We start from the raw sequence: 69,965 nt of genomic DNA on the forward strand, positions 1-69,965 counted from the left end.
GGCCAGTCCCCATGCGAGTTCCTCGGGGGCCTCTCGGGATTCCTCTCCCGTCGATGCCGGGGCCTAAGACCTTGTGTGGAGTAGGGGCCGGAACCTGAGGATTCCTCTCCAGTGCTGACATGGATCTTGGGGTACTTCTGGAGTCTCCCCAGGGGAGTCAGTCCTCGTCTCGAATGCGCGCATGCACTTGCGCTTTCCTCCAGGGCGGTAGCAGCAGTGTCACGCAGTCCGCCGCGTGGATCAAAGGATCTATGGTTTTCCCTCGAGTCTTTCCCACGAGGCTTTCCCACGAGGCTTTCCCACAGGGCTGTCCCACGTGCACACGTGGTGCGAGTCGATCCTCGGCTTGAACGTCAAGGCAGTGCAGGGAAAACAGGTTCCTCTGGAATGGACTGACACATCTGGGGGACTCTTGGAATGGTGGCACGACCCTGGAGTTCCTCTCACCTTTCCTGTTGAGAGCGCCTCCTCTTGAGATGCCACGGGAACGCCGGGAATTCTTTCCCTACGAAACAGGGAAAGGAACCCTCATCTCGAGCTAGGAGGCGGAAACGGGGCTCCCCTGGATGTGTGCGGGACCCCACGTGCTTCCTCTCGAGTGGAGACGGGTATGTCGGGGAACTTCTTGAGTTGCAGCAAGGGTGTGAAGGACCCTTTGGAAGTTCCAGTGGTTAGATGTGATTAGCCTCGAGAAGCCTCAGCGGAAATGGGCCTCATCTCGCCTGGAGGGCAAAACCTCCTGGATTTTCTCGAGTTGCGGGAGGTGCTCTCGACTTACCACGGGGACCTCAGGGACCCGCTCTGGTGACCTCAGGAAAGGCCAGTCCCCATGCGAGTTCCTCGGGGGCCTCTCGGGATTCCTCTCCCGTCGATGCCGGGGCCTAAGACCTTGTGTGGAGTCGGGGCCGGAACCTGAGGATTCCTCTCCAGTGCTGACATGGATCTTGGGGTACTTCTGGAGTCTCCCCAGGGGAGTCAGTCCTCGTCTCGAATGCGGGCATGCACTTGCGCTTTCCTCCAGAGCGGTAGCATCAGTGTCACGCAGTCCGCCGCGTGGATCAAAGGATCTATGGTTTTCCCTCGAGTCTTTCCCACGAGGCTTTCCCACGAGGCTTTCCCACAGGGCTGTCCCACGTGCACACGTGGTGGGATTCGATCCTCGGCTTGAACGTCAAGGCAGTGCAGGGAAAACAGGTTCCTCTGGAATGGACTGACACATCTGGGGGACTCCTGGAATGGTGGCACGACCCTTCAGTTCCTCTCGCCTTTCCTGTGGAGAGCGCCTCCTCTTGAGATGCGACGGGAACGCCGGGAATTCTTTCCCTACGAAACAGGGAAAGGATCCCTCATCTCGAGCTAGGAGGCGGAAACGGGGCTCCCCTGGATGTGTGCGGGACCCTCGTACTTCCTCTAGAGTGGAGACGGGTATGTCGGGGAACTTCTTGAGTTGCAGCAAGGGTGTGAAGGACCCTTTGGAAGTTCCAGTGGTTAGACGTGATTAGCCTCGAGAAGCCTCAGCGGTAATGTGCCTCATCTCGCCTGGAGGGCAAAACCTCCTGGATTTTCTCGAGTTGCGGCAGGTGCTCTCGACTTACGACGGGGACCTCAGGGACCCGCTCTGGTGGCCTCAGGAAAGGCCAGTCCCCATGCGAGTTCCTCGGGAGCCTCTCGGGATTCCTCTCCCGTCGATGCCGGGGCCTAAGACATTGTGTGGAGTTGGGGCCGGAACCTGAGGATTCCTCTCCAGTGCTGACATGGATCTTGGGGTTCTTCTGGAGTCTCCCCAGGGGAGTCAGTCCTCGACTCGAACGCGGGCATGCACTTGCGCTTTCCTCCAGAGCGGTAACAGCAGTGTCACGCAGTCCGCCGCGTGGATCAAAGGATCTATGGTTTTCCCTCGAGTCTTTCCCACGAGGCTTTCCCACGAGGCTTTCCCACACGGCTGTCCCACGTGCACACGTGGTGGGAGTCGATCCTCGGCTTGAAAGTCAAGGCAGTGCAGGGAAAACAGGTTCCTCTGGAATGGACTGACACATCTGGGGGACTCTTGGAATGGTGGCACGACCCTGGAGTTCCTCTCCCCTTTCCTGTGGAGAGCGACTCCTCTTGAGATGCGACGGGAACGCCGGGAATTCTTTCCCTACGAAACAGGGAAAGGATCCCTCATCTCGAGCTAGGAGGCCGAAACGGGGCTCCCCTGGATGTGTGCGGGACCCTCGTGCTTCCTCTCGAGTGGAGACGGGTATGTCGGGGAACTTCTTGAGTTGCAGCAAGGGTGAGAAGGACCCTTTGGATGTTCCAGTGGTTAGATGTGATTAGCCTGGAGAAGCCTCAGCGGAAATGGGCCTCATCTCGCCTGGAGGGCAAAACCTCCTGGATTTTCTCGAGTTGCGGCAGGTGCTCTCGACTTACGACGGGGACCTCAGGGACCCGCTCTGGTGGCCTCAGGAAAGGCCAGTCCCCATGCGAGTTCCTCGGGGGCCTCTCGGGATTCCTCTCCCTTCGATGCCGGGGCTTAACACCTTGTGTGGAGTCGGGGCCGGAACCTGAGGATTCCTCTCCAGTGCTGACATGGATCTTGGGGTACTTCTGGAGTCTCCCCAGGGGAGTCAGTCCTCGTCTCGAATGCGGGCATGCACTTGCGCTTTCCTCCAGGGCGGTAGGAGCAGTGTCACGCAGTCCGCCGCGTGGATCAAAGGATCTATGGTTTTCCCTCGAGTCTTTCCCACGAGGCTTTCCCACGAGGCTTTCCCACAGGGCTGTCCCACGTGCACACGTGGTGGGAGTCGATCCTCGGCTTGAACGTCAAGGCAGTGCAGGGAAAACAGGTTCCTCTGGAATGGACTGACACATCTGGGGGACTCTTGGAATGGTGGCACGACCCTGGAGTTCCTCTCGCCTTTCCTGAGGAGAGCGCCTCCTCTTGAGATGCGACGGGAACGCCGGGAATTCTTTCCCTACGAAACAGGGAAAGGATCCCTCATCTCGAGCTAGGAGGCGGAAACGGGGCTCCCCTGGATGTGTGCGGGACCCCACGTGCTTCCTCTCGAGTGGAGACGGGTATGTCGGGGAACTTCTTGAGTTGCAGCAAGGGTGTGAAGGACCCTTTGGAAGTTCCAGTGGTTAGATGTGATTAGCCTCGAGAAGCCTCAGCGGAAATGGGCCTGATCTCGCCTGGAGGGCAAAACCTCCTGGATTTTCTCGAGTTGCGGCAGGTGCTCTCGACTTACGACGGGGACCTCAGGGACCCGCTCTGGTGGCCTCAGGAAAGGCCAGTCCCCATGCGAGTTCCTCGGGGGCCTCTCGGGATTCCTCTCCCGTCGATGCCGGGGCCTAAGACCTTGTGTGAAGTCGGGGCCGGAACCTGAGGATTCCTCTCCTGTGCTGACATGGATCTTGGGGTACTTCTGGAGTCACCCCAGGGGAGTCAGTCCTCGTCTCGAATGCGGGCATGCACTTGCGCTTTCCTCCAGAGCGGTAGCAGCAGTGTCACGCAGCAGTCCACCGCGTGGATCAAAGGATCTATGGTTTTCCCTCGAGTCTTTCCCACGAGGCTTTCCCACGAGGCTTTCCCATAGGGCTGTCCCACGTGCACACGTGGTGGGAGTCGATCCTCGGCTTGAACGTCAAGGCAGTGCAGGGAAAACAGGTTCCTCTGGAATGGACTGACACATCTGGGGGACTCTTGGAATGGTGGCACGACCCTGGAGATCCTCTCGCCTTTCCTGTGGAGAGCGCCTCCTCTTGAGATGCGACGGGAACGCCGGGAATTCTTTCCCTACAAAACAGGGAAAGGATCCCTCATCTCGAGCTAGGAGGCGGAAACGGGGCTCCCCTGGATGTGTGCGGGACCCACGTGCTTCCTCTCTTGTGGAGACGGGTATGTCGGGGAACTTCTTGAGTTGCAGCAAGGGTGAGAATGACCCTTTGGATGTTCCAGTGGTTAGATGTGATTAGCCTCGAGAAGCCTCAGCGGACATGGGCCTCATCTCGTCTGGAGGGCAAAACCTCCTGGATTTTCTCGAGTTGCGGCAGGTGCTCTCGACTTACGACGGGGACCTCAGGGACCCGCTCTGGTGGCCTCAGGAAAGGCCAGTCCCCATGCGAGTTCCTCGGGGGCCTCTCGGGATTCCTCTCCCGTCGATGCCAGGGCCTAAGACCTTGTGTGGAGTAGGGGCCGGAACCTGAGGATTCCTCTCCAGTGCTGACATGGATCTTGGGGTACTTCTGGAGTCTCCCCAGGGGAGTCAGTCCTCGTCTCGAATGCGCGCATGCACTTGCGCTTTCCTCCAGGGCGGTAGCAGCAGTGTCACGCAGTCCGCCGCGTGGATCAAAGGATCTATGGTTTTCCCTCGAGTCTTTCCCACGAGGCTTTCCCACGAGGCTTTCCCACAGGGCTGTCCCACGTGCACACGTGGTGCGAGTCGATCCTCGGCTTGAACGTCAAGGCAGTGCAGGGAAAACAGGTTCCTCTGGAATGGACTGACACATCTGGGGGACTCTTGGAATGGTGGCACGACCCTGGAGTTCCTCTCACCTTTCCTGTTGAGAGCGCCTCCTCTTGAGATGCCACGGGAACGCCGGGAATTCTTTCCCTACGAAACAGGGAAAGGAACACTCATCTCGAGCTAGGAGGCGGAAACGGGGCTCCCCTGGATGTGTGCGGGACCCCACGTGCTTCCTCTCGAGTGGAGACGGGTATGTCGGGGAACTTCTTGAGTTGCAGCAAGGGTGTGAAGGACCCTTTGGAAGTTCCAGTGGTTAGATGTGATTAGCCTCGAGAAGCCTCAGCGGAAATGGGCCTCATCTCGCCTGGAGGGCAAAACCTCCTGGATTTTCTCGAGTTGCGGGAGGTGCTCTCGACTTACCACGGGGACCTCAGGGACCCGCTCTGGTGACCTCAGGAAAGGCCAGTCCCCATGCGAGTTCCTCGGGGGCCTCTCGGGATTCCTCTCCCGTCGATGCCGGGGCCTAAGACCTTGTGTGGAGTCGGGGCCGGAACCTGAGGATTCCTCTCCAGTGCTGACATGGATCTTGGGGTACTTCTGGAGTCTCCCCAGGGGAGTCAGTCCTCGTCTCGAATGCGGGCATGCACTTGCGCTTTCCTCCAGAGCGGTAGCAGCAGTGTCACGCAGTCGGCCGCGTGAATCAAAGGATCTATGGTTTTCCCTCGAGTCTTTCCCACGAGGCTTTCCCACGAGGCTTTCCCACAGGGCTGTCCCACGTGCACACGTGGTGGGAGTCGATCCTCGGCTTGAACGTCAAGGCAGTGCAGGGAAAACAGGTTCCTCTGGAATGGACTGACACATCTGGGGGACTCCTGGAATGGTGGCACGACCCTTCAGTTCCTCTCGCCTTTCCTGTGGAGATCGCCTCCTCTTGAGATGCGACGGGAACGCCGGGAATTCTTTCCCTACGAAACAGGGAAAGGATCCCTCATCTCGAGCTAGGAAGCGGAAACGGGGCTCCCCTGGATGTGTGCGGGACCCTCGTACTTCCTCTCGAGTGGAGAGGGGTATGTCGGGGAACTTCTTGAGTTGCAGCAAGGGTGAGAAGGACCCTTTGGATGTTCCAGTGGTTAGATGTGATTAGCCTCGTGAAGCCTCAGCGGAAATGGGCCTCATCTCGCCTGGAGGGCAAAACCTCCTGGATTTTCTCGAGTTGCGGCAGGTGCTCTCGACTTACGACGGGGACCTCAGGGACCCGCTCTGGTGGCCTCAGGAAAGGCCAGTCCCCATGCGAGTTCCTCGGGGGCCTCTCGGGATTCCTCTCCCGTCGATGCCGGGGCCTTATACCTTGTGTGGAATCGGGGCCGGAACCTGAGGATTCCTCTCCAGTGCTGACATGGATCTTGGGGTTCTTCTGGAGTCTCCCCAGGGGAGTCAGTCCTCGTCTCGAATGCGGGCATGCACTTGCGCTTTCCTCCAGGGCGGTAGCAGCAGTGTCACGCAGTCCGCCGCCTGGATCAAAGGATCTATGGTTTTCCCTCGAGTCTTTCCCACGAGGCTTTCCCACGAGGCTTTCCCACAGGGCTGTCCCACGTGCACACGTGGTGGGAGTCGATCCTCGGCTTGAACGTCAAGGCAGTGCAGGGAAAACAGGGTCCTCTGTAATGGACTGACACATCTGGGGGACTCTTGGAATGGTGGCACGACCCTGGAGTTCCTCTCGCCTTTCCTGAGGAGAGCGCCTCCTCTTGAGATGCGACGGGAACGCCGGGAATTCTTTCCCTACGAAACAGGGAATGGATCCCTCATCTCGAGCTAGGAGGCGGAAACGGGGCTCCCTGGATGTGTGCGGGACACCACGTGCTTCCTCTCGAGTGGAGACGGGTATGTCAGGGAACTTCTTGAGTTGCAGCAAGGATGTGAAGGACCCTTTGGAAGTTCCAGTGGTTAGACGTGATTAGCCTCGAGAAGCCTCAGCGGAAATGTGCCTCATCTCGCCTGGAGGGCAAAACCTCCTGGATTTTCGCGAGTTGCGGCAGGTGTTCTCGACTTACGACGGGGACCTCAGGGACCCGCTCTGGTGGCCTCAGGAAAGGCCAGTCCCCATGCGAGTTCCTCGGGGGCCTCTCGGGTTTCCTCTCCCGTCGATGCCGGGGCCTAAGACCTTGTGTGGAGTCGTGGCCGGAACCTGAGGATTCCTCTCCAGTGCTGACATGGATCTTGGGGTACTTCTGGAGTCTCCCCAGGGGAGTCAGTCCTCGTCTCGAATGCTGGCATGCACTTTCCCTTTCCTCCAGAGCGGTAGCAGCAGTGTCACGCAGTCCGCCGCGTGGATCAAAGGATCTATGGTTTTCCCTCGAGTCTTTCCCACGAGGCTTTCCCACGAGGCTTTCCCACAGGGCTGTCCCACGTGCACACGTGGTGGGAGTCGATCCTCGGCTTGAACGTCAAGGCAGTGCAGGGAAAACAGGTTCCTCTGGAATGGACTGACACATCTGGGGGACTCTTGGAATGGTGGCACGACCCTGGAGTTCCTCTCTCCTTTCCTGTGGAGAGCGCCTCCACTTGAGATGCGACGGGAAGCCGCGAATTCTTTCCCTACGAAACAGGGAAAGGATCCCTCATCTCGAGCTAGGAGGCGGAAACGGGGCTCCCCTGGATGTGTGCGGGACCCCACGTGCTTCCTCTCGAGTGGAGACGGGTATGTCGGGGAACTTCTTGAGTTGCAGCAAGGGTGTGAAGGACCCTTTGGAAGTTCCAGTGGTTAGATGTGATTAGCCTCCAGAAGCCTCAGCGGAAATGGGCCTCATCTCGCCTGGAGGGCAAAACCTCCTGGATTTTCTCGAGTTGCCGCAGGTGCTCTCGACTTACGACGGGGACCTCAGGGACCCGCTCTGGTGGCCTCAGGAAAGGCCAGTCCCCATGCGAGTTCCTCGGGGGCCTCTCGGGATTCCTCTCCCGTCGATGCCGGGGCCTAAGTCCCTGTGTGGAGTCGGGGCCGGAACATGAGGATTCCTCTCCAGTGCTGACATGAATCTTGGGGTACTTCAGGAGTCTCCCCAGGGGAGTCAGTCCTCGTCTCGAATGAGGGCATGCACTTGCGCTTTCCTCCAGAGCGGTAGCAGCAGTGTCACGCAGTCCGCCGCGTGGATCAAAGGATCTATGGTTTTCCCTCGAGTCTTTCCCACGAGGCTTTCCCACGAGGCTTTCCCACAGGGCTGTCCCACGTGCACACGTGGTGGGAGTCGATCCTCGGCTTGAACGTCAAGGCAGTGCAGGGAAAACAGGTTCCTCTGGAATGGACTGACACATCTGGGGGACTCTTGGAATGGTGGCACGACCCTTGAGTTCCTCTCGCCTTTCCTGTGGAGAGCGCCTCCTCTTGAGATGCGACGGGAACGCCGGGAATTCTTTCCCTACGAAACAGGGAAAGAATCCCTCATCTCGAGCTAGGAGGCGGAAACGGGGCTCCCCTGGATGTGTGCGGGACCCTCGTGCTTCCTCTCGAGTGCAGACGGGTATGTCGGGGAACTTCTTGAGTTGCAGCAAGGGTGAGAAGTACCCTTTGGATGTTCCAGTGGTTAGATGTGATTAGCCTGGAGAAGCCTCAGCGGAAATGGGCCTCATCTCGCCTGGAGGGCAAAACCTCCTGGATTTTCTCGAGTTGTGGCAGGTGCTCTCGACTTACGACGGGGACCTCAGGGACCCGCTCTGGTGGCCCCAGGAAAGGCCAGTCCCCATGCGAGTTCCTCGGGGTCCTCTCGGGATTCCTCACCCGTCGATGCCGGGTCCTAAGACCTTGTGTGGAATCGGGGCCGGAACCTGAGGATTCCTCTCCAGTGCTGACATGGATCTTGGGGTACTTCTGGAGTCTCCCCAGGGGAGTCAGTCCTCGTCTCGAATGCGGGCATGCACTTGCGCTTTCCTCCAGGGCGGTAGCAGCAGTGTCACGCAGTCCGCCGCCTGGATCAAAGGATCTATAGTTTTCCCTCGAGTCTTTCCCACGAGGCTTTCCCACGAGGCTTTCCCACACGGCTGTCCCACGTGCACACGTGGTGGGAGTCGATCCTCGGCTTGAACGTCAAGGCAGTGCAGGGAAAACAGGTTCCTCTGGAATGGACTGACACATCTGGGGGACTCTTGGAATGGTGGCACGACCCTGGAATTCCTCTCGCCTTTCCTGTGGAGAGCGCCTCCTCTTGAGATGCGACGGGAACGCCGGGAATTCTTTCCCTACGAAACAGGGAAAGGATCCCTCATCTCGAGCTAGGAGGCGGAAACGGGGCTCCCCTGGATGTGTGCGGGACCCTCGTGCTTCCTCTCGAGTGGAGACGGGTATGTCGGGGAACTTCTTGAGTTGCAGCAAGGGTGAGAATGACCCTTTGGATGTTCCAGTGGTTAGATGTGATTAGCCTGGAGAAGCCTCAGCGGAAATGGGCCTCATCTCGCCTGCAGGGCAAAACCTCCTGGATTTTCTCGAGTTGCGGCAGGTGCTCTCGACTTACGACGGGGACATCAGGGACCCGCTCTGGTGGCCTCAGGAAAGGCCAGTCCCCATGCGAGTTCCTCGGGGGCCTCTCGGGATTCCTCTCCTGTCGATGCCGTGGACTAAGACCTTGTGTGGAGTCGGGGCCGGAACCTGAGGATTCCTCTCCAGTGCTGACATGGATCTTGGGGTTCTTCTGGAGTCTCCCCAGGGGAGTCAGTCCTCGTCTCGAATACGGGCATGCACTTGCGCTTTCCTCCAGAGCGGTAGCAGCAGTGTCACGCAATCCGCCGCGTGGATCAAAGGATCTATGGTTTTCCCTCGAGTCTTTCCCACGAGGCTTTCCCACGAGGCTTTCCCACAGGGCTGTCCCACGTGCACACGTGGTGGGAGTCGATCCTCGGCTTGAACGTCAAGGCAGTGCAGGGAAAACAGGTTCCTCTGGAATGGACTGACACATCTGGGGGACTCTTGGAATGGTGGCACGACCCTGGAGTTCCTCTCGCCTTTCCTGTGGAGAGCGCCTCCTCTTGAGATGCGACGGGAACGCCGGGAATTCTTTCCCTACGAAACAGGGAAAGGATCCCTCATCTCGAGCTAGGAGGCGGAAACGGGGCTCCCCTGGATGTGTGCGGGACCCCACGTGCTTCCTCTCGAGTGGAGACGGGTATGTCGGGGAACTTCTTGAGTTGCAGCAAGGGTGTGAAGGACCCTTTGGAAGTTCCAGTGGTTAGACGTGATTAGCCTCGAGAAGCCTCAGCGGAAATGTGCCTCATCTCGCCTGGAGGGCAAAACCTCCTGGATTTTCTCGAGTTGCGGCACGTGCTCTCGACTTACGACGGGGACCTCAGGGACCCGCTCTGGTGGCCTCAGGAAAGGCCAGTCCCCATGCGAGTTCCTCGGGGGCCTCTCGGGATTCCTCTCCCGTCGATGCCGGGGCCTAAGACCTTGTGTGGAGTAGGGGCCGGAACCTGAGGATTCCTCTCCAGTGCTGACATGGATCTTGGGGTACTTCTGGAGTCTCCCCAGGGGAGTCAGTTCTCGTCTCGAATGCGCGCATGCACTTGCGCTTTCCTCCAGGGCGGTAGCAGCAGTGTCACGCAGTCCGCCGCGTGGATCAAAGGATCTATGGTTTTCCCTCGAGTCTTTCCCACGAGGCTTTCCCACGAGGCTTTCCCACAGGGCTGTCCCACGTGCACACGTGGTGAGAGTCGATCCTCGGCTTGAACGTCAAGGCAGTGCAGGGAAAACAGGTTCCTCTGGAATGGACTGACACATCTGGGGGACTCTTGGAATGGTGGCACGACCCTGGAGTTCCTCTCACCTTTCCTGTTGAGAGCGCCTCCTCTTGAGATGCGACGGGAACGCCGGGAATTCTTTCCCTCCGAAACAGGGAAAGGATCCCTCATCTCGAGCTAGGAGGCGGAAACGGGGCTCCCCTGGATGTGTGCGGGACCCCACGTGCTTCCTCTCGAGTGGAGACGGGTATGTCGGGGAACTTCTTGAGTTGCAGCAAGGGTGTGAAGGACCCTTTGGAAGTTCCAGTGGTTAGATGTGATTAGCCTCGAGAAGCCTCAGCGGAAATGGGCCTCATCTCGCCTGGAGGGCAAAACCTCCTGGATTTTCTCGAGTTGCGGGAGGTGCTCTCGACTTACGACTGGGACCTCAGGGACCCGCTCTGGTGACCTCAGGAAAGGCCAGTCCCCATGCGAGTTCCTCGGGGGCCTCTCGGGATTCCTCTCCCGTCGATGCCGGGGCCTAAGACCTTGTGTGGAGTCGGGGCCGGAACCTGAGGATTCCTCTCCAGTGCTGACATGGATCTTGGGGTACTTCTGGAGTCTCCCCAGGGGAGTCAGTCCTCGTCTCGAATGCGGGCATGCACTTGCGCTTTCCTCCAGAGCGGTAGCAGCAGTGTCACGCAGTCCGCCGCGTGAATCAAAGGATCTATGGTTTTCCCTCGAGTCTTTCCCACGAGGCTTTCCCACGAGGCTTTCCCACAGGGCTGTCCCACGTGCACACATGGTGGGAGTCGATCCTCGGCTTGAACGTCAAGGCAGTGCAGGGAAAACAAGTTCCTCAGGAATGGACTGACACATCTGGGGGACTCCTGGAATGGTGGCACGACCCTGGAGTTCCTCTCGCCTTTCCTGTGGAGAGCGCCTCCTCTTGAGATGGGACGGGAACGCCGGGAATTCTTTCCCTACGAAACAGGGAAAGGATCCCTCATCTCGAGCTAGGAGGCGGAAACGGGTCTCCCTGGATGTGTGCGGGACCCCACGTGCTTCCTCTCGAGTGGAGACGGGTATGTCGGGGAACTTCTTGAGTTGCAGCAAGGATGTGAAGGACCCTTTGGAAGTTCCAGTGGTTAGACGTGATTAGCCTCGAGAAGCCTCAGCGGAAATGTGCCTCATCTCGCCTGGAGGGCAAAACCTCCTGGATTTTCTCGAGTTGCGGCAGGTGTTCTCGACTTACGACGGGGACCTCAGGGACCCGCTCTGGTGGCCTCAGGAAAGGCCAGTCCCCATGCGAGTTCCTCGGGGGCCTCTCGGGATTCCTCTCCCGTCGATGCCGGGGCCTAAGACCTTGTGTGGAGTCGTGGCCGGAACCTGAGGATTCCTCTCCAGTGCTGACATGGATCTTGGGGTACTTCTGGAGTCTCCCCAGGGGAGTCAGTCCTCGTCTCGAATGCTGGCATGCACTTTCCTTTTCCTCCAGAGCGGTAGCAGCAGTGTCACGCAGTCCGCCGCGTGGATCAAAGGATCTATGGTTTTCCCTCGAGTCTTTCCCACGAGGCTTTCCCACGAGGCTTTCCCACAGGGCTGTCCCACGTGCACACGTGGTGGGAGTCGATCCTCGGCTTGAACGTCAAGGCAGTGCAGGGAAAACAGGTTCCTCTGGAATGGACTGACACATCTGGGGGACTCTTCGAATGGTGGCACGACCCTGGCGTTCCTCTCTCCTTTCCTGTGGAGAGCGCCTCCACTTGAGATGCGACGGGAACGCCGCGAATTCTTTCCCTACGAAACAGGGAAAGGATCCCTCATCTCGAGCTAGGAGGCGGAAACGGGGCTCCCCTGGATGTGTGCGGGACCCCACGTGCTTCCTCTCGAGTGGAGACGGGTATGTAGGGGAACTTCTTGAGTTGCAGCAAGGGTGTGAAGGACCCTTTGGAAGTTCCAGTGGTTAGATGTGATTAGCCTCCAGAAGCCTCAGCGGAAATGGGCCTCATCTCGCCTGGAGGGCAAAACCTCCTGGATTTTCTCGAGTTGCCGCAGGTGCTCTCGACTTACGACGGGGACATCAGGGACCCGCTCTGGTGGCCTCAGGAAAGGCCAGTCCCCATGCGAGTTCCTCGGGGGCCTCTCGGGATTCCTCTCCCGTCGATGCCGGGGCCTAAGTCCTTGTGTGGAATCGGGGCCGGAACCTGAGGATTCCTCTCCAGTGCTGACATGGATCTTGGGGTACTTCTGGAGTCTCCCCAGGGGAGTCAGTCCTCGTCTCGAATGCGGGCATGCACTTCCGCTTTCCTCCAGGGCGGTAGCAGCAGTGTCACGCAGTCCGCCGCCTGGATCAAAGGATCTATAGTTTTCCCTCGAGTCTTTCCCACGAGGCTTTCCCACGAGGCTTTCCCACACGGCTTTCCCACGTGCACACGTGGTGGGAGTCGATCCTCGGCTTGAACGTCAAGGCAGTGCAGGGAAAACAGGTTCCTCTGGAATGGACTGACACATCTGGGGGACTCTTGGAATGGTGGCACGACCCTGGAATTCCTCTCGCCTTTCCTGTGGAGAGCGCCTCCTCTTGAGATGCGACGGGAACGCCGGGAATTCTTTCCCTACTAAACAGGGAAAGGATCCCTCATCTCGAGCTAGGAGGCGGAAACGGGGCTCCCCTGGATGTGTGCGGGACCCTCGTGCTTCCTCTCGAGTGGAGACGGGTATGTCGGGGAACTTCTTGAGTTGCAGCAAGGGTGAGAATGACCCTTTGGATGTTCCAGTGGTTAGATGTGATTAGCCTGGAGAAGCCTCAGCGGAAATGGGCCTCATCTCGCCTGGAGGGCAAAACCTCCTGGATTTTCTCGAGTTGCGGCAGGTGCTCTCGACTTACGACGGGGACCTCAGGGACCCGCTCTGGTGGCCTCAGGAAAGGCCAGTCCCCATGCGAGTTCCTTGGGGGCCTCTCGGGATTCCTCTCCCTTCGATGCCGGGGCCTAACACCTTGTGTGGAGTCGGGGCCGGAACCTGAGGATTCCTCTCCAGTGCTGACATGGATCTTGGGGTACTTCTGGAGTCTCCCCAGGGGAGTCAGTCCTCGTCTCGAATGCGGGCATGCACTTGCGCTTTCCTCCAGGGCGGTAGGAGAAGTTTCACGCAGTCCGCCGCGTGGATCAAAGGATCTATGGTTTTCCCTCGAGTCTTTCCCACGAGGCTTTCCCACGAGGCTTTCCCACAGGGCTGTCCCACGTGCACACGTGGTGGGAGTCGATCCTCGGCTTGAACGTCAAGGCAGTGCAGGGAAAACAGGTTCCTCTGGAATGGACTGACACATCTGGGGGACTCTTGGAATGGTGACACGACCCTGGATTTCCTCTCGCCTTTCCTGTGGAGAGCGCCTCCTCTTGAGATGCGACGGGAACGCCGGGAATTCTTTCCCTACGAAACATGGAAAGGATCCCTCATCTCGAGCTAGGAGGCGGAAACGGGGCTCCCCTGGATGTGTGCGGGACCCCACGTGCTTCCTCTCGAGTGGAGACGGGTATGTCGGGGAACTTCTTGAGTTGCAGCAAGGGTGTGAAGGACCCTTTGGAAGTTCCAGTGGTTAGACGTGATTAGCCTCGAGAAGCCTCAGCGGAAATGGGCCTCATCTCGCCTGGAGGGCAAAACCTCCTGGATTTTCTCGAGTTGCGGCAGGTGCTCTCGACTTACGACGGGGACCTCAGGGACCCGCTCTGGTGGCCTCAGGAAAGGCCAGTCCCCATGCGAGTTCCTCGGGGGCCTCTCGGGATTCCTCTCCCGTCGATGCCGGGGCCTAAGACATTGTGTGGAGTCGGGGCCGGAACCTGAGGATTCCTCTCCAGTGCTGACATGGATCTTGGGGTACTTCTGGAGTCTCCCCAGGGGAGTCAGTCCTCGACTCGAATGCGGGCATGCACTTGCGCTTTCCTCCAGAGCGGTAGCAGCAGTGTCACGCAGTCCGCCGCGTGGATCAAAGGATCTATGGTTTTCCCTCGAGTCTTTCCCACGAGGCTTTCCCACGAGGCTTTCCCACAGGGCTGTCCCACGTGCACACGTGGTGGGAGTCGATCCTCGGCTTGAACGTCAAGGCAGTGCAGGGAAAACAGGTTCCTCTGGAATGGACTGACACATCTGGGGGACTCTTGGAATGGTGGCACGACCCTTGAGTTCCTCTCGCCTTTCCTGTGGAGAGCGCCTCCTCTTGAGATGCGACGGGAACGCCGGGAATTCTTTCCCTACGAAACAGGGAAAGGATCCCTCATCTCGAGCTAGGAGGCGGAAACGGGGCTCCCCTGGATGTGTGCGGGACCCCACGTGCTTCCTCTCGAGTGGAGACGGGTATGTCGGGGAACTTCTTGAGTTGCAGCAAGGGTGAGAAGGACCCTTTGGATGTTCCAGTGGTTAGATGTGATTAGCCTGGAGAAGCCTCAGCGGAAATGGGCCTCATCTCGCCTGGAGGGCAAAACCTCCTGGATTTTCTCGAGTTGCGGCAGGTGCTCTCGACTTACGACGGGGACCTCAGGGACCCGCTCTGGTGGCCTCAGGAAAGGCCAGTCCCCATGCGAGTTCCTCGGGGGCCTCTCGGGATTCCTGTCCCTTCGATGCCGGGGCTTAACACCTTGTGTGGAGTCGGGGACGGAACCTGAGGATTCCTCTCCAGTGCTGACATGGAACTTGGGGTACTTCTGGAGTCTCCGCAGGGGAGTCAGTCCTCGTCTCGAATGCGGGCATGCACTTGCGCTTTCCTCCAGGGCGGTAGGAGCAGTTTCACGCAGTCCGCCGCGTGGATCAAAGGATCTATGGTTTTCCCTCGAGTCTTTCCCACGAGGCTTTCCCACGAGGCTTTCCCACTGGGCTGTCCCACGTGCACACGTGGTGGGAGTCGATCATCGGCTTGAACGTCAAGGCAGTGCAGGGAAAACAGGTTCCTCTGGAATGGACTGACACATCTGGGGGACTCTTGGAATGGTGGCACGACCCTGGAGTTCCTCTCGCCTTTCCTGTGGAGAGCGCCTCCTCTTGAGATGCGACGGGAACGCCGGGAATTCTTTCCCTACGAAACAGGGAAAGGATCCCTCATCTCGAGCTAGGAGGCGGAAACGGGGCTCCCCTGGATGTGTGCGGGACCCCACGTGCTTCCTCTCGAGTGGAGACGGGTATGTCGGGGAACTTCTTGAGTTGCAGCAAGGGTGTGAAGGACCCTTTGGAAGTTCCAGTGGTTAGACGTGATTAGCCTCGAGAAGCCTCAGCGGAAATGGGCCTCATCTCGCCTGGAGGGCAAAACCTCCTGGATTTTCTCGAGTTGCGGCAGGTGCTCTCGACTTACGACGGGGACCTCAGGGACCCGCTCTGGTGGCCTCAGGAAAATCCAGTCCCCATGCGAGTTCCTCGGGGGCCTCTCGGGATTCCTCTCCCGTCGATGCCGGGGCCTAAGACATTGTGTGGAGTCGGGGCCGGAACCTGAGGATTCCTCTCCAGTGCTGACATGGATCTTGGGGTACTTCTGGAGTCTCCCCAGGGGAGTCAGTCCTCGTCTCGAATGCGGGCATGCACTTGCGCTTTCCTCCAGGGCGGTAGCAGCAGTGTCACGCAGTCCGCCGCCTGGATCAAAGGATCTATAGTTTTCCCTCGAGTCTTTCCCACGAGGCTTTCCCACGAGGCTTTCCCACAGGGCTGTCCCACGTGCACACGTGGTGGGAGTCGATCCTCGGCTTGAACGTCAAGGCAGTGCAGGGAAAACAGGTTCCTCTGGAATGGACTGACACATCTGGGGGACTCTTGGAATGGTGGCACGACCCTGGAATTCCTCTCGCCTTTCCTGTGGAGAGCGCCTCCTCTTGAGATGCGACGGGAACGCCGGGAATTCTTTCCCTAATAAACAGGGAAAGGATCCCTCATCTCGAGTTAGGAGGCGGAAACGGGGCTCCCCTGGATGTGTGCGGGACCCTCGTGCTTCCTCTCGAGTGGAGACGGGTATGTCGGGGAACTTCTTGAGTTGCAGCAAGGGTGAGAATGACCCTTTGGATGTTCCAGTGGTTAGATGTGATTAGCCTGGAGAAGCCTCAGCGGAAATGGGCCTCATCTCGCCTGGAGGGCAAAACCTCCTGGATTTTCTCGAGTTGCGGCAGGTGCTCTCGACTTACGACGGGGACCTCAGGGACCCGCTCTGGTGGCCTCAGGAAAGGCCAGTCCCCATGCGAGTTCCTCGGGGGCCTCTCGGGATTCCTCTCCCGTCGATGCCGGGGCCTAAGACATTGTGTGGAGTCGGGGCCGGAACCTGAGGATTCCTCTCCAGTGCTGACATGGATCTTGGGGTACTTCTGGAGTCTCCCCAGGGGAGTCAGTCCTCGACTCGAATGCGGGCATGCACTTGCGCTTTCCTCCAGAGCGGTAGCAGCAGTGTCACGCAGTCCGCCGCGTGGATCAAAGGATCTATGGTTTTCCCTCGAGTCTTTCCCACGAGGCTTTCCCACGAGGCTTTCCCACAGGGCTGTCCCACGTGCACACGTGGTGGGAGTCGATCCTCGGCTTGAACGTCAAGGCAGTGCAGGGAAAACAGGTTCCTCTGGAATGGACTGACACATCTGGGGGACTCTTGGAATGGTGGCACGACGCTGGAATTCCTCTCGCCTTTCCTGTGGAGAGCGCCTCCTCTTGAGATGCGACGGGAACGCCGGGAATTCTTTCCCTAATAAACAGGGAAAGGATCCCTCATCTCGAGTTAGGAGGCGGAAACGGGGCTCCCCTGGATGTGTGCGGGACCCTCGTGCTTCCTCTCGAGTGGAGACGGGTATGTCGGGGAACTTCTTGAGTTGCAGCAAGGGTGAGAATGACCCTTTGGATGTTCCAGTGGTTAGATGTGATTAGCCTGGAGAAGCCTCAGCGGAAATGGGCCTCATCTCGCCTGGAGGGCAAAACCTCCTGGATTTTCTCGAGTTGCGGCAGGTGCTCTCGACTTACGACGGGGACCTCAGGGACCCGCTCTGGTGGCCTCAGGAAAGGCCAGTCCCCATGCGAGTTCCTCGGGGGCCTCTCGGGATTCCTCTCCCGTCGATGCCGGGGCCTAAGACATTGTGTGGAGTCGGGGCCGGAACCTGAGGATTCCTCTCCAGTGCTGACATGGATCTTGGGGTACTTCTGGAGTCTCCCCAGGGGAGTCAGTCCTCGACTCGAATGCGGGCATGCACTTGCGCTTTCCTCCAGAACGGTAGCAGCAGTGTCACGCAGTCCGCCGCGTGGATCAAAGGATCTATGGTTTTCCCTCGAGTCTTTCCCACGAGGCTTTCCCACGAGGCTTTCCCACACGGCTGTCCCACGTGCACACGTGGTGGGAGTCGATCCTCGGCTTGAACGTCAAGGCAGTGCAGGGAAAACAGGTTCCTCTGGAATGGACTGACACATCTGGGGGACTCTTGGAATGGTGGCACGACCCTTGAGTTCCTCTCGCCTTTCCTGTGGAGAGCGCCTCCTCTTGAGATGCGACGGGAACGCCGAGAATTCTTTCCCTACGAAACAGGGAAAGGATCCCTCATCTCGAGCTAGGAGGCGGAAACGGGGCTCCCCTGGATGTGTGCGGGACCCCACGTGCTTCCTCTCGAGTGGAGACGGGTATGTCGGGGAACTTCTTGAGTTGCAGCAAGGGTGAGAAGGACCCTTTGGATATTCCAGTGGTTAGATGTGATTAGCCTGGAGAAGCCTCAGCGGAAATGGGCCTCATCTCGCCTGAAGGGCAAAACCTCCTGGATTTTCTCGAGTTGCGGCAGGTGCTCTCTACTTACGACGGGGACCTCAGGGACCCGCTCTGGTGGCCTCAGGAAAGGCCAGTCCCCATGCGAGTTCCTCGGGGGCCTCTCGGGATTCCTCTCCCTTCGATGCCGGGGCTTAACACCTTGTGTGGAGTCGGGGCCGGAACCTGAGGATTCCTCTCCAGTGCTGACATGGATCTTGGGGTATTTCTGGAGTCTCCGCAGGGGAGTCAGTCCTCGTCTCGAATGCGGGCATGCACTTGCGCTTTCCTCCAGGGCGGTAGGAGCAGTTTCACGCAGTCCGCCGCGTGGATCAAAGGATCTATGGTTTTCCCTCGAGTCTTTCCCACGAGGCTTTCCCACGAGGCTTTCCCACAGGGCTGTCCCACGTGCACACGTGGTGGGAGTCGATCATCGGCTTGAACGTCAAGGCAGTGCAGGGAAAACAGGTTCCTCTGGAATGGACTGACACATCTGGGGGACTCTTGGAATGGTGGCACGACCCTGGAGTTCCTCTCGCCTTTCCTGTGGAGAGCGCCTCCTCTTGAGATGCGACGGGAACGCCGGGAATTCTTTCCCTACGAAACAGGGAAAGGATCCCTCATCTCGAGCTAGGAGGCGGAAACGGGGCTCCCCTGGATGTGTGCGGGACCCCACGTGCTTCCTCTCGAGTGGAGACGGGTATGTCGGGGAACTTCTTGAGTTGCAGCAAAGGTGTGAAGGACCCTTTGGAAGTTCCAGTGGTTAGACGTGATTAGCCTCGAGAAGCCTCAGCGGAAATGGGCCTCATCTCGCCTGGAGGGCAAAACCTCCTGGATTTTCTCGAGTTGCGGCAGGTGCTCTCGACTTACGACGGGGACCTCAGGGACCCGCTCTGGTGGCCTCAGGAAAGGCCAGTCCCCATGCGAGTTGCTCGGGGGCCTCTCGGGATTCCTCTCCCGTCGATGCCGGGGCCTAAGACATTGTGTGGAGTCGGGGCCGGAACCTGAGGATTCCTCTCCAGTGCTGACATGGATCTTGGGGTACTTCTGGAGTCTCCCCAGGGGAGTCAGTCCTCGTCTCGAATGCGGGCATGCACTTGCGCTTTCCTCCAGGGCGGTAGCAGCAGTGTCACGCAGTCCGCCGCCTGGATCAAAGGATCTATAGTTTTCCCTCGAGTCTTTCCCACGAGGCTTTCCCACGAGGCTTTCCCACAGGGCTGTCCCACGTGCACACGTGGTGGGAGTCGATCCTCGGCTTGAACGTCAAGGCAGTGCAGGGAAAACAGGTTCCTCTGGAATGGACTGACACATCTGGGGGACTCTTGGAATGGTGGCACGACCCTGGAATTCCTCTCGCCTTTCCTGTGGAGAGCGCCTCCTCTTGAGATGCGACGGGAACGCCGGGAATTCTTTCCCTACTAAACAGAGAAAGGATCCCTCATCTCGAGCTAGGAGGCGGAAACGGGGCTCCCCTGGATGTGTGCGGGACCCTCGTGCTTCCTCTCGAGTGGAGACGGGTATGTCGGGGAACTTCTTGAGTTGCAGCAAGGGTGAGAATGACCCTTTGGATGTTCCAGTGGTTAGATGTGATTAGCCTGGAGAAGCCTCAGCGGAAATGGGCCTCATCTCGCCTGGAGGGCAAAACCTCCTGGATTTTCTCGAGTTGCGGCAGGTGCTCTCGACTTACGACGGGGACCTCAGGGACCCGCTCTGGTGGCCTCAGGAAAGGCCAGTCCCCATGCGAGTTCCTTGGGGGCCTCTCGGGATTCCTCTCCCTTCGATGCCGGGGCCTAACACCTTGTGTGGAGTCGGGGCCGGAACCTGAGGATTCCTCTCCAGTGCTGACATGGATCTTGGGGTAATTCTGGAGTCTCCCCAGGGGAGTCAGTCCTCGTCTCGAATGCGGGCATGCACTTGCGCTTTCCTCCAGGGCGGTAGGAGCAGTTTCACGCATTCCGCCGCGTGGATCAAAGGATCTATGGTTTTCCCTCGAGTCTTTCCCACGAGGCTTTCCCACGAGGCTTTCCCACAGGGCTGTCCCACGTGCACACGTGGTGGGAGTCGATCCTCGGCTTGAACGTCAAGGCAGTGCAGGGAAAACAGGTTCCTCTGGAATGGACTGACACATCTGGGGGACTCTTGGAATGGTGGCACGACCCTGGAATTCCTCTCGCCTTTCCTGTGGAGAGCGCCTCCTCTTGAGATGCGACAGGAACGCCGGGAATTCTTTCCCTACGAAACATGGAAAGGATCCCTCATCTCGAGCTAGGAGGCGGAAACGGGGCTCCCCTGGATGTGTGCGGGACCCCACGTGCTTCCTCTCGAGTGGAGACGGGTATGTCGGGGAACTTCTTGAGTTGCAGCAAGGGTGTGAAGGACCCTTTGGAAGTTCCAGTGGTTAGACGTGATTAGCCTCGAGAAGCCTCAGCGGAAATGTGCCTCATCTCGCCTGGAGGGCAAAACCTCCTGGATTTTCTCGAGTTGCGGCAGGTGCTCTCGACTTACGACGGGGACCTCAGGGACCCGCTCTGGTGGCCTCAGGAAAGGCCAGTCCCCATGCGAGTTCCTCGGGGGCCTCTCGGGATTCCTCTCCCGTCGATGCCGGGGCCTAAGACATTGTGTGGAGTCGGGGCCGGAACCTGAGGATTCCTCTCCAGTGCTGACATGAATCTTGGGGTACTTCTGGAGTCTCCCCAGGGGAGTCAGTCCTCGACTCGAATGCGGGCATGCACTTGCGCTTTCCTCCAGAGCGGTAGCAGCAGTGTCACGCAGTCCGCCGCGTGGATCAAAGGATCTATGGTTTTCCCTCGAGTCTTTCCCACGAGGCTTTCCCACGAGGCTTTCCCACACGGCTGTCCCACGTGCACACGTGGTGGGAGTCGATCCTCGGCTTGAACGTCAAGGCAGTGCAGGGAAAACAGGTTCCTCTGGAATGGACTGACACATCTGGGGGACTCTTGGAATGGTGGCACGACCCTTGAGTTCCTCTCGCCTTTCCTGTGGAGAGCGCCTCCTCTTGAGATGCGACGGGAACGCCGAGAATTTTTTCCCTACGAAACAGGGAAAGGATCCCTCATCTCGAGCTAGGAGGCGGAAACGGGGCTCCACTGGATGTGTGCGGGACCCTCGTGCTTCCTCTCGAGTGGAGACGGGTATGTCGGGGAACTTCTTGAGTTGCAGCAAGGGTGAGAATGACCCTTTGGATGTTCCAGTGGTTAGATGTGATTAGCCTGGAGAAGCCTCAGCGGAAATGGGCCTCATCTCGCCTGGAGGGCAAAACCTCCTGGATTTTCTCGAGTTGCGGCAGGTGCTCTCGACTTACGACGGGGACCTCAGGGACCCGCTCTGGTGGCCTCAGGAAAGGCCAGTCCCCATGCGAGTTCCTCGGGGGCCTCTCGGGATTCCTCTCTCGTCGATGCCGGGGCCTAAGACATTGTGTGGAGTCGGGGCCGGAACCTGAGGATTCCTCTCCAGTGCTGACATGGATCTTGGGGTACTTCTGGAGTCTCCCCAGGGGAGTCAGTCCTCGACTCGAATGCGGGCATGCACTTGCGCTTTCCTCCAGAGTGGTAGCAGCAGTGTCACGCAGTCCGCCGCGTGGATCAAAGGATCTATGGTTTTCCCTCGAGTCTTTCCCACGAGGCTTTCCCACGAGGCTTTCCCACACGGCTGTCCCACGTGCACACGTGGTGGGAGTCGATCCTCGGCTTGAACGTCAAGGCCGTGCAGGGAAAACAGGTTCCTCTGGAATGGACTGACACATCTGGGGGACTCTTGGAATGGTGGCACGACCCTTGAGTTCCACTCGCCTTTCCTGTGGAGAGCGCCTCCTCTTGAGATGCGACGGGAACGCCGAGAATTCTTTCCCTACGAAACAGGGAAAGGATCCCTCATCTCGAGCTAGGAGGCGGAAACGGGGCTCCCCTGGATGTGTGCGGGACCCCACGTGCTTCCTCTCGAGTGGAGACGGGTATGTCGGGGAACTTCTTGAGTTGCAGCAAGGGTGAGAAGGACCCTTTGGATGTTCCAGTGGTTAGATGTGATTAGCCTGGAGAAGCCTCAACGGAAATGGGCCTCATCTCGCCTGAAGGGCAAAACCTCCTGGATTTTCTCGAGTTGCGGCAGGTGCTCTCGACTTACGACGGGGACCTCAGGGACCCGCTCTGGTGGCCTCAGGAAAGGCCAGTCCCCATGCGAGTTCCTCGGGGGCCTCTCGGGATTCCTCTCCCTTCGATGCCCTGGCTTAACACCTTGTGTGGAGTCGGGGCCGGAACCTGAGGATTCCTCTCCAGTGCTGACATGGATCTTGGGGTATTTCTGGAGTCTCCGCAGGGGAGTCAGTCCTCGTCTCGAATGCGGGCATGCACTTGCGCTTTCCTCTAGGGCGGTAGGAGCAGTTTCACGCAGTCCGCCACGTGGATCAAAGGATCTATGGTTTTCCCTCGAGTCTTTCCCACGAGGCTTTCCCACGAGGCTTTCCCACAGGGCTGTCCCACGTGCACACGTGGTGGGAGTCGATCATCGGCTTGAACGTCAAGGCAGTGCAGGGAAAACAGGTTCCTCTGGAATGGACTGACACATCTGGGGGACTCTTGGAATGGTGGCACGACCCTGGAGTTCCTCTCGCCTTTCCTGTGGAGAGCGCCTCCTCTTGAGATGCGACGGGAACGCCGGGAATTCTTTCCCTACGAAACAGGGAAAGGATCCCTCATCTCGAGCTAGGAGGCGGAAACGGGGCTCCCCTGGATGTGTGCGGGACCCCACGTGCTTCCTCTCGAGTGGAGACGGGTATGTCGGGGAACTTCTTGAGTTGCAGCAAAGGTGTGAAAGACCCTTTGGAAGTTCCAGTGGTTAGACGTGATTAGCCTCGAGAAGCCTCAGCGGAAATGGGCCTCATCTCGCCTGGAGGGCAAAACCTCCTGGATTTTCTCGAGTTGCGGCAGGTGCTCTCGACTTACGACGGGGACCTCAGGGACCCGCTCTGGTGGCCTCAGGAAAGGCCAGTCCCCATGCGAGTTCCTCGGGGGCCTCTCGGGATTCCTCTCACGTCGATGCCGGGGCCTAAGACCTTGTGTGGAGTCGGGGCCGGAACCTGAGGATTCCTCTCCAGTGCTGACATGGATCTTGGGGTACTTCTGGAGTCTCCCCAGGGGAGTCAGTCCTCGTCTCGAATGCGGGCATGCACTTGCGCTTTCCTCCAGGGCGGTAGCAGCAGTGTCACGCAGTCCGCCGCCTGGATCAAAGGATCTATAGTTTTCCCTCGAGTCTTTCCCACGAGGCTTTCCCACGAGGCTTTCCCACAGGGCTGTCCCACGTGCACACGTGGTGGGAGTCGATCCTCGGCTTGAACGTCAAGGCAGTGCAGGGAAAACAGGTTCCTCTGGAATGGACTGACACATCTGGGGGACTCTTGGAATGGTGGCACGACCCTGGAATTCCTCTCGCCTTTCCTGTGGAGAGCGCCTCCTCTTGAGATGCGACGGGAACGCCGGGAATTCTTTCCCTACTAAACAGGGAAAGGATCCCTCATCTCGAGCTAGGAGGCGGAAACGGGGCTCCCCTGGATGTGTGCGGGACCCTCGTGCTTCCTCTCGAGTGGAGACGGGTATGTCGGGGAACTTCTTGAGTTGCAGCAAGGGTGAGAATGACCCTTTGGATGTTCCAGTGGTTAGATGTGATTAGCCTGGAGAAGCCTCAGCGGAAATGGGCCTCATCTTGCCTGGAGGGCAAAACCTCCTGGATTTTCTCGAGTTGCGGCAGGTGCTCTCGACTTACGACGGGGACCTCAGGGACCCGCTCTGGTGGCCTCAGGAAAGGCCAGTCCCCATGCGAGTTCCTTGGGGGCCTCTCGGGATTCCTCTCCCTTCGATGCCGGGGCCTAACACCTTGTGTGGAGTCGGGGCCGGAACCTGAGGATTCCTCTCCAGTGCTGACATGGATCTTGGGGTACTTCTGGAGTCTCCCCAGGGGAGTCAGTCCTCGTCTCGAATGCGGGCATGCACTTGCGCTTTCCTCCAGGGCGGTAGGAGCATTTTCACGCAGTCCGCCGCGTGGATCAAAGGATCTATGGTTTTCCCTCGAGTCTTTCCCACGAGGCTTTCCCACGAGGCTTTCCCACACGGATGTCCCACGTGCACACGTGGTGGGAGTCGATCCTCGGCTTGAACGTCAAGGCAGTGCAGGGAAAACAGGTTCCTCTGGAATGGACTGACACATCTGGGGGACTCTTGGAATGGTGACACGACCCTGGAGTTCCTCTCGCCTTTCCTGTGGAGAGCGCCTCCTCTTGAGATGCGACGGGAACGCCGAGAATTCTTTCCCTACGAAACAGGGAAAGGATCCCTCATCTCGAGCTAGGAGGCGGAAACGGGGCTCCACTGGATGTGTGCGGGACCACACGTGCTTCCTCTCGAGTGGAGACGGGTATGTCGGGGAACTTCTTGAGTTGCAGCAAGGGTGTGAAGGACCCTTTGGAAGTTCCAGTGGTTAGACGTGATTAGCCTCGAGAAGCCTCAGCGGAAATGGGCCTCATCTCGCCTGGAGGGCAAAACCTCCTGGATTTTCTCGAGTTGCGGCAGGTGCTCTCGACTTACGACGGGGACCTCAGGGACCCGCTCTGGTGGCCTCAGGAAAGGCCAGTCCCCATGCGAGTTCCTCGGGGGCCTCTCGGGATTCCTCTCCCGTCGATGCCGGGGCCTAAGACATTGTGTGGAGTCGGGGCCGGAACCTGAGGATTCCTCTCCAGTGCTGACATGGATCTTGGGGTACTTCTGGAGTCTCCCCAGGGGAGTCAGTCCTCGTCTCGAATGCGGGCATGCACTTGCGCTTTCCTCCATAGCGGTAGCAGCAGTGTCACGCAGTCCGCCGCGTGGATCAAAGGATCTATGGTTTTCCCTCGAGTCTTTCCCACGAGGCTTTCCCACGAGGCTTTCCCACAGGGCTGTCCCACGTGCACACGTGGTGGGAGTCGATCCTCGGCTTGAACGTCAAGGCAGTGCAGGGAAAACAGGTTCCTCTGGAATGGACTGACACATCTGGGGGACTCTTGGAATGGTGGCACGACCCTGGAGTTCCTCTCGCCTTTCCTGTGGAGAGCGCCTCCTCTTGAGATGCGACGGGAACGCCGGGAATTCTTTCCCTACGAAACAGGGAAAGGATCCCTCATCTCGAGCTAGGAGGCGGAAACGGGGCTCCCCTGGATGTGTGCGGGACCCTCGTGCTTCCTCTCGAGTGGAGACGGGTATGTCGGGGAACTTCTTGAGTTGCAGCAAGGGTGAGAATGACCCTTTGGATGTTCCAGTGGTTAGATGTGATTAGCCTGGAGAAGCCTCAGCGGAAATGGGCCTCATCTCGCCTGGAGGGCAAAACCTCCTGGATTTTCTCGAGTTGCGGCAGGTGCTCTCGACTTACGACGGGGACCTCAGGGACCCGCTCTGGTGGCCTCAGGAAAGGCCAGTCCCCATGCGAGTTCCTTGGGGGCCTCTCGGGATTCCTCTCCCTTCGATGCCGGGGCCTAACACCTTGTGTGGAGTCGGGGCCGGAACCTGAGGATTCCTCTCCAGTGCTGACATGGATCTTGGGGTACTTCTGGAGTCTCCCCAGGGGAGTCAGTCCTCGTCTCGAATGCGGGCATGCACTTGCGCTTTCCTCCAGGGCGGTAGGAGCAGTTTCACGCAGTCCGCCGCGTGGATCAAAGGATCTATGGTTTTCCCTCGAGTCTTTCCCACGAGGCTTTCCCACGAGGCTTTCCCACAGGGCTGTCCCACGTGCACACGTGGTGGGAGTCGATCCTCGGCTTGAACGTCAAGGAAGTGCAGGGAAAACAGGTTCCTCTGGAATGGACTGACACATCTGGGGGACTCTTGGAATGGTGGCACGACCCTGGATTTCCTCTCGCCTTTCCTGTGGAGAGCGCCTCCTCTTGAGATGCGACGGGAACGCCGGGAATTCTTTCCCTACGAAACATGGAAAGGATCCCTCATCTCGAGCTAGGAGGCGGAAACGGGGCTCCCCTGGATGTGTGCGGGACCCCACGTGCTTCCTCTCGAGTGGAGACGGGTATGTCGGGGAACTTCTTGAGTTGCAGCAAGGGTGTGAAGGACCCTTTGGAAGTTCCAGTGGTTAGATGTGATTAGCCTGGAGAAGCCTCAGCGGAAATGGGCCTCATCTCGCCTGAAGGGCAAAACCTCCTGGATTTTCTCGAGTTGCGGCAGGTGCTCTCGACTTACGACGGGGACCTCAGGGACCCGCTCTGGTGGCCTTAGGAAAGGCCAGTCCCCATGCGAGTTCCTCGGGGGCCTCTCGGGATTCCTCTCCCTTCGATGCCGGGGCTTAACACCTTGTGTGGAGTCGGGGCCGGAACCTGAGGATTCCTCTCCAGTGCTGACATGGATCTTGGGGTATTTCTGGAGTCTCCGCAGGGGAGTCAGTCCTCCTCTCGAATGCGGGCATGCACTTGCGCTTTCCTCCAGGGCGGTAGGAGCAGTTTCACGCAGTCCGCCGCGTGGATCAAAGGATCTATGGTTTTCCCTCGAGTCTTTCCCACGAGGCTTTCCCACGAGGCTTTCCCACAGGGCTGTCCCACGTGCACACGTGGTGGGAGTCGATCATCGGCTTGAACGTCAAGGCAGTGCAGGGAAAACAGGTTCCTCTGGAATGGACTGACACATCTGGGGGACTCTTGGAATGGTGGCACGACCCTGGAGTTCCTCTCGCCTTTCCTGTGGAGAGCGCCTCCTCTTGAGATGCGACGGGAACGCCGGGAATTCTTTCCCTACGAAACAGGGAAAGGATCCCTCATCTCGAGCTAGGAGGCGGAAACGGGGCTCCCCTGGATGTGTGCGGGACCCCACGTGCTTCCTCTCGAGTGGAGACGGGTATGTCGGGGAACTTCTTGAGTTGCAGCAAAGGTGTGAAGGACCCTTTGGAAGTTCCAGTGGTTAGACGTGATTAGCCTCGAGAAGCCTCAGCGGAAATGGGCCTCATCTCGCCTGGAGGGCAAAACCTCCTGGATTTTCTCGAGTTGCGGCAGGTGCTCTCGACTTACGACGGGGACCTCAGGGACCCGCTCTGGTGGCCTCAGGAAAGGCCAGTCCCCATGCGAGTTCCTCGGGGGCCTCTCGGGATTCCTCTCCCGTCGATGCCGGGGCCTAAGACATTGTGTGCAGTCGGGGCCGGAACCTGAGGATTCCTCTCCAGTGCTGACATGGATCTTGGGGTACTTCTGGAGTCTCCCCAGGGGAGTCAGTCCTCGTCTCGAATGCGGGCATGCACTTGCGCTTTCCTCCAGGGCGGTAGCAGCAGTGTCACGCAGTCCGCCGCCTGGATCAAAGGATCTATAGTTTTCCCTCGAGTCTTTCCCACGAGGCTTTCCCACGAGGCTTTCCCACAGGGCTGTCCCACGTGCACACGTGGTGGGAGTCGATCCTCGGCTTGAACGTCAAGGCAGTGCAGGGAAAACAGGTTCCTCTGGAATGGACTGACACATCTGGGGGACTCTTGGAATGGTGGCACGACCCTGGAATTCCTCTCGCCTTTCCTGTGGAGAGCGCCTCCTCTTGAGATGCGACGGGAACGCCGGGAATTCTTTCCCTACTAAACAGGGAAAGGATCCCTCATCTCGAGCTAGGAGGCGGAAACGGGGCTCCCCTGGATGTGTGCGGGACCCTCGTGCTTCCTCTCGAGTGGAGACGGGTATGTCGGGGAACTTCTTGAGTTGCAGCAAGGGTGAGAATGACCCTTTGGATGTTCCAGTGGTTAGATGTGATTAGCCTGGAGAAGCCTCAGCGGAAATGGGCCTCATCTCGCCTGGAGGGCAAAACCTCCTGGATTTTCTCGAGTTGCGGCAGGTGCTCTCGACTTACGACGGGGACCTCAGGGACCCGCTCTGGTGGCCTCAGGAAAGGCCAGTCCCCATGCGAGTTCCTTGGGGGCCTCTCGGGATTCCTCTCCCTTCGATGCCGGGGCCTAACACCTTGTGTGGAGTCGGGGCCGGAACCTGAGGATTCCTCTCCAGTGCTGACATGGATCTTGGGGTACTTCTGGAGTCTCCCCAGGGGAGTCAGTCCTCGTCTCGAATGCGGGCATGCACTTGCGCTTTCCTCCAGGGCGGTAGGAGAAGTTTCACGCAGTCCGCCGCGTGGATCAAAGGATCTATGGTTTTCCCTCGAGTCTTTCCCACGAGGCTTTCCCACGAGGCTTTCCCACAGGGCTGTCCCACGTGCACACGTGGTGGGAGTCGATCCTCGGCTTGAACGTCAAGGCAGTGCAGGGAAAACAGGTTCCTCTGGAATGGACTGACACATCTGGGGGACTCTTGGAATGGTGACACGACCCTGGATTTCCTCTCGCCTTTCCTGTGGAGAGCGCCTCCTCTTGAGATGCGACGGGAACGCCGGGAATTCTTTCCCTACGAAACATGGAAAGGATCCCTCATCTCGAGCTAGGAGGCGGAAACGGGGCTCCCCTGGATGTGTGCGGGACCCCACGTGCTTCCTCTCGAGTGGAGACGGGTATGTCGGGGAACTTCTTGAGTTGCAGCAGGGTGTGAAGGACCCTTTGGAAGTTCAGTGGTTACACGTGATTAGCCTCGAGAAGCCTCAGCGGAGGGCCTCATCTCGCCTGGAGGGCAAAACCTGGATTTTCTCGAGTTGCGGCAGGTGCTCTCGACTTACTCAGGGACCCGCTCTGGTGGCCTCAGGAAAGGCCAGTCCCCATGCGAGTTCCTTGGGGGCCTCTCGGGATTCCTCTCCCTTCGATGCCGGGGCTTAACCCTTGTGTGGAGTCGGGGCCGGAACCTGAGGATTCCTCTCCAGTGCTGACATGGATACTTCTGGAGTCTCCCCAGGGGAGTCAGTCCGTCTCGCGGGCATGCACTTGCGCTTTCCTCCAGGGCGGTAGGAGAAGTTTCACGCAGTCCGCCGCGTGGATCAAAGGATCTATGGTCCCTCGAGTCTTTCCCACGAGGCTTTCCCACGAGGCTTTCCCACAGGGCTGTCCCACGTGCACACGTGGTGGGAGTCGATCCTCGGCTTGAACGTCAAGGCAGTGCAGGGAAAACAGGTTCCTCTGGAATGGACTGACACATCTGGGGGACTCTTGGAATGGTGACACGACCCTGGATTTCCTCTCGCCTTTCCTGTGGAGAGCGCCTCCTCTTGAGATGCGACGGGAACGCCGGGAATTCTTTCCCTACGAAACATGGAAAGGATCCCTCATCTCGAGCTAGGAGGCGGAAACGGGGCTCCCCTGGATGTGTGCGGGACCCCACGTGCTTCCTCTCGAGTGGAGACGGGTATGTCGGGGAACTTCTTGAGTTGCAGCAAGGGTGTGAAGGACCCTTTGGAAGTTCCAGTGGTTACACGTGATTAGCCTCGAGAAGCCTCAGCGGAAATGGGCCTCATCTCGCCTGGAGGGCAAAACCTCCTGGATTTTCTCGAGTTGCGGCAGGTGCTCTCGACTTACGACGGGGACCTCAGGGACCCGCTCTGGTGGCCTCAGGAAAGGCCAGTCCCCATGCGAGTTCCTCGGGGGCCTCTCGGGATTCCTCTCCCTTCGATGCCGGGGCTTAACACCTTGTGTGGAGTCGGGGCCGGAACCTGAGGATTCCTCTCCAGTGCTGACATGGATCTTGGGGTACTTCTGGAGTCTCCCCAGGGGAGTCAGTCCTCGTCTCGAATGCGGGCATGCACTTGCGCTTTCCTCCAGGGCGGTAGGAGCAGTTTCACGCAGTCCGCCGCGTGGATCAAGGGATCTATGGTTTTCCCTCGAGTCTTTCCCACGAGGCTTTCCCACGAGGCTTTCCCACAGGGCTGTCCCACGTGCACACCTGGTGGGAGTCGATCATCGGCTTGAACGTCAAGGCAGTGCAGGGAAAACAGGTTCCTCTGGAATGGACTGACACATCTGGGGGACTCTTGGATGGTGGCACGACCCTGGAGTTCCTCTCGCCTTTCCTGTGGAGAGCGCCTCCTCTTGAGATGCGACGGGAACGCCGGGAATTCTTTCCCTACGAAACAGGGAAAGGATCCCTCATCTCGAGCTAGGAGGCGGAAACGGGGCTCCCCTGGATGTGTGCGGGACCCCACGTGCTTCCTCTCGAGTGGAGACGGGTATGTCGGGGAACTTCTTGAGTTGCAGCAAGGGCGTGAAGGACCCTTTGGAAGTTCCAGTGGTTAGACGTGATTAGCCTCGAGAAGCCTCAGCGGAAATGGGCCTCATCTCGCCTGGAGGGCAAAACCTCCTGGATTTTCTCGAGTTGCGGCAGGTGCTCTCGACTTACGACGGGGACCTCAGGGACCCGCTCTGGTGGCCTCAGGAAAGGCCAGTCCCCATGCGAGTTCCTCGGGGGCCTCTCGGGATTCCTCTCCCGTCGATGCCGGGGCCTAAGACATTGTGTGGAGTCGGGGCCGGAACCTGAGGATTCCTCTCCAGTGCTGACATGGATCTTGGGGTACTTCTGGAGTCTCCCCAGGGGAGTCAGTCCTCGACTCGAATGCGGGCATGCACTTGCGCTTTCCTCCAGAGTGGTAGCAGCAGTGTCACGCAGTCCGCCGCGTGGATCAAAGGATCTATGGTTTTCCCTCGAGTCTTTCCCACGAGGCTTTCCCACGAGGCTTTCCCACACGGCTGTCCCACGTGCACACGTGGTGGGAGTCGATCCTCGGCTTGAACGTCAAGGCAGTGCAGGGAAAACAGGTTCCTCTGGAATGGACTGACACATCTGGGGGACTCTTGGAATGGTGGCACGACCCTGGAGTTCCTCTCTCCTTTCCTGTGGAGATCGCCTCCACTTGAGATGCGACGGGAACGCCGCGAATTCTTTCCCTACGAAACAGGGAAAGGATCCCTCATCTCGAGCTAGGAGGCGGAAACGGGGCTCCCCTGGATGTGTGCGGGACCCTCGTGCTTCCTCTCGAGTGGAGACGGGTATGTCGGGGAACTTCTTGAGTTGCAACAAGGGTGTGAAGGACCCTTTGGAAGTTCCAGTGGTTAGATGTGATTAGCCTCCAGAAGCCTCAGCGGAAATGGGCCTCATCTCGCCTGGAGGGCAAAACCTCCTGGATTTTCTCGAGTTGCCGCAGGTGCTCTCGACGTACGACGGGGACCTCAGGGACCCGCTCTGGTGGCCTCAGGAAAGGCCAGTCCCCATGCGAGTTCCTCGGGGGCCTCTCGGGATTCCTCTCCCGTCGATGCCGGGGCCTAAGTCCTTGTGTGGAGTCGGGGCCGGAACCTGAGGATTCCTCTCCAGTGCTGACATGAATCTTGGGGTACTTCTGGAGTCTCCGCAGGGGAGTCAGTCCTCGTCTCGAATGCGGGCATGCACTTGCGCTTTCCTCCAGGGCGGTAGCAGCAGTGTCACGCAGTCCGCCGCGGGGATCAAAGGATCTATGGTTTTCCCTCGAGTCTTTCCCACGAGGCTTTCCCACGAGGCTTTCCCACAGGGCTGTCCCACGTGCACACGTTGTGGGAGTCGATCCTCGGCTTGAACGTCAAGGCAGTGCAGGGAAAACAGGTTCCTCTGGAATGGACTGACACATCTGGGGGACTCTTGGTATGGTGGCACGACCCTTGAGTTCCTCTCGCCTTTCCTGTGGAGAGCGCCTCCTCTTCAGATGCGACGGGAACACCGCGAATTCTTTCCCTACGAAACAGGGAAAGGATCCCTCATCTCGAGCTAGGAGGCGGAAACGGGGCTCCTCTGGATGTGTGCGGGACCCTCGTGCTTCCTCTCGAGTGGAGACGGGTATGTCAGGGAACTTCTTGAGTTGCAGCAAGGGTGAGAAGGACCCTTTGGATGTTCCAGTGGTTAGATGTGATTAGCCTGGAGAAGCCTCAGCGGAAATGGGCCTCATCTCGCCTGGAGGGCAAAACCTCCTGGATTTTCTCGACTTGCGGCAGGTGCTCTCGACTTACGACGGGGACCTCAGGGACCCGCTCTGGTGGCCTCAGGAAAGGCCAGTCCCCATGCGAGTTCCTCGGGGGCCTCTCGGGATTCCTCACCCGTCGATGCCGGGGCCTAAGACCTTGTGTGGAATCGGGGCCGGAACCTGAGGATTCCTCTCCAGTGCTGACATGGATCTTGGGGTACTTCTGGAGTCTCCCCAGGGGAGTCAGTCCTCGTCTCGAATGTGGGCATGCACTTGCGCTTTCCTCCAGGGCGGTAGCAGCAGTGTCACGCAGTCCGCCGCCTGGATCAAAGGATCTATAGTTTTCCCTCGAGTCTTTCCCACGAGGCTTTCCCACGAGGCTTTCCCACGAGGCTTTCCCACAGGGCTGTCCCACGTGCACACGTGGTGGGAGTCGATCCTCGGCTTGAACGTCAAGGCAGTGCAGGGAAAACAGGTTCTCTGGAATGGACTGACACATCTGGGGGTCTCTTGGAATGGTGGCACGACCCTTGAGTTTCTCTCGCCTTTCCTGTGGAGAGCGCCTCCTCTTGAGATGCGACGGGAACGCCGGGAATTCTTTCCCTACGAAACAGGGAAAGGATCCCTCATCTCGAGCTAGGAGGCGGAAACGGGGCTCCCCTGGATGTGTGCGGAACCCCACGTGCTTCCACTCGAGTGGAGACGGGTATGTCGGGGAACTTCTTGACTTGCAGCAAGGGTGTGAAGGACCCTTTGGAAGTTCCAGTGGTTAGATGTGATTGGCCTCGAGAAGCCTCAGCGGAAATGGGCCTCATCTCGCCTGGAGGGCAAAACCTCCTGGATTTTCTCGAGTTGCGGCAGGTGCTCTCGACTTACGACGGGGACCTCAGGGACCCGCTCTGGTGGCCTCAGTAAAGGCCAGTCCCCATGCGAGTTCCTGGGGGCCTCTCGGGATTCCTCTCCCGTCGATGCCGGGGCCTAAGACCTTGTGTGGAGTCGGGGCCGGAACCTGAGGATTCCGCTCCAGTGCTGACATGGATCTTGGGGTACTTCTGGAGTCTCCCCAGGGGAGTCAGTCCTCGTCTCGAATGCGGGCATGCACTTGCGCTTTCCTCCAGAGCGGTAGCAGCAGTGTCACGCAATTCGCCGCGTGGATCAAAGGATCTATGGTTTTCCCTCGAGTCTTTCCCACGAGGCTTTCCCACGAGGCTTTCCCACACGGCTGTCCCACGTGCACACGTGGTGGGAGTCGATCCTCGGCTTGAACGTCAAGGCAGTGCAGGGAAAACAGGTTCCTCTGGAATGGACTGAAACATCTGGGGGACTCTTGGAATGGTGGCACGACCCTGGAGTTCCTCTCGCCTTTCCTGTGGAGAGCGCCTCCTCTTGAGATGCGACGGGAACGCCGGGAATTCTTTCCCTACGAAACAGGGAAAGGATCCCTCATCTCGAGCTAGGAGGCGGAAACGGGGCTCCCCTGGATGTGTGCGGGACCCTCGTGCTTCCTCTCGAGTGGAGACGGGTATGTCGGGGAACTTCTTGAGTTGCAGCAAGGGTGAGAAGGACCCTTTGGATGTTCCAGTGGTTAGATGTGATTAGCCTCGAGAAGCCTCAGCGGAAATGGGCCTCATCTCGCCTGGAGGGCAAAACCTCCTGGATTTTCTCAAGTTGCGGCAGGTGCTCTCGACTTACGACGGGGACCTCAGGGTCCCGCTCTGGTGGCCTCAGGAAAGGCCAGTACCCATGCGAGTTCCTCGGGGGCCTCTCGGGATTCCTCTCCCGTCGATGCCGGGGCCTAAGACCTTGTGTGGAGTCGGGGCCGGAACCTGAGGATTGCTCTCCAGTGCTGACATGGATCTTGGGGTACTTATGGAGTCTCCCCAGGGGAGTCAGTCCTCGTCTCGAATGCGGGCATGCACTTGCGCTTTCCTCCAGAGCGGTAGCAGCAGTGTCACGCAGTCCGCCGCGTGGATCAAAGGATCTATGGTTTTCCCTCGAGTCTTTCCCACGAGGCTTTCCCACGAGGCTTTCCCACAGGGCTGTCCCACGTGCACACGTGGTGGGAGTCGATCCTCGGCTTGAACGTCAAGGCAGTGCAGGGAAAACAGGTTCCTCTGGAATGGACTGACACATCTGGGGGACTCTTGGAATGGTGGCACGACCCTGGAGTTCCTCTCTCCTTTCCTGTGGAGATCGCCTCCACTTGAGATGCGACGGGAACGCCGGGAATTCTTTCCCTACGAAACATGGAAAGGATCCCTCATCTCGAGCTAGGAGGCGGAAACGGGGCTCCCCTGGATGTGTGCGGGACCCCACGTGCTTCCTCTCGAGTGGAGACGGGTATGTCGGGGAACTTCTTGAGTTGCAACAAGGGTGTGAAGGACCCTTTGGAAGTTCCAGTGGTTAGATGTGATTAGCCTCCAGAAGCCTCAGCGGAAACGGGCCTCATCTCGCCTGGAGGGCAAAACCTCCTGGATTTTCTCGAGTTGCCGCAGGTGCTCTCCACGTACGACGGGGACCTCAGGGACCCGCTCTGGTGGCCTCAGGAAAGGCCAGTACCCATGCGAGTTCCTCGGGGGCCTCTCGGGATTCCTCTCCCGTCGATGCCGGGGCCTAAGTCCTTTTGTGGAGTCGGGGCCGGAACCTGAGGATTCCTCTCCAGTGCTGACATGAATCTTGGGGTACTTCTGGAGTCTCCGCAGGGGAGTCAGTCCTCGTCTCGAATGCGGGCATGCACTTGCGCTTTCCTCCAGAGCGGTAGCAGCAGTGTCACGCAGTCCGCCGCGTGGATCAAAGGATCTATGGTTTTCCCTCGAGTCTTTCCCACGAGGCTTTCCCACGAGGCTTTCCCACAGGGCTGTCCCACGTGCACACGTGGTGGGAGTCGATCCTCGGCTTGAACGTCAAGGCAGTGCAGGGAAAACAGGTTCCTCTGGAATGGACTGACACATCTGGGGGACTCTTGGAATGGTGGCACGACCCTTGAGTTCCTCTCGCCTTTCCTGTGGAGAGCGCCTCCTCTTCAGATGCGACGGGAACGCCGGGAATTCTTTCCCTACGAAACAGGGAAAGGATCCCTCATCTCGAGCTAGGAGGCGGAAACGGGGCTCCCCTGGATGTGTGCGGGACCCTCGTGCTTCCTCTCGAGTGGAGACGGGTATGTCGGGGAACTTCTTGAGTTGCAGCAAGGGTGAGAAGGACCCTTTGGATGTTCCAGTGGTTAGATGTGATTAGCCTGGAGAAGCCTCAGCGGAAATGGGCCTCATCTCGCCTGGAGGGCAAAACCTCCTGGATTTTCTCGAGTTGTGGCAGGTGCTCTCGACTTACGACGGGGACCTCAGGGACCCGCTCTGGTGGCCTCAGGAAAGGCCAGTCCCCATGCGAGTTCCTCGGGGGCCTCTCGGGATTCCTCACCCGTCGATGCCGGGTCCTAAGACCTTGTGTGGAATCGGGGCCGGAACCTGAGGATTCCTCTCCAGTGCTGACATGGATCTTGGGGTACTTCTGGAGTCTCCCCAGGGGAGTCAGTCCTCGTCTCGAATGCGGGCATGCACTTGCGCTTTCCTCCAGGGCGGTAGCAGCAGTGTCACGCAGTCCGCCGCCTGGATCAAAGGATCTATAGTTTTCCCTCGAGTCTTTCCCACGAGGCTTTCCCACGAGGCTTTCCCACGAGGCTTTCCCACAGGGCTGTCCCACGTGCACACGTGGTGGGAGTCGATCCTCGGCTTGAACGTCAAGGCAGTGCAGGGAAAACAGGTTCTCTGGAATGGACTGACACATCTGGGGGTCTCTTGGAATGGTGGCACGACCCTTGAGTTTCTCTCGCCTTTCCTGTGGAGAGCGCCTCCTCTTGAGATGCGACGGGAACGCCGGGAATTCTTTCCCTACGAAACAGGGAAAGGATCCCTCATCTCGAGCTAGGAGGCGGAAACGGGGCTCCCCTGGATGTGTGCGGAACCCCACGTGCTTCCTCTCGAGTGGAGACGGGTATGTCGGGGAACTTCTTGACTTGCAGCAAGGGTGTGAAGGACCCTTTGGAAGTTCCAGTGGTTAGATGTGATTGGCCTCGAGAAGCCTCAGCAGAAATGGGCCTCATCTCGCCTGGAGGGCAAAACCTCCTGGATTTTCTCGAGTTGCGGCAGGTGCTCTCGACTTACGACGGGGACCTCAGGGACCCGCTCTGGTGGCCTCAGTAAAGGCCAGTCCCCATGCGAGTTCCTCGGGGGCCTCTCGGGATTCCTCTCCCGTCGATGACGGGGCCTAAGACCTTGTGTGGAGTCGGGGCCGGAACCTGAGGATTCCGCTCCAGTGCTGACATGGATCTTGGGGTACTTCTGGAGTCTCCCCAGGGGAGTCAGTCCTCGTCTCGAATGCGGGCATGCACTTGCGCTTTCCTCCAGAGCGGTAGCAGCAGTGTCACGCAATTCGCCGCGTGGATCAAAGGATCTATGGTTTTCCCTCGAGTCTTTCCCACGAGGCTTTCCCACGAGGCTTTCCCACAGGGCTGTCCCACGTGCACACGTGGTGGGAGTCGATCCTCGGCTTGAACGTCAAGGCAGTGCAGGGAAAACAGGTTCCTCTGGAATGGACTGAAACATCTGGGGGACTCTTGGAATGGTGGCACGACCCTGGAGTTCCTCTCGCCTTTCCTGTGGAGAGCGCCTCCTCTTGAGATGCGACGGGAACGCCGGGAATTCTTTCCCTACGAAACAGGGAAAGGATCCCTCATCTCGAGCTAGGAGGCGGAAACGGGGCTCCCCTGGATGTGTGCGGGACCCTCGTGCTTCCTCTCGAGTGGAGACGGGTATGTCGGGGAACTTCTTGAGTTGCAGCAAGGGTGAGAAGGACCCTTTGGATGTTCCAGTGGTTAGATGTGATTAGCCTCGAGAAGCCTCAGCGGAAATGGGCCTCATCTCGCCTGGAGGGCAAAACCTCCTGGATTTTCTCGAGTTGCGGCAGGTGCTCTCGACTTACGACGGGGACCTCAGGGTCCCGCTCTGGTGGCCTCAGGAAAGGCCAGTCCCCATGCGAGTTCCTCGGGGGCCTCTCGGGATTCCTCTCCCGTCGATGCCGGGGCCTAAGACCTTGTGTGGAGTCGGGGCCGGAACCTGAGGATTGCTCTCCAGTGCTGACATGGATCTTGGGGTACTTATGGAGTCTCCCCAGGGGAGTCAGTCCTCGTCTCGAATGCGGGCATGCACTTGCGCTTTCCTCCAGAGCGGTAGCAGCAGTGTCACGCAGTCCGCCGCGTGGATCAAAGGATCTATGGTTTTCCCTCGAGTCTTTCCCACGAGGCTTTCCCACGAGGCTTTCCCACAGGGCTGTCCCAAGTGCACACGTGGTGCGAGTCGATCCACGGCTTGAACGTCAAGGCAGTGCAGGGAAAACAGGTTCCTCTGGAATGGACTGACACAACTGGGGGTGTCTTGGAATGTGCCACGACCCTGGATTTCCTCTCGCCTTTCCTGTGGAGAGCGCCTCCTCTTGAGATGCGACGGGAACGCCGGGAATTCTTTCCCTACGAAACAGGGAAAGGATCCCTAATCTCGAGCTAGGAGGCGGAAACGGGGCTCCCCTGGATGTGTGCGGGACCCCACGTGCTTCCTCTCGAGTGGAGACGGGTATGTCGGGGAACAACTTGAGTTGCAGTAAGGGTGTGAAGGACCATTTGGAAGTTCCAGTGGTTAGACGTGATTAGCCTCGAGAAGCCTCAGCGGAAATGGGCCTCATCTCGCCTGGAGGGCAAAACCTCCTGGATTTTCTCGAGTTGCGGCAGGTGCTCTCGACTTACGACGGGGACCTCAGGGACCCGCTCTGGTGGCCTCAGGAAAGGCCAGTCCCCATGCGAGTTCCTCGGGGGCCTCTCGGGATTCCTCTCCCGTCGATGCCGGGGCCTAAGACCTTGTGTGGAGTCGGGGCCGGAACCTGAGGATTCCTCTCCAGTGCTGACATGGATCTTGGGGTACTTCTGGAGTCTCCCCAGGGGAGTCAGTCCTCGTCTCGAATGCGGGCATGCACTTGCGTTTTCCTCCAGAGCGGTAGCAGCAGTGTCACGCAGTCCGCCGCGTGGATCAAAGGATCTATGGTTTTCCCTCGAGTCTTTCCCACGAGGCTTTCCCACGAGGCTTTCCCACAGGGCTGTCCCACGTGCACACGTGGTGGGAGTCGATCCTCGGCTTGAACGTCAAGGCAGTGCAGGGAAAACAGCTTCCTCTGAAATGAACTGACATATCTGGGGCCTCTTGGAATGGTGGCACGACCCTGGAGTTCCTCTCGCCTTTCCTGTGGAGAGCGCCTCCTCTTGAGATGCGACGGAAACGCCGGGAATTCTTTCCCTAAGAAACAGGGAAAGGATCCCTCATCTCGAGCTAGGAGGCGGAAACGGGGCTCCCCTGGATGTGTGCGGGACCCCACGTGCTTCCTCTCGGGTGCAGACGGGTATGTCGGGGAATTTCTTGAATTGCAGCAACGGTGTGTAGGACCCTTTGGAAGTTCCAGTGGTTAGATGTGATTGGCCTCGAGAAGCCTCAGCGGAAATGGGCCTCATCTCGCCTGGAGGGCAAAACCTCCTGGATTTTCTCGAGTTGCGGCAGGTGCTCTCGACTTACGACGGGGACCTCAGGGACCCGCTCTGGTGGCCTCAGGAAAGGCCAGTCCCCATGCGAGTTCCTCGGGGGCCTCTCGGGATTCCTCTCCCGTCGATGCCGGGGCCTAAGACCTTGTGTGGATTCGGGGCCGGAACCTGAGGATTCCTCTCCAGTGCTGACATGGATCTTGGGGTACTTCTGGAGTCTCCCCAGGGGAGTCAGTCCTCGTCTCGAATGCGGGCATGCACTTGCGCTTTCCTCCAGAGCGGTAGCAGCAGTGTCACGCAGTCCGCCGCGTGGATCAAAGGATCTATGGTTTTCCCTCGAGTCTTTCCCACGAGGCTTTCCCACGAGGCTTTCCCACAGGGCTGTCCCACGTGCACACGTGGTGGGAGTCGATCCTCGGCTTGAACGTCAAGGCAGTGCAGGGTAAACAGGTTCCTCTGGAATGGACTTACACATCTGGGGGACTCTTGGAATGGTGGCACCACCCTGGAGTTCCTCTCGCCTTTCCTGTGGAAAGCGCCTCCTCTTGAGATGCGACGGGAACGCCGGGAATTCTTTCCCTTCGAAACAGGGAAAGGATCCCTCATCTCGAGCTAGGAGGCGGAATCGGGGCTCCCCTGGATGTGTGCGGGACCCACGTGCTTCCTCTCGAGTGGAGACGGGTATGTCGGGGAACTTCTTGAGTTGCAGCAAGGGTGTGAAGGACCCTTTGGAAGTTCCAGTGGTTAGATGTGATTAGCCTCGAGAAGCCTCAGCGGAAATGGGCATCATCTCGCCTGGAGGGCAAAACCTCCTGGATTTTCTCGAGTTGTGGCAGGTGCTCTCGACTTACGACGGGGACCTCAGGGACCCGCTCTGGTGGCCTCAGGAAAGGCCAGTCCCCATGCGAGTTCCTCGGGGGCCTCTCGGGATTCCTCTCCCATCGATGACGGGGCCTAAGACCTTGTGTGGAGTCGGGGTCGGAACCTGAGGATTCCGCTCCAGTGCTGACATGGATCTTGGGGTACTTCTGGAGTCTCCCCAGGGGAGTCAGTCCTCGTCTCGAATGCGGGCATGCACTTGCGCTTTCCTCCAGAGCGGTAACAGCAGTGTCACGCAATTCGCCGCGTGGATCAAAGGATCTATGGTTTTCCCTCGAGTCTTTCCCACGAGGCTTTCCCACGAGGCTTTCCCACAGGGCTGTCCCACGTGCACACGTGGTGGGAGTCTATCCTCGGCTTGAACGTCAAGGCAGTGCAGGGAAAACAGGTTCCTCTGGAATGGACTGAAACATCTGGGGGACTCTTGGAATGGTGGCACGACCCTGGAGTTCCTCTCGCCTTTCCTGTGGAGAGCGCCTCCTCTTGAGATGCGACGGGAACGCCGGGAATTCTTTCCCTACGAAACAGGGAAAGGATCCCTCATCTCGAGCTAGGAGGCGGAAACGGGGCTCCCCTGGATGTGTGCGGGACCCTCGTGCTTCCTCTCGAGTGGAGACGGGTATGTCGGGGAACTTCTTGAGTTGCAGCAAGGGTGAGAAGGACCCTTTGGATGTTCCAGTGGTTAGATGTGATTAGCCTCGAGAAGCCTCAGCGGAAATGGGCCTCATCTCGCCTGGAGGGCAAAACCTCCTGGATTTTCTCGAGTTGCGGCAGGTGCTCTCGACTTACGACGGGGACCTCAGGGTCCCGCTCTGGTGGCCTCAGGAAAGGCCAGTCCCCATGCGAGTTCCTCGGGGGCCTCTCGGGATTCCTCTCCCGTCGATGCCGGGGCCTAAGACCTTGTGTGGAGTCGGGGCCGGAACCTGAGGATTGCTCTCCAGTGCTGACATGGATCTTGGGGTACTTATGGAGTCTCCCCAGGGGAGTCAGTCCTCGTCTCGAATGCGGGCATGCACTTGCGCTTTCCTCCAGAGCGGTAGCAGCAGTGTCACGCAGTCCGCCGCGTGGATCAAAGGATCTATGGTTTTCCCTCGAGTCTTTCCCACGAGGCTTTCCCACGAGGCTTTCCCACAGGGCTGTCCCAAGTGCACACGTGGTGCGAGTCGATCCACGGCTTGAACGTCAAGGCAGTGCAGGGAAAACAGGTTCCTCTGGAATGGACTGACACAACTGGGGGTGTCTTGGAATGTGCCACGACCCTGGAGTTCCTCTCGCCTTTCCTGTGGAGAGCGCCTCCTCTTGAGATGCGACGGGAACGCCGGGAATTCGTTCCCTACGAAACAGGGAAAGGATCCCTAATCTCGAGCTAGGAGGCGGAAACGGGGCTCCCCTGGATGTGTGCGGGACCCCACGTGCTTCCTCTCGAGTGGAGACGGGTATGTCGGGGAACAACTTGAGTTGCAGTAAGGGTGTGAAGAACCCTTTGGAAGTTCCAGTGGTTAGACGTGATTAGCCTCGAGAAGCCTCAGCGGAAATGGGCCTCATCTCGCCTGGAGGGCAAAACCTCCTGGATTTTCTCGAGTTGCGGCAGGTGCTCTCGACTTACGACGGGGACCTCAGGGACCCGCTCTGGTGGCCTCAGGAAAGGCCAGTCCCCATCCGAGTTCCTCGGGGGCCTCTCGGGATTCCTCTCCCGTCGATGCCGGGGCCTAAGACCTTGTGTGGAGTCGGGGCCGGAACCTGAGGATTCCTCTCCAGTGCTGACATGGATCTTGGGGTACTTCTGGAGTCTCCCCAGGGGAGTCAGTCCTCGTCTCGAATGCGGGCATGCACTTGCGTTTTCCTCCAGAGCGGTAGCAGCAGTGTCACGCAGTCCGCCGCGTGGATCAAAGGATCTATGGTTTTCCCTCGAGTCTTTCCCACGAGGCTTTCCCACGAGGCTTTCCCACAGGGCTGTCCCACGTGCACACGTGGTGGGAGTCGATCCTCGGCTTGAACGTCAAGGCAGTGCAGGGAAAACAGCTTCCTCTGAAATGAACTGACATATCTGGGGCCTCTTGGAATGGTGGCACGACCCTGGAGTTCCTCTCGCCTTTCCTGTGGAGAGCGCCTCCTCTTGAGATGCGACGGAAACGCCGGGAATTCTTTCCCTAAGAAACAGGGAAAGGATCCCTCATCTCGAGCTAGGAGGCGGAAACGGGGCTCCCCTGGATGTGTGCGGGACCCCACGTGCTTCCTCTCGGGTGCAGACTGGTATGTCGGGGAATTTCTTGAGTTGCAGCAACGGTGTGTAGGACCCTTTGGAAGTTCCAGTGGTTAGATGTGATTGGCCTCGAGAAGCCTCAGCGGAAATGGGCCTCATCTCGCCTGGAGGGCAAAACCTCCTGGATTTTCTCGAGTTGCGGCAGGTGCTCTCGACTTACGACGGGGACCTCAGGGACCCGCTCTGGTGGCCTCAGGAAAGGCCAGTCCCCATGCGAGTTCCTCGGGGGCCTCTCGGGATTCCTCTCCCGTCGATGCCGGGGCCTAAGACCTTGTGTGGAGTTGGGGCCGGAACCTGAGGATTCCTCTCCAGTGCTGACATGGATCTTGGGGTACTTCTGGAGTCTCCCCAGGGGAGTCAGTCCTCGTCTCGAATGCGGGCATGCACTTGCGCTTTCCTCCAGAGCGGTAGCAGCAGTGTCACGCAGTCCGCCGCGTGGATCAAAGGATCTATGGTTTTCCCTCGAGTCTTTCCCACGAGGCTTTCCCACGAGGCTTTCCCACAGGGCTGTCCCACGTGCACACGTGGTGGGAGTCGATCCTCGGCTTGAACGTCAAGGCAGTGCAGGGTAAACAGGTTCCTCTGGAATGGACTGACACATCTGGGGGACTCTTGGAATGGTGGCACCACCCTGGAGTTCCTCTCGCCTTTCCTGTGGAAAGCGCCTCCTCTTGAGATGCGACGGGAACGCCGGGAATTCTTTCCCTTCGAAACAGGGAAAGGATCCCTCATCTCGAGCTAGGAGGCGGAATCGGGGCTCCCCTGGATGTGTGCGGGACCCACGTGCTTCCTCTCGAGTGGAGACGGGTATGTCGGGGAACTTCTTGAGTTGCAGCAAGGGTGTGAAGGACAGTTTGGAAGTTCCAGTGGTTAGATGTGATTAGCCTTGAGAAGCCTCATCGGAAATGGGCCTCATCTCGCCTGGAGGGCAAAACCTCCTGGATTTTCTCGAGTTGTGGCAGGTGCTCTCGACTTACGACGGGGACCTCAGGGACCCGCTCTGGTGGCCTCAGGAAAGGCCAGTCCCCATGGGAGTTCCTCGGGGGCCTCTCGGGATTCCTCTCCCGTCGATGACGGGGCCTAAGACCTTGTGTGGAGTCGGGGCCGGAACCTGAGGATTCCTCTCCAGTGCTGACATGGATCTTGGGGTACTTCAGGATTCTCCCCAGGGGAGTCAGTCCTCGTCTCGAATGCGGGCATGCACTTGCGCTTTCCTCCAGAGCGGTAGCAGCAGTGTCACGCAGTCCGCCGCGTGGATCAAAGGATCTATGGTTTTCCCTCGAGTCTTTCCCACGAGGCTTTCCCACGAGGCTTTCCCACAGGGCTGTCCCACGTGCACACGTGGTGGGAGTCGATCCTCGGCTTGAACGTCAAGGCAGTGCAGGGAAAACAGGTTCCTCTGGAATGGACTGACACATCTGGGGGACTCTTGGAATGGTGGCACGACCCTTGAGTTCCTCTCGCCTTTCCTGTGGAGAGAGCCTCCTCTTGAGATGCGACGGGAACGCCGGGAATTCTTTCCCTACGAAACATGGAAAGGATCCCTCATCTCGAGCTAGGAGGCGGAAACGGGGCTCCCCTGGATGTGTGCGGGACCCCACGTGCTTCCTCTCGAGTGGAGACGGGTATGTCGGGGAACTTCTTGAGTTGCAGCAAGGGTGAGAAGGACCCTTTGGATGTTCCAGTGGTTAGATGTGATTAGCCTGGAGAAGCCTCAGCGGAAATGGGCCTCATCTCGCCTGGAGGGCAAAACCTCCTGGATTTTCTCGAGTTGCGGCAGGTGCTCTCGACTTACGACGGGGACCTCAGGGACCCGCTCTGGTGGCCTCAGGAAAGGCCAGTCCCCATGCGAGTTCCTCGGGGGCCTCTCGGGATTCCTCTCCCTTCGATGCCGGGGCTTAACACCTTGTGTGGAGTCGGGGCCGGAACCTGAGGATTCCTCTCCAGTGCTGACATGGATCTTGGGGTACTTCTGGAGTCTCCGCAGGGGAGTCAGTCCTCCTCTCGAATGCGGGCATGCACTTGCGCTTTCCTCCAGGGCGGTAGGAGCAGTTTCACACAGTCCGCCGCGTGGATCAAAGGATCTATGGTTTTCCCTCGAGTCTTTCCCACGAGGCTTTCCCACGAGGCTTTCCCACGAGGCTTTCCCACAGGGCTGTCCCACGTGCACACGTGGTGGGAGTCGATCCTCGGCTTGAACGTCAAGGCAGTGCAGGGAAAACAGGTTCCTCTGGAATGGACTGACACATCTGGGGGACTCTTGGAATGGTGGCACGACCCTGGAGTTCCTCTCTCCTTTCCTGTGGAGATCGCCTCCACTTGAGATGCGACGGGAACGCCGCGAATTCATTCCCTACGAAACAGGGAAAGGATCCCTCATCTCGAGCTAGGAGGCGGAAACGGGGCTCCCCTGGATGTGTGCGGGACCCCACGTGCTTCCTCTCGAGTGGAGACGGGTATGTCGGGGAACTTCTTGAGTTGCAACAAGGGTGTGAAGGACCCTTTGGAAGTTCCAGTGGTTAGATGTGATTAGCCTCCAGAAGCCTCAGCGGAAATGGGCCTCATCTCGCCTGGAGGGCAAAACCTCCTGGATTTTCTCGAGTTGCCGCAGGTGCTCTCGACGTACGACGGGGACCTCAGGGACCCGCTCTGGTGGCCTCAGGAAAGGCCAGTCCCCATGCGAGTTCCTCGGGGGCCTCTCGGGATTCCTCTCCCGTCGATGCCGGGGCCTAAGTCCTTGTGTGGAGTCGGGGCCGGAACCTGAGGATTCCTCTCCAGTGCTGACATGAATCTTGGGGTACTTCTGGAGTCTCCGCAGGGGAGTCAGTCCTCGTCTCGAATGCGGGCATGCACTTGCGCTTTCCTCCAGAGCGGTAGCAGCAGTGTCACGCAGTCCGCTGCGTGGATCAAAGGATCTATGGTTTTCCCTCGAGTCTTTCCCACGAGGCTTTCCCACGAGGCTTTCCCACAGGGCTGTCCCACGTGCACACGTGGTGGGAGTCGATCCTCGGCTTGAACGTCAAGGCAGTGCAGGGAAAACAGGTTCCTCTGGAATGGACTGACACATCTGGGGGACTCTTGGAATGGTGGCACGACCCTTGAGTTCCTCTCGCCTTTCCTGTGGAGAGCGCCTCCTCTTCAGATGCGACGGGAACGCCGCGAATTCTTTCCCTACGAAACAGGGAAAGGATCCCTCATCTCGAGCTAGGAGGCGGAAACGGGGCTCCCCTGGATGTGTGCGGGACCCTCGGGCTTCCTCTCGAGTGGAGACGGGTATGTCGGGGAACTTCTTGAGTTGCAGCAAGGGTGAGAAGGACCCTTTGGATGTTCCAGTGGTTAGATGTGATTAGCCTGGAGAAGCCTCAGCGGAAATGGGCCTCATCTCGCCTGGAGGGCAAAACCTCCTGGATTTTCTCGAGTTGTGGCAGGTGCTCTCGACTTACGACGGGGACCTCAGGGACCCGCTCTGGTGGCCTCAGGAAAGGCCAGTCCCCATGCGAGTTCCTCGGGGGCCTCTCGGGATTCCTCACCCGTCGATGCCGGGGCCTAAGACCTTGTGTGGAATCGGGGCCGGAACCTGAGGATTCCTCTCCAGTGCTGACATGGATCTTGGGGTACTTCTGGAGTCTCCCCAGGGGAGTCAGTCCTCGTCTCGAATGCGGGCATGCACTTGCGCTTTCCTCCAGGGCGGTAGCAGCAGTGTCACGCAGTCCGCCGCCTGGATCAAAGGATCTATAGTTTTCCCTCGAGTCTTTCCCACGAGGCTTTCCCACGAGGCTTTCCCACGAGGCTTTCCCACAGGGCTGTCCCACGTGCACACGTGGTGGGAGTCGATCCTCGGCTTGAACGTCAAGGCAGTGCAGGGAAAACAGGTTCTCTGGAATGGACTGACACATCTGGGGGTCTCTTGGAATGGTGGCACGACCCTTGAGTTTCTCTCGCCTTTCCTGTGGAGAGCGCCTCCTCTTGAGATGCGACGGGAACGCCGGGAATTCTTTCCCTACGAAACAGGGAAAGGATCCCTCATCTCGAGCTAGGAGGCGGAAACAGGGCTCCCCTGGATGTGTGCGGAACCCCACGTGCTTCCTCTCGAGTGGAGACGGGTATGTCGGGGAACTTCTTGACTTGCAGCAAGGGTGTGAAGGACCCTTTGGAAGTTCCAGTGGTTAGATGTGATTGGCCTCGAGAAGCCTCAGCAGAAATGGGCCTCATCTCGCCTGGAGCGCAAAACCTCCTGGATTTTCTCGAGTTGCGGCAGGTGCTCTCGACTTACGACGGGGACCTCAGGGACCCGCTCTGGTGGCCTCAGGAAAGGCCAGTCCCCATGCGAGGTCCTCGGGGGCCTCTCGGGATTCCTCTCCCGTCGATGCCGGGGCCTAAGACCTTGTGTGGAGTCGGGGCCGGAACCTGAGGATTCCGCTCCAGTGCTGACATGGATCTTGGGGTACTTCTGGAGTCTCCCCAGGGGAGTCAGTCCTCGTCTCGAATGCGGGCATGCACTTGCGCTTTCCTCCAGAGCGGTAGCAGCAGTGTCACGCAATTCGCCGCGTGGATCAAAGGATCTATGGTTTTCCCTCGAGTCTTTCCCACGAGGCTTTCCCACGAGGCTTTCCCACAGGGCTGTCCCACGTGCACACGTGGTGGGAGTCGATCCTCTGCTTGAACGTCAAGGCAGTGCAGGGAAAACAGGTTCCTCTGGAATGGACTGAAACATCTGGGGGACTCTTGGAATGGTGGCACGACCCTGGAGTTCCTCTCGCCTTTCCTGTGGAGAGCGCCTCCTCTTGAGATGCGACGGGAACGCCGGGAATTCTTTCCCTACGAAACAGGGAAAGGATCCCTCATCTCGAGCTAGGAGGCGGAAACGGGGCTCCCCTGGATGTGTGCGGGACCCTCGTGCTTCCTCTCGAGTGGAGACGGGTATGTAGGGGAACTTCTTGAGTTGCAGCAAGGGTGAGAAGGACCCTTTGGATGTTCCAGTGGTTAGATGTGATTAGCCTCGAGAAGCCTCAGCGGAAATGGGCCTCATCTCGCCTGGAGGGCAAAACCTCCTGGATTTTCTCGAGTTGCGGCAGGTGCTCTCGACTTACGACGGGGACCTCAGGGTCCCGCTCTGGTGGCCTCAGGAAAGGCCAGTCCCCATGCGAGTTCCTCGGGGGCCTCTCGGGATTCCTCTCCCGTCGATGCCGGGGCCTAAGACCTTGTGTGGAGTCGGGGCCGGAACCTGAGGATTGCTCTCCAGTGCTGACATGGATCTTGGGGTACTTATGGAGTCTCCCCAGGGGAGTCAGTCCTCGTCTCGAATGCGGGCATGCACTTGCGCTTTCCTCCAGAGCGGTAGCAGCAGTGTCACGCAGTCCGCCGCGTGGATCAAAGGATCTATGGTTTTCCCTCGAGTCTTTCCCACGAGGCTTTCCCACGAGGCTTTCCCACAGGGCTCTCCCAAGTGCACACGTGGTGCGAGTCGATCCACGGCTTGAACGTCAAGGCAGTGCAGGGAAAACAGGTTCCTCTGGAATGGACTGACACAACTGGGGGTGTCTTGGAATGTGCCACGACCCTGGAGTTCCTCTCGCCTTTCCTGTGGAGAGCGCCTCCTCTTGAGATGCGACGGGAACGCCGGGAATTCTTTCCCTACGAAACAGGGAAAGGATCCCTAATCTCGAGCTAGGAGGCGGAAACGGGGCTCCCCTGGATGTGTGCGGGACCCCACGTGCTTCCTCTCGAGTGGAGACGGGTATGTCGGGGAACAACTTGAGTTGCAGTAAGGGTGTGAAGGACCCTTTGGAAGTTCCAGTGGTTAGACGTGATTAGCCTCGAGAAGCCTCAGCGGAAATGGGCCTCATCTCGCCTGGAGGGCAAAACCTCCTGGATTTTCTCGAGTTGCGGCAGGTGCTCTCGACTTACGACGGGGACCTCAGGGACCCGCTCTGGTGGCCTCAGGAAAGGCCAGTCCCCATGCGAGTTCCTCGGGGGCCTCTCGGGATTCCTCTCCCGTCGATGCCGGGGCCTAAGACCTTGTGTGGAGTCGGGGCCGGAACCTGAGGATTCCTCTCCAGTGCTGACATGGATCTTGGGGTACTTCTGGAGTCTCCCCAGGGGAGTCAGTCCTCGTCTCGAATGCGGGCATGCACTTGCGCTTTCCTCCAGAGCGGTAGCAGCAGTGTCACGCAGTCCGCCGCGTGGATCAAAGGATCTATGGTTTTCCCTCGAGTCTTTCCCACGAGGCTTTCCCACGAGGCTTTCCCACAGGGCTGTCCCACGTGCACACGTGGTGGGAGTCGATCCTCGGCTTGAACGTCAAGGCAGTGCAGGGTAAACAGGTTCCTCTGGAATGGACTGACACATCTGGGGGACTCTTGGAATGGTGGCACCACGCTGGAGTTCCTCTCGCCTTTCCTGTGGAAAGCGCCTCCTCTTGAGATGCGACGGGAACGCCGGGAATTCTTTCCCTACGAAACAGGGAAAGGATCCCTCATCTCGAGCTAGGAGGCGGAATCGGGGCTCCCCTGGATGTGTGCGGGACCCACGTGCTTCCTCTCGAGTGGAGACGGGTATGTCGGGGAACTTCTTGAGTTGCAGCAATGGTGTGAAGGACCCTTTGGAAGTTCCAGTGGTTAGATGTGATTAGCCTTGAGAAGACTCAGCGGAAATGGGCATCATCTCGCCTGGAGGGCAAAACCTCCTGGATTTTCTCGAGTTGCGGCAGGTGCTCTCGACTTACGACGGGGAACTCAGGGACCCGCTCTGGTGGCCTCAGGAAAGGCCAGTCCCCATGCGAGTTCCTCGGGGGCCTCTCGGGATTCCTCTCCCGTCGATGACGGGGCCTAAGACCTTGTGTGGAGTCGGGGCCGGAACCTGAGGATTCCTCTCCAGTGCTGACATGGATCTTGGGGTACTTCAGGATTCTCCCCAGGGGAGTCAGTCCTCGTCTCGAATGCGGGCATGCACTTGCGCTTTCCTCCAGAGCGGTAGCAGCAGTGTCACGCAGTCCGCCGCGTGGATCAAAGGATCTATGGTTTTCCCTCGAGTCTTTCCCACGAGGCTTTCCCACGAGGCTTTCCCACAGGGCTGTCCCACGTGCACACGTGGTGGGAGTCGATCCTCGGCTTGAACGTCAAGGCAGTGCAGGGAAAACAGGTTCCTCTGGAATGGACTGACACATCTGTGGGACTCTTGGAATGGTGGCACGACCCTGGAGTTCCTCTCTCCTTTCCTGTGGAGAGCGCCTCCTCTTGAGATGCGACGGGAACGCCGGGAATTCTTTCCCTACGAAACAGGGAAAGGATCCCTCATCTCGAGCTAGGAGGCGGAAACGGGGCTCCCCTGGATGTGTGCGGGACCCACGTGCTTCCTCTCGAGTGGAGACGGGTATGTCGGGGAACTTCTTGAGTTGCAGCAAGGGTGTGAAGGACCCTTTGGAAGTTCCAGTGGTTAGACTTGATTTGCCTCGAGAGGCCTTAGCGGAAATGGGCCTCATCTCGCCTGGAGGGCAAAACCTCCTGGATTTTCTCGAGTTGCGGCAGGTGCTCTCGACTTACGACGGGGACCTCAGGGACCCGCTCTGGTGGCCTCAGGAAAGGCCAGTCCCCATGCGAGTTCCTCGGGGGCCTCTCGGGATTCCTCTCCCGTCGATGCCGGGGCCTAAGACCTTGTGTGGAGTCGGGGCCGGAACCTGAGGATTCCTCTCCAGTGCTGACATGGATCTTGGGGTACTTCTGGAGTCTCCCCAGGGGAGTCAGTCCTCGTCTCGAATGCGGGCATGCACTTGCGCTTTCCTCCAGAGCGGTAGCAGCAGTGTCACTCAGTCCGACGCGTGGATCAAAGGGTCTATGGTTTTCCCTCGAGTCTTTCCCATGAGGCTTTCCCACGAGGCTTTCCCACAGGGCTGTCCCACGTGCACACGTGGTGGGAGTCGATCCTCGGCTTGAACGTCAAGGCAGTGCAGGAAAAACAGGTTCCTCCGGAATGGACTGACACATCTGGGGGACCCTTGGAATGGTGGCACGACCCTGGAGTTCCTCTCGCCTTTCCTGTGGAGAGCGCCTCCTCTTGAGATGCGACGGGAATGCCGGAATTCTTTCCCTACGAAACAGGGAAAGGATCCCTCATCTCGAGCTAGGAGGCGGAAACGGGGCTCCCCTGGATGTGTGCGGGACCCACGTGCTTCTTCTCGAGTGGAGACGGGTATGTCGGGGAACTTCTTGAGTTGCAGAAAGGGTGTGAAGGACCCTTTGGAAGTTCCAGTGTTTAGACTTGATTAGCCTCGAGAGGCCTCAGCGGAAATGGGCCTCATCTCTCCTTTAGGGCAAAACCTCCTGGATTTTCTCGAGTTGCGGCAGGTGCTCTCGACTTACGACGGGGACCTCAGGGACCCGCTCTGGTGGCCTCAGGAAAGGCCAGTCCCCATGCGAGTTCCTCTGGGTCCTCTCGGGATTCCTCTCCCGTCGATGCCGGGGCCTAAGACCTTGTGTGGAGTCGGTGCCGGAACCTGAGTATTCCTGTCCAGTGCTGACATGGATCTTGGGGTATTTCTGGAGTCTCCCCAGGGGAGTCAGTCCTCGTCTCGAATGCGGGCATGCACTTGCGCTTTCCTCCAGAGCGGTAGCAGCAGTTTCATGCAGTCCGCTGCGTGGATCAAAGGATCTATGGTTTTCCCTCGAGTCTTTCCCACGAGACTTTCCCACGAGGCTTTCCCACAGGGCTGTCCCACGTGCACACGTGGTGGGAGTCGATCCTCGGCTTGAACGTCAAGGCAGTGCAGGGAAAACAGGTTCCTCTGGAATGGACTGACACATCTGGGGGATTCTTGCAATGGTGGCATGACCCTGGAGTTCCTCTCGCCTTTACTGTGGAGAGCGCCTCCTCTTGAGATGCGACGGGAACGCCAGGAATTCTTTCCCTAAGAAACAGGGAAAGGATCCCTCATCTCGAGCTAGGAGGCGGAAACGGGGCTCCCCTGGATGTGTGCGGGACACCACGTGCTTCCTCTCGAGTGGAGACGGGTATGTCGGGGAACTTCTTGAGTTGCAGCAAGGGTGTGAAGGACCCTTTGGAAGTTCCAGTGGTTAGATGTGATTGGCCTCGAGAAGCCTCAGCGGAAATGGGCCTCATTTCTCCTGGAGGGCGAAACCTCCTGGATTTTCTCGAGTTGCGGCAGGTGCTCTCGACTTACGATGGGGACCTCAGGGACCCGCTCTGGTGGCCTCAGGAAAGGCCAGTCCCCATGCGAGTTCCTCGGGGGCCTCTCGGGATTCCTCTCCCGTCGATGCCGGGGCCTAAGACCTTTGTGGAGTCGTGGCCGGAACCTGAGGATTCCTCTCCAGTGCTGACATGGATCTTGGGGTACTTCTGGAGTCTCCCCAGGGGAGTCAGTCCTCGTCTCGAATGCGGGCATGCACTTGGGCTTTCCTCCAGAGCGGTAGCAGCAGTGTCACGCAGTCCGCCGCGTGGATCAAAGGATCTATGGTTTTCCCTCGAGTCTTTCCCACGAGGCTTTCCCACGAGGCTTTCCCACAGGGCTGTCCCACGTGCACACGTGGTGGGAGTCGATCCTCGGCTTGAACGTCAAGGCAGTGCAGGGAAAACAGGTTCCTCTGGAATGGACTGACACATCTGGGGGACTCTTGGAATGGTGGCACGACCCTGGAGTTCCTCTCGCCTTTCCTGTGGAGAGCGCCTCCTCTTGAGATGCGACGGGAACGCCGGGAATTCTTTCCCTACGAAACAGGGAAAGGATCCCTCATCTCGAGGTAGGAGGCAGAAACGGGGCTCCCCTGGATGTGTGCGGGACCCACGTGCTTCCTCTCAAGTGGAGACGGGTATGTCGGGGAACTTCTTGAGTTGCAGCAAGGGTGTGAATGACCCTTTGGAAGTTCCAGTGTTTAGACGTGATTAGACTCGAGAAGCCTCAGCGGAAATGGGCCTCATCTCGCCTGGAGGGCAAAACCTCCTGGATTTTCTCGAGTTGCGGCAGGTGCTCTCGACTTACGACGGGGACCTCAGGGACCCGCTCTGGTGGCCTCAGGAAAGGCCAGTCCCCATGCGAGTTCCTCGGGGGCCTCTCGGGATTCCTCTCCCGTGGATGCCGTGGCCTAAGACCTTGTGTGGAGTCGGGGCCGGAACCTGAGGATTCCTCTCCAGTGCTGACATGGATCTTGGGGTTCTTCTGGAGTCTCCCCAGGGGAGTCAGTCCTCGTCTCGAATGCGGGCATGCACTTGCGCTTTCCTCCAGAGCGGTAGCAGCAGTGTCACGCAGTCCGCCGCGTGGATCAAAGGATCTATGGTTTTCCCTCGAGTCTTTCCCACGAGGCTTTCCCACTAGGCTTTCCCACAGGGCTGTCCCACGTGCACACGTGGTGGGAGTCGATCTTCGGCTTGAACGTGAAGGCAGTGCAGGGAAAACAGGTTCCTCTGGAATGGACTGACACATCTGGGGGACTCTTGTAATGGTGGCACGACCCTGGAGTTCCTCTCGCCTTTCCTGTGGAGAGCGCCTCCTCTTGAGATGCGACGGGAACGCCGGGAATTCTTTCCCTACGAAACAGGGAAAGGATCCCTCATCTCGAGCTAGGAGGCGGAAACGGGGTTCCCCTGGATGTGTGCGGGACCCACGTGCTTCCTCTCGAGTGGAGACGGGTATGTCGGGGAACTTCTTGAGTTGCAGCAAGGGTGTGAAGGACCCTTTGGATGTTCCAGTGGTTAGACGTGATTAGCCTCGAGAAGCCTCAGCGGAAATGGGCCTCATCTCGCCTGGATGGCAAAACCTCCTGGATTTTCTCGAGTTTCGGCAGGTGCTCTCGACCTACGACGGGGACCTCAGGGACCCGCTCTGGTGGCCCCAGGAAAGGCCAGTCCCCATGCGAGTTCCTCGGGGGCCTCTCAGGATTCCTCTCCCGTCGATGCCGGGGCCTAAGACCTTGTGTGGAGTCGGGGCCGGAACCTGAGGATTCCTCTCCAGTGCTGACATGGATCTTGGGGTTCTTCTGGAGTCTCCCCAGGGGAGTCAGTCCTCGTCTCGAATGCGGGCATGCACTTGCGCTTTCCTCCAGAGCGGTAGCAGCAGTGTCACGCAGTCCGCCGCGTGGATCAAAGGATCTATGGTTTTCCCTCGAGTCTTTCCCACGAGGCTTTCCCACGAGGCTTTCCCACAGGGCTGTCCCACGTGCACACGTGGTGGGAGTCGATCTTCGGCTTGAACGTCAAGGCAGTGCAGGGAAAACAGGTTCCTCTGGAATGGACTGACACATCTGGGGGACTCTTGTAATGGTGGCACGACCCTGGAGTTCCTCTCGCCTTTCCTGTGGAGAGCGCCTCCTCTTGAGATGCGACGGGAATGCCGGAATTCTTTCCCTACGAAACAGGGAAAGGATCCCTCATCTCGAGCTAGGAGGCGGAAACGGGGCTCCCCTGGATGTGTGCGGGACCCACGTGCTTCTTCTCGAGTGGAGACGGGTATGTCGGGGAACTTCTTGAGTTGCAGAAAGGGTGTGAAGGACCCTTTGGAAGTTCCAGTGTTTAGACTTGATTAGCCTCGAGAGGCCTCAGCGGAAATGGGCCTCATCTCTCCTTTAGGGCAAAACCTCCTGGATTTTCTCGAGTTGCGGCAGGTGCTCTCGACTTACGACGGGGACCTCAGGGACCCGCTCTGGTGGCCTCAGGAAAGGCCAGTCCCCATGCGAGTTCCTCTGGGTCCTCTCGGGATTCCTCTCCCGTCGATGCCGGGGCCTAAGACCTTGTGTGGAGTCGGTGCCGGAACCTGAGTATTCCTGTCCAGTGCTGACATGGATCTTGGGGTATTTCTGGAGTCTCCCCAGGGGAGTCAGTCCTCGTCTCGAATGCGGGCATGCACTTGCGCTTTCCTCCAGAGCGGTAGCAGCAGTTTCATGCAGTCCGCTGCGTGGATCAAAGGATCTATGGTTTTCCCTCGAGTCTTTCCCACGAGACTTTCCCACGAGGCTTTCCCACAGGGCTGTCCCACGTGCACACGTGGTGGGAGTCGATCCTCGGCTTGAACGTCAAGGCAGTGCAGGGAAAACAGGTTCCTCTGGAATGGACTGACACATCTGGGGGATTCTTGCAATGGTGGCATGACCCTGGAGTTCCTCTCGCCTTTACTGTGGAGAGCGCCTCCTCTTGAGATGCGACGGGAACGCCAGGAATTCTTTCCCTAAGAAACAGGGAAAGGATCCCTCATCTCGAGCTAGGAGGCGGAAACGGGGCTCCCCTGGATGTGTGCGGGACACCACGTGCTTCCTCTCGAGTGGAGACGGGTATGTCGGGGAACTTCTTGAGTTGCAGCAAGGGTGTGAAGGACCCTTTGGAAGTTCCAGTGGTTAGATGTGATTGGCCTCGAGAAGCCTCAGCGGAAATGGGCCTCATTTCTCCTGGAGGGCGAAACCTCCTGGATTTTCTCGAGTTGCGGCAGGTGCTCTCGACTTACGATGGGGACCTCAGGGACCCGCTCTGGTGGCCTCAGGAAAGGCCAGTCCCCATGCGAGTTCCTCGGGGGCCTCTCGGGATTCCTCTCCCGTCGATGCCGGGGCTAAGACCTTTGTGGAGTCGTGGCCGGAACCTGAGGATTCCTCTCCAGTGCTGACATGGATCTTTGGGTACTTCTGGAGTCTCCCCAGGGGAGTCAGTCCTCGTCTCGAATGCGGGCATGCACTTGGGCTTTCCTCCAGAGCGGTAGCAGCAGTGTCACGCAGTCCGCCGCGTGGATCAAAGGATCTATGGTTTTCCCTCGAGTCTTTCCCACGAGGCTTTCCCACGAGGCTTTCCCACAGGGCTGTCCCACGTGCACACGTGGTGGGAGTCGATCCTCGGCTTGAACGTCAAGGCAGTGCAGGGAAAACAGGTTCCTCTGGAATGGACTGACACATCTGGGGGACTCTTGGAATGGTGGCACGACCCTGGAGTTCCTCTCGCCTTTCCTGTGGAGAGCGCCTCCTCTTGAGATGCGACGGGAACGCCGGGAATTCTTTCCCTACGAAACAGGGAAAGGATCCCTCATCTCGAGGTAGGAGGCAGAAACGGGGCTCCCCTGGATGTGTGCGGGACCCACGTGCTTCCTCTCAAGTGGAGACGGGTATGTCGGGGAACTTCTTGAGTTGCAGCAAGGGTGTGAATGACCCTTTGGAAGTTCCAGTGTTTAGACGTGATTAGACTCGAGAAGCCTCAGCGGAAATGGGCCTCATCTCGCCTGGAGGGCAAAACCTCCTGGATTTTCTCGAGTTGCGGCAGGTGCTCTCGACTTACGACGGGGACCTCAGGGACCCGCTCTGGTGGCCTCAGGAAAGGCCAGTCCCCATGCGAGTTCCTCGGGGGCCTCTCGGGATTCCTCTCCCGTGGATGCCGTGGCCTAAGACCTTGTGTGGAGTCGGGGCCGGAACCTGAGGATTCCTCTCCAGTGCTGACATGGATCTTGGGGTTCTTCTGGAGTCTCCCCAGGGGAGTCAGTCCTCGTCTCGAATGCGGGCATGCACTTGCGCTTTCCTCCAGAGCGGTAGCAGCAGTGTCACGCAGTCCGCCGCGTGGATCAAAGGATCTATGGTTTTCCCTCGAGTCTTTCCCACGAGGCTTTCCCACGAGGCTTTCCCACAGGGCTGTCCCACGTGCACACGTGGTGGGAGTCGATCTTCGGCTTGAACGTCAAGGCAGTGCAGGGAAAACAGGTTCCTCTGGAATGGACTGACACATCTGGGGGACTCTTGTAATGGTGGCACGACCCTGGAGTTCCTCTCGCCTTTCCTGTGGAGAGCGCCTCCTCTTGAGATGCGACGGGAACGCCGGGAATTCTTTCCCTACGAAACAGGGAAAGGATCCCTCATCTCGAGCTAGGAGGCGGAAACGGGGTTCCCCTGGATGTGTGCGGGACCCACGTGCTTCCTCTCGAGTGGAGACGGGTATGTCGGGGAACTTCTTGAGTTGCAGCAAGGGTGTGAAGGACCCTTTGGATGTTCCAGTGGTTAGACGTGATTAGCCTCGAGAAGCCTCAGCGGAAATGGGCCTCATCTCGCCTGGAGGGCAAAACCTCCTGGATTTTCTCGAGTTGCGGCAGGTGCTCTCGACCTACGACGGGGACCTCAGGGACCCGCTCTGGTGGCCCCAGGAAAGGCCAGTCCCCATGCGAGTTCCTCGGGGGCCTCTCAGGATTCCTCTCCCGTCGATGCCGGGGCCTAAGACCTTGTGTGGAGTCGGGGCCGGAACCTGAGGATTCCTCTCCAGTGCTGACATGGATCTTGGGGTTCTTCTGGAGTCTCCCCAGGGGAGTCAGTCCTCGTCTCGAATGCGGGCATGCACTTGCGCTTTCCTCCAGAGCGGTAGCAGCAGTGTCACGCAGTCCGCCGCGTGGATCAAAGGATCTATGGTTTTCCCTCGAGTCTTTCCCACGAGGCTTTCCCACGAGGCTTTCCCACAGGGCTGTCCCACGTGCACACGTGGTGGGAGTCGATCTTCGGCTTGAACGTCAAGGCAGTGCAGGGAAAACAGGTTCCTCTGGAATGGACTGACACATCTGGGGGACTCTTGTAATGGTGGCACGACCCTGGAGTTCCTCTCGCCTTTCCTGTGGAGAGCGCCTCCTCTTGAGATGCGACGGGAACGCCGGGAATTCTTTCCCTACGAAACAGGGAAAGGATCCCTCATCTCGAGCTAGGAGGCGGAAACGGGGCTCCCCTGGATGTGTGCGGGACCCACGTGCTTCCTCTCGAGTGGAGACGGGTATGTCGGGGAACTTCTTGAGTTGCAGCAAGGGTGTGAAGGACCCTTTGGAAGTTCCAGTGGTTAGATGTGATTAGCCTTGAGAAGCCTCAGCGGAAATGGGCCTCATCTCGCCTGGAGGGCAAAACCTCCTGGATTTTCTCGAGTTGCGGCAGGTGCTCTCGACTTACGACGGGGACCTCAGGGACCCGCTCTGGTGGCCTCAGGTAAGGCCAGTCCCCATGTGAGTTCCACGGGGGCCTCTCGGGATTCCTCTCCCGTCGATGCCGGGGCCTAAGACCTTGTGTGGAGTCGGGGCCGGAACCTGAGGATTCCTCTCCAGTGCTGACATGGATCTTGGGGTACTTCTGTAGTCTCCCCAGGGGAGTCAGTCCTCGTCTCGAATGTGGGCATGCACTTGCGCTTACCTCCAGAGCGGTAGCAGCAGTGTCACGCAGTCCGCCGCGTGGATCAAAGGATCTATGGTTTTCCCTCGAGTCTTTCCCACGAGGCTTTCCCACGAGGCTTTCCCACAGGGCTGTCCCACGTGCACACGTGGTGGGAGTCAATCCTCGGCTTGAACGTCAAGGCAGTGCAGGGAAAACAGGTTCCTCTGGAATGGACTGACACATCTGTGGGACTCTTGGAATGCTGGCACGACCCTGGAGTTCTTCTCTCCTTTCCTGTGGAGAGCGCCTCCTCTTGAGATGCGACGGGAACGCCGGGAATTCTTTCCCTACGAAACAGGGAAAGGATCCCTCATCTCGAGCTAGGAGGCGGAAACGGGGTTCCCCTGGATGTGTGCGGGACCCACGTGCTTCCTCTCGAGTGGAGACGGGTATGTCGGGGAACTTCTTGAGTTGCAGCAAGGGTGTGAAGGACCCTTTGGAAGTTCCAGTGGTTAGACGTGATTAGCCTCGAGAAGCCTCAGCGGAAATGGGCCTCATCTCGCCTGGAGGGCAAAACCTCCTGGATTTTCTCGAGTTCCGGCAGGTGCTCTCGACTTACGACGGGGACCTCAGGGACCCGCTCTGGTGGCCCCAGGAAAGGCCAGTCCCCATGCGAGTTCCTCGGGGGCCTCTCAGGATTCCTCTCCCGTCGATGCCGGGGCCTAAGACCTTGTGTGGAGTCGGGGCCGGAACCTGAGGATTCCTCTCCAGTGCTGACATGGATCTTGGGGTACTTCTGGAGTCTCCCCAGGGGAGTCAGTCCTTGTCTCGAATGCGGGCATGCACTTGCGCTTTCCTCCAGAGCGGTAGCAGCAGTGTCACGCAGTCTGCCGCGTGGATCAAAGGGTCTATGGTTTTCCCTCGAGTCTTTCCCACGAGGCTTTCCCACGAGGCTTTCCCACAGGGCTGTCCCACGTGCACACGTGGTGGGAGTCGATCCTCGGCTTGAACGTCAAGGCAGTGCAGGGAAAACAGGTTCCTCTGGAATGGACTGACACATCTGGGGGACTCTTGGAATGGTGGCACGACCCTGGAGTTCCTCTCGCCTTTCCTGTGGAGAGCGCCTCCTCTTGAGATGCGACGGGAACGCCGGGAATTCTTTCCCTACGAAACAGGGAAAGGATCCCTCATCTCGAGCTAGGAGGCGAAACGGGGCTCCCCTGGATGTGTGCGGGACACCACGTGCTTCCTCTAGAGTGGAGACGGGTATGTCGGGGAACTTCATGAGTTGCAGCAATGGTGTGAAGGACCCTTTGGAAGTTCCAGTGGTTAGATGTGATTGGCCTCGAGAAGCCTCAGCGGAAATGGGCCTCATCTCGCCTGGAGGGCAAAACCTCCTGGATTTTCTCGAGTTGCGGCAGGTGCTCTCGACTTACGACGGGGACCTCAGGGACCCGCTCTGGTGGCCTCAGGAAAGGCCAGTCCCCATGCGAGTTCCTCGGGGGCCTCTCGGGATTCCACTCCCGTCGATGCCGGGGCCTAAGACCTTGTGTGGAGTCGGGGCCGGAACCTGAGGATTCCTCTCCAGTGCTGACATGGATCTTGGGGTACTTCTGGAGTCTCCCCAGGGGAGTCAGTCCTCGTCTCGAATGCGGGCATGCACTTGCGATTTCCTCCAGAGCGGTAGCGGCAGTGTCACGCAGTCCGCCGCGTGGATCAAAGGATCTATGGTTTTCCCTCGAGTCTTTCCCCCGAGGCTTTCCCACGAGGCTTTCCCACAGGGCTGTCCCACGTGCACACGTGGTGGGACTCGATCCTCGGCTTGAACGTCAAGGCAGTGCAGGGAAAACAGGTTCCTCTGGAATGGACTGACACTTCTGGGGGACTCTTGGAATGGTGGCACGACCCTGGAGTTCCTCTCGCCTTTCCTGTGGAGAGCGCCTCCTCTTGAGATGCGACGGGAACCCCGGGAATTCTTTCCCTACGAAACAGGGAAAGGATCCCTCATCTCGAGCTAGGAGGCGGAAACGGGGCTCCCCTGGATGTGTGCGGGACCCCACGTGCTTCCTCTCGAGTGGAGACGGGTATGTCGGGGAATTCTTGAGTTGCAGCAATGGTGTGAAGGACCCTTTGGAAGTTCCAGTGGTTAGATGTGATTGGCCTCGAGAAGCCTCAGCGGAAATGGGCCTCATCTCGCCTGGAGGGCAAAACCTCCTGGATTTTCTCGAGTTGCGGCAGGTGCTCTCGACTTACGACGGGGACCTCAGGGAACCGCTCTGGTAGCCTCAGGAAAGGCCAGACCCTATGCGAGTTCCTAGGGGGCGTCTCGGGATTCCTCTCCCGTCGATGCCGGGGCCTAAGACCTTGTGTGGTGTCGGGGCCGGAACCTGAGGATTCCTCTCCAGTGCTGACATGGATCTTGGGGTACTTCTGGAGTCTCCCCAGGGGAGTCAGTCCTCGTCTCGAATGCGGGCATGCACTTGCGCTTTCCTCCAGAGCGGTAGCAGCAGTGTCACGCAGTCCGCCGCGTGGATGAAAGGATCTATGATTTTCCCTCGAGTCTTTCCCACGAGGCTTTCCCACGAGGCTTTCCCACAGGGCTGTCCCACGTGCACACGTGGTGGGAGTCGATCCTCGGCTTGAACGTCAAGGCAGTGCAGGGAAAACAGGTTCCTCTGGAATGGACTGACACATCTGGGGGACTCTTGGAATGGTGGCACGACCCTGGAGTTCCTCTCGCCTTTCCTGTGGAGAGCGCCTCCTCTTGAGATGCGACGGGAACGCCGGGAATTCTTTCCCTACGAAACAGGGAAAGGATCCCTCATCTCGAGCTAGGAGGCGGAATCGGGGCTCCCCTGGATGTGTGCGGGACCCACGTGCTTCCTCTCGAGTGGAGACGGGTATGTCGGGGAACTTCTTGAGTTGCAGCAAGGGTGTGAAGGACCCTTTGGAAGTTCCAGTGGTTAGATGTGATTAGCCTTGAGAAGCCTCAGCGGAAATGGGCATCATCTCGCCTGGAGGGCAAAACCTCCTGGATTTTCTCGAGTTGTGGCAGGTGCTCTCGACTTACGACGGGGACCTCAGGGACCCGCTCTGGTGGCCTCAGGAAAGGCCAGTCCCCATGCGAGTTCCTCGGGGGCCTCTCGGGATTCCTCTCCCGTCGATGACGGGGCCTAAGACCTTGTGTGGAGTCGGGGCCGGAACCTGAGGATTCCTCTCCAGTGCTGACATGGATCTTGGGGTACTTCAGGATTCTCCCCAGGGGAGTCAGTCCTCGTCTCGAATGCGGGCATGCACTTGCGCTTTCCTCCAGAGCGGTAGCAGCAGTGTCACGCATTCCGCCGCGTGGATCAAAGGATCTATGGTTTTCCCTCGAGTCTTTCCCACGAGGCTTTCCCACGAGGCTTTCCCACAGGGCTGTCCCACGTGCACACGTGGTGGGAGTCGATCCTCGGCTTGAACGTCAAGGCAGTGCAGGGAAAACAGGTTACTCTGGAATGGACTGACACATCTGTGGGACTCTTGGAATGGTGGCACGACCCTGGAGTTCCTCTCTCCTTTCCTGTGGAGAGCGCCTCCTCTTGAGATGCGACGGGAACGCCGGGAATTCTTTCCCTACGAAACAGGGAAAGGATCCCTCATCTCGAGCTAGGAGGCGGAAACGGGGCTCCCCTGGATGTGTGCGGGACCCACGTGCTTCCTCTCGAGTGGAGACGGGTATGTCGGGGAACTTCTTGAGTTGCAGCAAGGGTGTGAAGGACCCTTTGGAAGTTCCAGTGGTTAGACTTGATTAGCCTCGAGAGGCCTCAGCGGAAATGGGCCTCATCTCGCCTTGAGGGCAAAACCTCCTGGATTTTCTCGAGTTGCGGCAGGTGCTCTCGACTTACGACGGGGACCTCAGGGACCCGCTCTGGTGGCCTCAGGTAAGGCCAGTCCCCATGTGAGTTCCACGGGGGCCTCTCGGGATTCCTCTCCCGTCGATGCCGGGGCCTAAGACCTTGTGTGGAGTCGGGGCCGGAACCTGAGGATTCCTCTCCAGTGCTGACATGGATCTTGGGGTACTTCTGTAGTCTCCCCAGGGGAGTCAGTCCTCGTCTCGAATGTGGGCATGCACTTGCGCTTACCTCCAGAGCGGTAGCAGCAGTGTCACGCAGTCCGCCGCGTGGATCAAAGGATCTATGGTTTTCCCTCGAGTCTTTCCCACGAGGCTTTCCCACGAGGCTTTCCCACAGGGCTGTCCCACGTGCACACGTGGTGGGAGTCAATCCTCGGCTTGAACGTCAAGGCAGTGCAGGGAAAACAGGTTCCTCTGGAATGGACTGACACATCTGTGGGACTCTTGGAATGCTGGCACGACCCTGGAGTTCTTCTCTCCTTTCCTGTGGAGAGCGCCTCCTCTTGAGATGCGACGGGAACGCCGGGAATTCTTTCCCTACGAAACAGGGAAAGGATCCCTCATCTCGAGCTAGGAGGCGGAAACGGGGTTCCCCTGGATGTGTGCGGGACCCACGTGCTTCCTCTCGAGTGGAGACGGGTATGTCGGGGAACTTCTTGAGTTGCAGCAAGGGTGTGAAGGACCCTTTGGAAGTTCCAGTGGTTAGACGTGATTAGCCTCGAGAAGCCTCAGCGGAAATGGGCCTCATCTCGCCTGGAGGGCAAAACCTCCTGGATTTTCTCGAGTTGCGGCAGGTGCTCTCGACTTACGACGGGGACCTCAGGGACCCGCTCTGGTGGCCCCAGGAAAGGCCAGTCCCCATGCGAGTTCCTCGGGGGCCTCTCAGGATTCCTCTCCCGTCGATGCCGGGGCCTAAGACCTTGTGTGGAGTCGGGGCCGGAACCTGAGGATTCCTCTCCAGTGCTGACATGGATCTTGGGGTACTTCTGGAGTCTCCCCAGGGGAGTCAGTCCTCGTCTCGAATGCGGGCATGCACTTGCGCTTTCCTCCAGAGCGGTAGCAGCAGTGTCACGCAGTCTGCCGCGTGGATCAAAGGGTCTATGGTTTTCCCTCGAGTCTTTCCCACGAGGCTTTCCCACGAGGCTTTCCCACAGGGCTGTCCCACGTGCACACGTGGTGGGAGTCGATCCTCGGCTTGAACGTCAAGGCAGTGCAGGGAAAACAGGTTCCTGTGGAATGGACTGACACATCTGGGGGACTCTTGGAATGGTGGCACGACCCTGGAGTTCCTCTCGCCTTTCCTGTGGAGAGCGCCTCCTCTTGAGATGCGACGGGAACGCCGGGAATTCTTTCCCTACGAAACAGGGAAAGGATCCCTCATCTCGAGCTAGGAGGCGAAACGGGGCTCCCCTGGATGTGTGCGGGACACCACGTGCTTCCTCTAGAGTGGAGACGGGTATGTCGGGGAACTTCTTGAGTTGCAGCAATGGTGTGAAGGACCCTTTGGAAGTTCCAGTGGTTAGATGTGATTGGCCTCGAGAAGCCTCAGCGGAAATGGGCCTCATCTCGCCTGGAGGGCAAAACCTCCTGGATTTTCTCGAGTTGCGGCAGGTGCTCTCGACTTACGACGGGGACCTCAGGGACCCGCTCTGGTGGCCTCAGGAAAGGCCAGTCCCCATGCGAGTTCCTCGGGGGCCTCTCGGGATTCCACTCCCGTCGATGCCGGGGCCTAAGACCTTGTGTGGAGTCGGGGCCGGAACCTGAGGATTCCTCTCCAGTGCTGACATGGATCTTGGGGTACTTCTGGAGTCTCCCCAGGGGAGTCAGTCCTCGTCTCGAATGCGGGCATGCACTTGCGATTTCCTCCAGAGCGGTAGCGGCAGTGTCACGCAGTCCGCCGCGTGGATCAAAGGATCTATGGTTTTCCCTCGAGTCTTTCCCCCGAGGCTTTCCCACGAGGCTTTCCCACAGGGCTGTCCCACGTGCACACGTGGTGGGACTCGATCCTCGGCTTGAACGTCAAGGCAGTGCAGGGAAAACAGTTTCCTCTGGAATGGACTGACACATCTGGGGGACTCTTGGAATGGTGGCACGACCCTGGAGTTCCTCTCGCCTTTCCTGTGGAGAGCGCCTCCTCTTGAGATGCGACGGGAACCCCGGGAATTCTTTCCCTACGAAACAGGGAAAGGATCCCTCATCTCGAGCTAGGAGGCGGAAACGGGGCTCCCCTGGATGTGTGCGGGACCCCACGTGCTTCCTCTCGAGTGGAGACGGGTATGTCGGGGAACTTCTTGAGTTGCAGCAATGGTGTGAAGGACCCTTTGGAAGTTCCAGTGGTTAGATGTGATTGGCCTCGAGAAGCCTCAGCGGAAATGGGCCTCATCTCGCCTGGAGGGCAAAACCTCCTGGATTTTCTCGAGTTGCGGCAGGTGCTCTCGACTTACGACGGGGACCTCAGGGAACCGCTCTGGTAGCCTCAGGAAAGGCCAGACCCTATGCGAGTTCCTAGGGGGCGTCTCGGGATTCCTCTACCGTCGATGCCGGGGCCTAAGACCTTGTGTGGTGTCGGGGCCGGAACCTGAGGATTCCTCTCCAGTGCTGACATGGATCTTGGGGTACTTCTGGAGTCTTCCCAGGGGAGTCAGTCCTCGTCTCGAATGCGGGCATGCACTTGCGCTTTCCTCCAGAGCGGTAGCAGCAGTGTCACGCAGTCCGCCGCGTGGATGAAAGGATCTATGGTTTTCCCTCGAGTCTTTCCCACGAGGCTTTCCCACGAGGCTTTCCCACAGGGCTGTCCCACGTGCACACGTGGTGGGAGTCGATCCTCGGCTTGAACGTCAAGGCAGTGCAGGGAAAACAGGTTCCTCTGGAATGGACTGACACATCTGGGGGACTCTTGGAATGGTGGCACGACCCTGGAGTTCCTCTCGCCTTTCCTGTGGAGAGCGCCTCCTCTTGAGATGCGACGGGAACGCCGGGAATTCTTTCCCTACGAAACAGGGAAAGGATCCCTCATCTCGAGCTAGGAGGCGGAATCGGGGCTCCCCTGGATGTGTGCGGGACCCACGTGCTTCCTCTCGAGTGGAGACGGGTATGTCGGGGAACTTCTTGAGTTGCAGCAAGGGTGTGAAGGACCCTTTGGAAGTTCCAGTGGTTAGATGTGATTAGCCTTGAGAAGCCTCAGCGGAAATGGGCATCATCTCGCCTGGAGGGCAAAACCTCCTGGATTTTCTCGAGTTGTGGCAGGTGCTCTCGACTTACGACGGGGACCTCAGGGACCCGCTCTGGTGGCCTCAGGCAAGGCCAGTCCCCATGCGAGTTCCTCGGGGGCCTCTCGGGATTCCTCTCCCGTCGATGACGGGGCCTAAGACCTTGTGTGGAGTCGGGGCCGGAACCTGAGGATTCCTCTCCAGTGCTGACATGGATCTTGGGGTACTTCAGGATTCTCCCCAGGGGAGTCAGTCCTCGTCTCGAATGCGGGCATGCACTTGCGCTTTCCTCCAGAGCGGTAGCACCAGTGTCACGCATTCCGCCGCGTGGATCAAAGGATCTATGGTTTTCCCTCGAGTCTTTCCCACGAGGCTTTCCCACGAGGCTTTCCCACAGGGCTGTCCCACGTGCACACGTGGTGGGAGTCGATCCTCGGCTTGAACGTCAAGGCAGTGCAGGGAAAACAGGTTCCTCTGGAATGGACTGACACATCTGTGGGACTCTTGGAATGGTGGCACGACCCTGGAGTTCCTCTCTCCTTTCCTGTCGAGAGCGCCTCCTCTTGAGATGCGACGGGAACGCCGGGAATTCTTTCCCTACGAAACAGGGAAAGGATCCCTCATCTCGAGCTAGGAGGCGGAAACGGGGCTCCCCTGGATGTGTGCGGGACCCACGTGCTTCCTCTCGAGTGGAGACGGGTATGTCGGGGAACTTCTTGAGTTGCAGCAAGGGTGTGAAGGACCCTTTGGAAGTTCCAGTGGTTAGATGTGATTGGCCTCGAGAAGCCTCAGCGGAAATGGGCCTCATCTCGCCTGGAGGGCAAAACCTCCTGGATTTTCTCGAGTTGCGGCAGGTGCTCTCGACTTACGACGGGGACATCAGGGACCCGCTCTGGTGGCCTCAGGAAAGGCCACTCCCCATGCGAGTTCCTCGGGGGCCTCTCGGGATTCCTCTCCCGTCGATGCCGGGGCCTAAGACCTTGCGTGGAGTCGGGGCCGGAACCTGAGGATTCCTCTCCAGTGCTGACATGGATCTTTGGGTACTTCTGGAGCCTCCCCAGGGGAGTCAGTCCTCGTCTCGAATGCGGGCATGCACTTGCGCTTTCCTCCAGAGCGGTAGCAGCAGTTTCATGCAGTCCGCTGCGTGGATCAAAGGATCTATGGTTTTCCCTCGAGTCTTTCCCAAGAGACTTTCCCACGAGGCTTTCCCACAGGGATGTCCCACGTGCACACGTGGTGGGAGTCGATCCTCGGCTTGAACGTCAAGGCAGTGCAGGGAAAACAGGTTCCTCTGGAATGGACTGACACATCTGGGGGACTCTTGGAATGGTGGCATGACCCTGGAGTTCCTCTCGCCTTTCCTGTGGAGAGCGCCTCCTCTTGAGATGCGACGGGAACGCCAGGAATTCTTTCCCTAAGAAACAGGAAAAGGATCCCTCATCTCGAGCTAGGAGGCGGAAACGGGGCTCCCCTGGATGTGTGCGGGACACCACGTGCTTCCTCTCGAGTGGAGACGGGTATGTCGGGGAACTTCTTGAGTTGCAGCAAGGGTGTGAAGGACCCTTTGGAAGTTCCAGTGGTTAGATGTGATTGGCCTCGAGAAGCCTCAGCGGAAATGGGCCTCATTTCGCCTGGAGGGCGAAACCTCCTGGATTTTCTCGAGTTGCGGCAGGTGCTCTCGACTTACGATGGGGACCTCAGGGACCCGCTCTTTTGGCCTCAGGAAAGGCCAGTCCCCATGCGAGTTCCTCGGGGGCCTTTCGGGATTCCTCTCCCGTCGATGCCGGGGCCTAAGACCTTGTGTGGAGTCGTGGCCGGAACCTGACGATTCCTCTCCAGTGCTGACATGGATCTTGGGGTACTTCTGGAGTCTCCCCAGGGGAGTCAGTCCTCGTCTCGAATGCGGGCATGCACTTGCGCTTTCCTCCAGAGCGGTAGCAGCAGTGTCACGCAGTCCGCCGCGTGGATCAAAGGATCTATGGTTTTCCCTCGAGTCTTTCCCACGAGGCTTTCCCACGAGGCTTTCCCACAGGGCTGTCCCACGTGCACACGTGGTGGGAGTCGATCCTCGGCTTGAACGTCAAGGCAGTGCAGGGAAAACAGGTTCCTCTGGAATGGACTGACACATCTGGGGGACTCTTGGAATGGTGGCACGACCCTGGAGTTCCTCTCGCCTTTCCTGTGGAGAGCGCCTCCTCTTGAGATGCGACGGGAACGCCGGGAATTCTTTCCCTACGAAACAGGGAAAGGATCCCTCATCTCGAGCTAGGAGGCGGAATCGGGGCTCCCCTGGATGTGTGCGGGACCCACGTGCTTCCTCTCGAGTGGAGACGGGTATGTCGGGGAACTTCTTGAGTTGCAGCAAGGGTGTGAAGGACCCTTTGGAAGTTCCAGTGGTTAGATGTGATTAGCCTTGAGAAGCCTCAGCGGAAATGGGCATCATCTCGCCTGGAGGGCAAAACCTCCTGGATTTTCTCGAGTTGTGGCAGGTGCTCTCGACTTACGACGGGGACCTCAGGGACCCGCTCTGGTGGCCTCAGGAAAGGCCAGTCCCCATGCGAGTTCCTCGGGGGCCTCTCGGGATTCCTCTCCCGTCGATGACGGGGCCTAAGACCTTGTGTGGAGTCGGGGCCGGAACCTGAGGATTCCTCTCCAGTGCTGACATGGATCTTGGGGTACTTCAGGATTCTCCCCAGGGGAGTCAGTCCTCGTCTCGAATGCGGGCATGCACTTGCGCTTTCCTCCAGAGCGGTAGCAGCAGTGTCACGCATTCCGCCGCGTGGATCAAAGGATCTATGGTTTTCCCTCGAGTCTTTCCCACGAGGCTTTCCCACGAGGCTTTCCCACAGGGCTGTCCCACGTGCACACGTGGTGGGAGTCGATCCTCGGCTTGAACGTCAAGGCAGTGCAGGGAAAACAGGTTACTCTGGAATGGACTGACACATCTGTGGGACTCTTGGAATGGTGGCACGACCCTGGAGTTCCTCTCGCCTTTCCTGTGGAGAGCGCCTCCTCTTGAGATGCGACGGGAACGCCGGGACTTCTTTCCCTACGAAACAGGGAAAGGATCCCTCATCTCGAGCTAGGAGGCGGAAACGGGGCTCCCCTGGATGTGTGCGGGACCCACGTGCTTCCTCTCGAGTGGAGACGGGTATGTCGGGGAACTTCTTGAGTTGCAGCAAGGGTGTGAAGGACCCTTTGGAAGTTCCAGTGGTTAGACTTGATTAGCCTCGAGAGGCCTCAGCGGAAATGGGCCTCATCTCGCCTTGAGGGCAAAACCTCCTGGATTTTCTCGAGTTGCGGCAGGTGCTCTCGACTTACGACGGGGACCTCAGGGACCCGCTCTGGTGGCCTCAGGTAAGGCCAGTCCCCATGTGAGTTCCACGGGGGCCTCTCGGGATTCCTCTCCCGTCGATGCCGGGGCCTAAGACCTTGTGTGGAGTCGGGGCCGGAACCTGAGGATTCCTCTCCAGTGCTGACATGGATCTTGGGGTACTTCTGTAGTCTCCCCAGGGGAGTCAGTCCTCGTCTCGAATGTGGGCATGCACTTGCGCTTACCTCCAGAGCGGTAGCAGCAGTGTCACGCAGTCCGCCGCGTGGATCAAAGGATCTATGGTTTTCCCTCGAGTCTTTCCCACGAGGCTTTCCCACGAGGCTTTCCCACAGGGCTGTCCCACGTGCACACGTGGTGGGAGTCAATCCTCGGCTTGAACGTCAAGGCAGTGCAGGGAAAACAGGTTCCTCTGGAATGGACTGACACATCTGTGGGACTCTTGGAATGCTGGCACGACCCTGGAGTTCTTCTCTCCTTTCCTGTGGAGAGCGCCTCCTCTTGAGATGCGACGGGAACGCCGGGAATTCTTTCCCTACGAAACAGGGAAAGGATCCCTCATCTCGAGCTAGGAGGCGGAAACGGGGTTCCCCTGGATGTGTGCGGGACCCACGTGCTTCCTCTCGAGTGGAGACGGGTATGTCGGGGAACTTCTTGAGTTGCAGCAAGGGTGTGAAGGACCCTTTGGAAGTTCCAGTGGTTAGACGTGATTAGCCTCGAGAAGCCTCAGCGGAAATGGGCCTCATCTCGCCTGGAGGGCAAAACCTCCTGGATTTTCTCGAGTTGCGGCAGGTGCTCTCGACTTACGACGGGGACCTCAGGGACCCGCTCTGGTGGCCCCAGGAAAGGCCAGTCCCCATGCGAGTTCCTCGGGGGCCTCTCAGGATTCCTCTCCCGTCGATGCCGGGGCCTAAGACCTTGTGTGGAGTCGGGGCCGGAACCTGAGGATTCCTCTCCAGTGCTGACATGGATCTTGGGGTACTTCTGGAGTCTCCCCAGGGGAGTCAGTCCTCGTCTCGAATGCGGGCATGCACTTGCGCTTTCCTCCAGAGCGGTAGCAGCAGTGTCACGCAGTCTGCCGCGTGGATCAAAGGGTCTATGGTTTTCCCTCGAGTCTTTCCCACGAGGCTTTCCCACGAGGCTTTCCCACAGGGCTGTCCCACGTGCACACGTGGTGGGAGTCGATCCTCGGCTTGAACGTCAAGGCAGTGCAGGGAAAACAGGTTCCTCTGGAATGGACTGACACATCTGGGGGACTCTTGGAATGGTGGCACGACCCTGGAGTTCCTCTCGCCTTTCCTGTGGAGAGCGCCTCCTCTTGAGATGCGACGGGAACGCCGGGAATTCTTTCCCTACGAAACAGGGAAAGGATCCCTCATCTCGAGCTAGGAGGCGAAACGGGGCTCCCCTGGATGTGTGCGGGACACCACGTGCTTCCTCTAGAGTGGAGACGGGTATGTCGGGGAACTTCTTGAGTTGCAGCAATGGTGTGAAGGACCCTTTGGAAGTTCCAGTGGTTAGATGTGATTGGCCTCGAGAAGCCTCAGCGGAAATGGGCCTCATCTCGCCTGGAGGGCAAAACCTCCTGGATTTTCTCGAGTTGCGGCAGGTGCTCTCGACTTACGACGGGGACCTCAGGGACCCGCTCTGGTGGCCTCAGGAAAGGCCAGTCCCCATGCGAGTTCCTCGGGGGCCTCTCGGGATTCCACTCCCGTCGATGCCGGGGCCTAAGACCTTGTGTGGAGTCGGGGCCGGAACCTGAGGATTCCTCTCCAGTGCTGACATGGATCTTGGGGTACTTCTGGAGTCTCCCCAGGGGAGTCAGTCCTCGTCTCGAATGCGGGCATGCACTTGCGATTTCCTCCAGAGCGGTAGCGGCAGTGTCACGCAGTCCGCCGCGTGGATCAAAGGATCTATGGTTTTCCCTCGAGTCTTTCCCCCGAGGCTTTCCCACGAGGCTTTCCCACAGGGCTGTCCCACGTGCACACGTGGTGGGACTCGATCCTCGGCTTGAACGTCAAGGCAGTGCAGGGAAAACAGTTTCCTCTGGAATGGACTGACACATCTGGGGGACTCTTGGAATGGTGGCACGACCCTGGAGTTCCTCTCGCCTTTCCTGTGGAGAGCGCCTCCTCTTGAGATGCGACGGGAACCCCGGGAATTCTTTCCCTACGAAACAGGGAAAGGATCCCTCATCTCGAGCTAGGAGGCGGAAACGGGGCTCCCCTGGATGTGTGCGGGACCCCACGTGCTTCCTCTCGAGTGGAGACGGGTATGTCGGGGAACTTCTTGAGTTGCAGCAATGGTGTGAAGGACCCTTTGGAAGTTCCAGTGGTTAGATGTGATTGGCCTCGAGAAGCCTCAGCGGAAATGGGCCTCATCTCGCCTGGAGGGCAAAACCTCCTGGATTTTCTCGAGTTGCGGCAGGTGCTCTCGACTTACGACGGGGACCTCAGGGAACCGCTCTGGTAGCCTCAGGAAAGGCCAGACCCTATGCGAGTTCCTAGGGGGCGTCTCGGGATTCCTCTACCGTCGATGCCGGGGTCTAAGACCTTGTGTGGTGTCGGGGCCGGAACCTGAGGATTCCTCTCCAGTGCTGACATGGATCTTGGGGTACTTCTGGAGTCTTCCCAGGGGAGTCAGTCCTCGTCTCGAATGCGGGCATGCACTTGCGCTTTCCTCCAGAGCGGTAGCAGCAGTGTCACGCAGTCCGCCGCGTGGATGAAAGGATCTATGGTTTTCCCTCGAGTCTTTCCCACGAGGCTTTCCCACGAGGCTTTCCCACAGGGCTGTCCCACGTGCACACGTGGTGGGAGTCGATCCTCGGCTTGAACGTCAAGGCAGTGCAGGGAAAACAGGTTCCTCTGGAATGGACTGACACATCTGGGGGACTCTTGGAATGGTGGCACGACCCTGGAGTTCCTCTCGCCTTTCCTGTGGAGAGCGCCTCCTCTTGAGATGC

This window comes from Ovis canadensis, chromosome 17 (genome assembly GCF_042477335.2).
Source record: "Ovis canadensis isolate MfBH-ARS-UI-01 breed Bighorn chromosome 17, ARS-UI_OviCan_v2, whole genome shotgun sequence".
NCBI classification, from domain to species: Eukaryota; Metazoa; Chordata; class Mammalia; order Artiodactyla; family Bovidae; genus Ovis; species Ovis canadensis.